General features: G+C 36.8%; 1 long non-coding RNA gene across 1 annotated transcript; it reads left to right on the forward strand.

The window, feature by feature from the left end:
• The first annotated feature begins 25801 nt into the window (after positions 1-25801).
• On the forward strand, positions 25802-54497 carry LOC127529400 (uncharacterized). The gene is made up of 3 exons (XR_007936079.1): positions 25802-26255; positions 52263-52394; positions 53798-54497. It is a non-coding gene; the product is annotated as an uncharacterized LOC127529400 (long non-coding RNA).
• Positions 54498-72089: the final 17592 nt, after the last annotated feature.

Raw genomic sequence — 72089 nt, forward strand, 5'->3', positions numbered from 1 at the left:
AAAGTTTACAAATTGAGAAAATATATTATTTGTTCTGCCAGCAGATTTCTCATACTTACTATATTTAAAACCATGTTGGTGCTGTTATGCACAAGCCAAAATTTCCCCTCTGGCTTACGCTTAAATTCCTTTTTAATGTCCATTTTGCTCATTTTTGATTATTTGGCTATCATCGTTTACATTAATATTGTTGCTTTTGTTTTTTATTATTATTTGCCTGTTTATGTAAGTATTGTTTAATATGTAGTTTCTTTGTGCTTAAATGTGTTCTGCCCTTGTGTTTTGTGGGTGGTTCCCCAAGAGGAGGGGCCACCTGTCAGTCTCTGTTGAGTGATTGTTCTCAGTCCTATAAAGGCTCCTTGGAATTGCTGTCCCTCCGTGGAAAATTGTATGTGCTTAGTGGTTGGTGAGTTTTGGCCTGTTTTATTTCTTATATTTACTGACTTTTTGACTCTTTCCTTCTTTTTTACGATTTTAATTTCTGGATAGTGTTTTGGGACTTGTTTACTTAGGATTGAATTGTTTTTTTTTTTTGTTCTTTATTTCGTCTTATACGATTTCTCGTATTAGAAATTTGTTAGTTTTCGCGTACCCCTTGGGGTCAGAGCGCAGGGTCAGCCATTGTACAGCGCCCCTGGAGCAATTACAGGTTAAGGGTCTTGCTCAAGGGCCCAGCAGAGTAGGATCTCTTTTGGCAGTGACGGGGATTTGAACCGGCAACCTTCAGGATACCAGCGCAGATCCTTAGCCTCAGAGCCACCACTCCACCCCTATTTGGCTACTCCTTTTGCCTATTTTTCGCTGTTTGTAGCAATTTTTATATTGCTCAGCACTAGCCAGGTGTTCGTGATTTTTCTTTCCTGAGGGGGGCATTTTGTATGTATTTTGAGACGTTTTAGAGTATATTTTTGAAATTTAGGAGTTAAGCACATTTTAGTTAGATGTAGGCTTCATCTAGCCATTCATGTGAAAGTTAGGCTGCTCCTTAGTGCACCTCCTCTGGGTAGGGTGCTGGGATTCAGGCCTGTTTCCCTATATTTTTGAAGGCCTAGTGTCCTTTTTGATTATTTTGGATGAGTGGATCACAACAGGTTCTGTTTATAAAATTGTTTATACAGAATGTTAGCCATACACATGAAAAAGTGAGGGCACAGTTTTGTAAATCTAGGGATGAAATGTCATAGAGAATGTAAATCCAAGCTGTGGGCTCATTCTCCCTCCCAACTTAGAAACAGAAAACAAGAAGTCTGATTAAACAACAAGTTCAGTATGACACAAATACGTTTTTATTGCTTTTTTTTTGTTTGTTTCAACTGTGGCGATTCTATGGAGTGTGTTAACCAAAACCCACTTTACTCTATGATATTCATTAATTGTTTAATTAAGTTATTGTTTATTTTTTGTGATCACATTTTTACTTATAAAAAGACAATGGCACAAAAAACATATCTGAAGAGATTCAAATTAACAATCTTATTTAAAAAAGAAATCACCCCCAACCCACACAGCTCTGTAAGTAAAGTAATATACAAGAGAGAGAGATAACAATAGGAGAGTCACTGGACCATTAATTCGGGATGCTTATAGTTCCAAAAGCAAAAAATAATAAACAGAACATTTCCAAAGAAGGGAAATATAACATAGAAAAGGAATATTAAAAGACAATATCTTTGGAAACATAACAATGCTTAATTTGTGCCAGAGCTGACCATAGCTCAGTTCCTGTTCCTCTTATTTTGAGGCCTCTGCTCTCTGGATTCTCTAAATATACTAAAATAGTTGTTTTTTTTATTAAAGTTTAAATAAACAAAATATACTAAACAGAATTTGTCAAAACTTTAGAATATAACCTAGTTAATGTCGCTCCTACCTGTTTTTTGCTTAGCTGATTTAAAAGAGAACAAAGTGTTGTTAAAAAAACTGAAAGCTGGATAAATCGAAAAAAATCACCAACTTAGTGTAGTTAAAAAAGCTGATTCTGGTGCAGCGGGTGTGAATGCTGACATGGAGGTTGAGTGAATTAAGCAATGGCAGTGAAGCAATGGGGACAAACACACATTAGACAAGATGGAGAAGAGTTAAAAGTATGAAAATGTTTCACAGAGTGTGGGCAACAAAACAATTTTAAAAGACACTCAAGTAAAATGCTAATTTATGCAGGCGAATGTACAGTATGTGTAAACAATACTATTTTCATGTATTTAATTCATTGTCAATACCACTGCACTCCAGTGTTCAAATTACCATTGTCTGCACACTACCGTGCTGGCCGAGGTGGCAACTATGAGCTCCAGCACCTCATGATTGACAAATTAAGCACTGGACAGTAGACCAAAAGAAAGCAACAAAAGGCAGTCCCAGAACATGTGGCTAAAGTAGCCAGAGTGATAAGAAACGAGATGTTTCAGAAAGGGTTGGAAGCAAGTCCCATGGCAATATGCTTACGTGGGGTAAGACAATGCATACATTTAAAGGAAACGTGTTAGTGGTTAGGATTTCTGGAGACCAGAGAGATATTCTGAAAAATCTTATTCCAGAGCAATGGAGGAGCAGAGGGAAAATTAAGGAGTTATATAGAGAAATAGAGAGGGGGTGGCAGGAGGCTCTGATAGCAAACTGACTTCTTACAGGCCCAGATCTGGACTGCTCAGGTTAGGTGGGGCAATAAGAAATTTTAAGTGGGCACCTTTTCACACAATTGACTACACAACAACTCAGCAGCGGCTTGTGACCAGTGAGTGGGGCACATGGGCATATTTATTTTTAATGTTTTATTTGAATATTTTAAACTCTGCATTATGCTCCCCTAGTCATTTCTCCAATGCCTAGATAGATAGATAGATAGATAGATAGATAGATAGATAGATAGATAGATAGATAGATAGATAGATAGATAGATAGATAGATAGATAGATAGATAGATAGATAGATAGATAGATAGATACTGCTAATCAAACTTAAACTTTTGCTTATCTACTGGTGTATTAAAGGCAAATTTGGACTTCAAACTCATGAGCTCATAAGCACATAAGAATGTAACATGAACAATGACATGGTGGAGGGATCCTCCCCAAAGAGAAAAAAATATAAAAATTTACCAAACCACAAACAAACTGGCTTTGCAAACAAAGGTAGAAACTTTGTTTATTTGATAGGCAAAGTGGATAAAATAGAAAGCTATTAATGATCCTGCTGCAGCCTCTAAAATCAGTCTTCTGTTTTTTGGGCAAAAGTTCTAATAAACTCCTCCATGCTAAGGCCTTTTGTTATTCATTATTCATAAGCCAAAATCACCAAATTTTTTTTCCCATCATGCAGCATGGTGTGACGGAAAGGGGTCAGGACACGTGACAGCGTAGAGAATGAAGTCTCACGTGAAATTGAGGATACACCCATCACTAATGTAGTTACATACAGTACATTGCATGAAGTTTAGGAAATGCTTCCTTATAGACCTGCACCAGTAAACCCCCGATTCTCTAAAGAATCGCAAATGCAAGAATGGCAGTTACTTTCTGTTCCCTCCAATCTTTGAAGGGATGTAAGATCATGGAGGGTGGGAGCGTCTTGGTGAAGGTTTTCATTTAATGAAATAAATATATTTGTAGTAAAGCTGTTTCTTTTTGGAGCCATGACTCGTTTGGTTCTGGTGTTTCAGAAGCGCGTTGTAGGCGCCTTCGTTCATTGTTTTTATCCATGCAGTCTCGTTTTTGTTTTTCTATGGGTGTGTTGTTAGCTAGAATTCGTTTGCTGTTAGGAATCATAATTGAACCCCTGACCGCAGGGACTGTGGAGTAGCTGACTGCTGGCACTGTCAGTAGTCACCACTACCTCAAGTTTAAATACATAGACATATATAGATAGACGCCGCATTCACTTTGTTTCCCAGTAGACACGATACGTCAGCCTTATTGCAAGTGGCAAAAGTGCTATTTAAACTAATACAGGTAGACGTGGACACCGGGTTTTCTGATGAAAAAACAATAACATTTAAAACAGTATCATTTACATACAACAGATTTTGGCGAATCGTTTAAATGCAATTATTTATATCCATTTATACACTAATAATAGCAATTATTAAATAATAATAATTATAATAATTATTATTATTAACCATTCCTCCCATATAAGTAACATTTCGGGGACTGCCTTCTTCTATCTTCAAAACATTTCCAGATTTTGTCCTTTTCTTACGCAACACAGTACTGAAGTATTGTTTAATGCCCGAGTCACGTCACGTATAGATTACTGTAATGGTATTCTATCTGGCATCCAACAAAAACTTATCAATCGCTTAGAACTTCTTCAAAATTCTGCTGCCAGGATAATATCCTGCTGTTGTAAATCCACTGAACATATTACACCTATTCTCTCTCAACTTCACTGGCTCCCAGTTAACTACAGAATACAATACTAAATACCGCTCTTAACATTTAAAGCTCTCCACAACCTCACTGATCTCCTCCAGACTTACACTCCTCTCGCTCACTCAGATCTTGTACTTTGAGAGTATTCAGTCTGACAATATGGTGCAGCCTTAGTTTGTGGAAGACAGACACAACTAAAGACATGAGCATAAAATGATGGTTGTCAATTTCAAACTGTGTTTTGTCAATGTGCTCCTTGAGAAAAAACATCATCAAGTTTGAGACATGTTAACAGCTAACAACAATCTACACAGTGACTAAATACGCTTAGCCAAAACGTTGTTTGGAGGCTCACTTGAGCACATAAATGCATAGGTTTGCTAGCTTAGCCTGGCTTAGCTAAAGTAAAGATTATAAAATGGGATTTTGTAACGGCCAAATATAACCAAAACAATTGTTCAGCCAGACCTTGTGAATTTCCCCTTGGGATTAATAAAGTATCTATCTATCTATCTATCTATCTATCTATCTATCTATCTATCTATCTATCTATCTATCTATCTATCTATCTATCTATCTATCTATCTATCTATCTATCTATCTATCTATCTATCTATCTATCTATCTATCTATCTACCTACCTACCTACCTACCTACCTACCTACCTACCTACCTACCTACCTACCTACCTACGAAATGTAATCCCCCGGGAGCTGGTTTGGAGCGTACAGAGGTTTGTACAATCCCAAGCAGCACATTATTCATTACTTCACTCCACAGCAGTGCCACTCACAATATGGTGGCAACGTTAACGTATGATTCTGCTAGTCATGAGGCGTCTAGTTATTCTATGTCAGTGTTTAAATATGTCACCATGGCAACTTGTTGGCATACACGCTTTATGTCAAGTTTAGTTTACAGGTTGTGTTGTGTTGTTTGGGTGCCACTTACTGACTTTGGGAAGCCGCTGGGTTTGACTGTTGGGCGCTGTGCGAGTGTGCGTGCGCTTTTGGCACGGATTGCGTTTGGCATCCGTGCATATATACAACCTTCATAAACATTACTAAACGAAGGTTTTATATGCGGTGGTGTGCTCGTTCGGGCAGCGGTTGTATTGTGACCTGAAGTTTAGTTTACAGGTTGTGTTGTGTTGTTTGGGCGCTACCTACTGAGTCTGGGAAGCCGCTGGGTTTGACTCTGGGGCGCTGAGTTGCAGTGCGCGTGAGCTTCGATGCGTCCTGCGTCTGTCGTCCTGCGTCTGTGCATATATACAACTGCCGTTTAGTAATATAGATATGTTGGCACACAGATAAAAGGCTTACATAATTGTCTGGAGAGACTTTCTTGAGCAGCCTGGCTTTTGCTAATGGAATTTCATGTTGCAGAGTATTGGGTGAAGCATCCATATCAGTGAGAAGGTGGCCAAGAGTGTCAAATCTAGAAAAGAATTTGAAGAAGAAGACAAGCTACAGCTTTCATCAGGTTAGATTTTTCTTTGAGGAAATCCCTTCTGAACATTCTGGACAGATATATCGAAGAAATGGAAAACAGATTTTCAAAGACTGGCTGGAAGTGCTTAAAGAATCCGAGTCAGTCTGACCAAGTGTGGAGAGGACAATGCTGTGTGTGAGCAGTTTGGTCATGGCTCTCTTTTTCTTTGCAACAGGGGATATCTGTTGATATTTCAAAATCATCCCATGAACCATCTCTTTGGATATCTTTCTGTGATGACCTCCCCAGCATGACACACATCTATAGACTGAGCTTGCAAAATGGAATTTATTGGCTTTAAGACACTAAGAATTTTTTCAAGGAATTTTCCAACCTCAAAAAAAAACTATGCTTTTTCAACTGTACTAGAAGCCCTGCTGCCTCTGTGCAAATAGCCATTGTAGCCCCACCGTCTTCAGAAACCTCAGACAAAATGTTCAGGATAGCCTCCTGATTTTCAACAAGGCATTGTGTCACATTATAGAGACTCATCCACCGCCAGATTTCCAGTAACCTTTTAAATGAGAGGGTATTATAATTTCGGGCTACATAATAATGATGAAATAAAGAATGGAGTGACCCAGAGAGGTCAAAGAAGTGTTTATGCACATGACTCCCCCTGAACCACTGCTAAGTGCAGTTGATGGTTATAGCAGTGCACATATGAACTGTGTCTACCAAGCTTCTGTTGCAACAATGCCTGCACCCCAGCCTTGTTCCCACCCATGATGAATGCTCTATCATAACATTGTCTGATTATATTATCAGGACTGTAACCCTCAGTGGACAGGTGTCTGATTATTTCTGCAGTTACATATTCAGCATCTAGCTGAGTCAAGTTCATCAACCCAATTAAATGTTCCTCTGGAAGAGAGTTGCACACAAGCCGTCTCACTATTGATTGATTCTCTGTGTTACACTTGAGTTCCATCGCTTTTGATACAGAATCCAGGAATGTCTGCCTTTCCATATTTCTTTTTAACTTAAGGAAAAATGAAACTGGCAAGAGTGTCAATAATCTCATTTTGTATGTTTTTGATGTATAATTTGCATTTGAGGAATGCTTTTAGCTATTTCAGCAAGTTTGGAGTTTTTGGACAATGTATAATCAAATAAACTAATGAAGAGACCAACAGTGATACCTTCATCATTACTCATGTGAGACTGGGAGGATTCAGTGCTGCCACGAAAAGAAAGCTCACTCACACAGAGAAACTGCACGACTTACCCTGTGCTTTTAATGTAGTATCAGTTTTTTCAACCTGTGTTTCTCCCAATAAACACAATACAGTTTCACCAGTTTTTTCTCTGTATTTCATTTCTGCCCATTTCTTTGGTATTGACTAGATGTGAGCTTTTGGAATCCCCTTTCCTTTTCCAGTGTGGCCTTCCAGTTAGCATTTCCTGTCTTGGTAAACACCACATCTCAGTCAGTCGTGTCAGCAAATAAGTCCAACAGGGGAAACAAAAGCATGAATCTAGTTTGACTGAGTATTCCACCCACTGCTATGATGGGTACCAACTTGGATTAAAAGCATGAAATGTCTGACTAAACATTTATTTAGGAAAAACTTTTAGTATTGGTTGGGATGGTTCACTGTTATTCAGATAACTTAGACAATTTTTAGCCACAAGAACTACACCATTATCTGCACTGTGTTGGTGGGAAATTGGCAGGGAAAGTCAGGTAGATCAGATATAACATCACTGTCTGAAGTGCCCACTTGATCTGATGGCGTCGTTCCCAAAGCCTGCATGTTAGTGCTAACAGCAGCAGTGCCTGAATTGCTGGTAAGAAGCTTTGATTTGGGAACCAAAAATCACTGCCTGGTGTTTATAGCTTCTTTAAGGGACACCCAGCATGGGCTTTAAACAGGCAATTTTGTTTAAACGGAGCACTAATATCAACTTTTGAAAATGTGTAATTTTAAATACTTAAATGTTAAATAGTGCCCTAGTCCTAGGAAATTCCTAGTGTGAATTTCCTCTTGGGATTAATAAAGTATCTATCTATCTATCTATCTATCTATCTATCTATCTATCTATCTATCTATCTATCTATCTATCTATCTATCTATCTATCTATCTATCTATCTATCTATCTATCTATCTATCTATCTATCTATCTATCTATCTATCTATCTATCTATCTATCTATCTATCTATCTATCTATCTATCTATCTATCTATCTATCTATCTATCTATCTATCTAGTCAGTCAGCAAGCTAACAATAACGTTAAAACGTCTTTATAGCTTAATCAGCTCAACACTTAAATGAACTACAGCAACAATAACAGAAAAGCTTTACTAAGAATTAACAAATATTCTCCTTCAAATAACAGGCGCCCACAAATGCTTTGCAAAATGATGTTGGAGGGTCAAGGCAGCACTGTTATTTATTCTGTTCAGTCAGCAAATCAGAAATTATGAAATTGTGACAAGAGCTGAGGAAATAAATATGATTGGCCTTTTCTAAATAGTGCAGAATATAGCTGATCAATTGGGTGGGAAGGCATAAATTTCGGTGGGCATTGCCCAACCCTACCCCTTTCTAGATCTGGCCATGACTTTTTAACAGGAGCAATGGAATCAAACATTTCAAACAAATGATGATGAGGGAGAGAGGAAGGTATCAGAATGCAACATGTCCTTAGGACAGACCTGAGCTGGAGGCAGAAATAGAAAGGAGTGAAAGGGATAAAAAAAAAAAAAAAAAAACTTTCAATGCAGCGAGCAGAATGGAAGGAACACAGAGGCATAAAAAATATCATCCAGTGCTCATAATTCATTTATTTAAAGTGATTAATTAAAGAGGAACTAATTTTCAAAGATGTTATTCATACAAAATCACCAACATTACAAAACACTAAATCAAACAAACTCCCAAAAGAAAAGAAAAAAAAATTAAGCATAAAAATTCTAAAGGTAGGCAGTGCAGTACTTAAAGAAATGATTTCACAAAACTAATAACACTAGAAAGACAAAGCACTAATGCAAAAATTAAATTAACCACAGCCAAATGTCATAATTAAAGAAATCCTAAATAAAAAAGTTTTTGAAAAATACAAACAGAATTAACTATTGAAAAAGGTCTCCTAGAGACAAGCACCAATAAATATAATAAAAACAAAAACTCAAAGAGAAGAGCAGATGAGCCAAACACGACTGGCTGCTTAGATAGGACTTGAAACCATGGCAGGTGAAATATAACGCCACAGCAAAGATCCAGGAAGATGGAGTGTAGGCAGCAAACTAGTAATCAAGAACAGGCAAGGGGTCAGAGAATAGCCAACAAAAAATGGAAACAAAGTCAAGATAATGAAGCAAATGTCCTAACAAGAAATCTTCTTGGAAGCACCTTTTACTTTCCTTTAATTATTATTAGGCACCTTTTGAATTCAAGAAATTTGAGACTTGGTATTTATGTAGCCTCCAAATCATGTGCGGTAGTTTTAAATTGTGCTTTCATTTTGTAATTTTGTTTTGTTTAAGGACTGTTTGCTTTATTTGCATGCTATGTTTTGTTCCACCCTATTGCCTTCAAGGGCAACAACAATTTGTCCAGAGGTTGTCAAGACTACCACCAACTAACCGTGGTGCGATGCAGTGCGTGACCTCAGTAGTCCTTCTGGCATTAAATGGTGGCACAAATAAGGAAGAGTGTGATATCAGTACAGCAAACTCTGTCTATTCTTCTTCTTCTTCACCGCAGCGGATCATCTTCTTCCATATTTTTCTGTCCTCAGCATCTTGCTCTGTTACACCCATCACCTGCATGTCCACTCTCACCACATCCATAAACCTTCTCTTAGGCCTTCCTCTTTTCCTCTTCCCTGGCAGCTCTATCTTTAACATCCTATACCCAATATACTCACCATCTCTCCGCTGCACATGTCCAAACCAATGCATGTCTATTATTAAACCTACTTAATCAAAATTATGGTTGTGGGAACTGAAGCCCTTTCTGCTAGAATTGCTTACAAGATGACAATCTAGCCCAGGGCACGCTCACATCATGCAATTTACAGTTCCCAAATAACCTAACACGAGTGTCTTTATGTGGTAATTCCTATGTGCTTGGAGAAAATAAACCCAAGACTCAAAAAGTGAATGTGTAAACACCAAGAAGGTAATGTCTGCACTGGCATTGAAACCTACAGTTCAGGACCTATGAGGCAGCAGTGCCACTTTTCCATAGTCGCCTTTCAATGGAAAAGTAGTTAACTGAGCGCTAACACAGAATGCCATATAATCAAATCAAAATATACACCTTTTTTCTGTAGTATGGTAGAAAAAAATCTACTGAAAAACAAAAATATAGAAAAAACGTGAGTAAGTACTCCATGCAATGGTGAAATAACTTTTAGGGAAATCCATTCTGTATGAAATTTATTTAGGTTTCTTGGCATGCCTTTAATGTCAATGAATGTAAGTGTCATGTTGTGTGAGAAGTAAAGCTGTAAGCCAGATAATGTCTCCACGACTCTATTTTTGTAACACTGGGAATGCATCTTTATTTGTCTTTGGGCTAAATGTGATACAGTGTTTGAAAATATCTCTTGCTCTCATCACTATTCAAAACAGTTATGAGATAAAGTGTAAACTAAAAAAAGGCAAAAACTACACAACAAAGCCTAAACAGTGCACACACACACTGGTAAGCTCTGAGGCAACTCTGTAAATATGAGCTTTTCTGGATACTGCTGCTCCTTTTTTGAGAAATACTAGACCCGTTTCTCTGACAGTAAAATCCATGCAACATTTTTTGGATGTATGACTGAAAAACCCAAATGGGGTTTAAGAAATGTGATATTGTGTCCTTGGGCACAGAAAGTAATCTCTTCCCCAATTCTAATGAGTAAATACTTCAAATTTAGCAACAGAGATTACATCTATTCCTTTATGTGACAGTTTTACTGAGAAGGTAAGGAAATATGTCTGGCACCTCCATATAAATCAGATACCTCATTGGTCAGTTATGGCTTCTAGATTGCGGTATTGAGCCAAGCTTAACTGTTGCCTGTGAGGCTAAAATAAGTAGATAAGTAGGCAAGAGTTTTACTGGGTCTGTAAGTACAGTATGTACTGTATGTCTGGTTCCTTCATATTAATCAGAAACCACACACGTTCTATGTGCATGCTTACTACTGTTTGGTATGCATTATTCACATTGCATCCTGCATATGTGTGTTTTCATGTTCAGCGAGATCTGTAACAGAGTAATGCATTATAAATGTGCATTCACCAAAGTGAACATCAGTGTAGAAAAATTAATTTGCATTAAATCAGCTCGGCTGCTGTCGGCAGTGAGCACAGCTCACAGTAGTCAGAAATTAGTCAGCAATACTCATAACACAATAAATTCTGGAAGAAGCAATAGTTTCTTCCCAATTACACATCCACTACTTCAGATCCACATCCCCTGCCTTGAGTAATTCTTTGGAATTAGCTGAAAGCTCAGCAATATTTGACTCTAGCATTAGAATGTTTTCTGCCTGGTAGAGGACTGACTAGTGTTATGAATAAAGTTACTGGGGGAAAATGAAATGAAGAATTGCTGATGATAAAAATGTATATTGTTTTCAATTGTTTATAAAAGAGAGAATTGTGTGGCGTTTCAAAAAGGACATCCAATTGATGTGTGTACGCGATCCTTCGCACATAATTCTTCACTTGCTTCATTTATTTTTTCATCAAAAGTTTTTTTACACTGAAAGCAATGGTGTTTTTGGCAAGAAAATTCTGCAGTATCGGAAATTTCCTATATGTGTGTAGGCATCTCTAACATAAACATTAACTTACTTAACTCTTTTAATGATAATACGAGGGACATTCAAAAAGTTTCTGCACTTTTTAAAACTCTATTTATTAAGAATTTCAAAAACAAATGACTTCACATTTCTACATAGTGACCTTCCCTTGCAATGTAATTTTCCCAGCATTGTACCAATATTTAATGCCCAATTACTACTCCTCCTGCCTTCAGTGTTTCCAACGCAAATATAAAAGTGCGGAAACTTTATAAAATGTCCCTCGTATTTAAAACGTGCAAAAAAAAAAAGTTAATGTGTTGCTGGTGCCTGGTCTGTCTCGACTGACGTCATCGTGATACCCTGTGGCATCATCATTTTATGACAAAATACAGCTGCACAGATTTAAATTCTATAAAAAATGAGAGCCTTGCGAACAACCACTGCTCAGGAAAATCTGTTGGCTATGAACTGCCTATACTGACACAGTAACACGGAAAATTTAGTACTGAACCACTCTGAAGTGAAAAATAGCAAACCACAAAAACACGAGAAGAGTAAGTAGATTACACTCACTGCATGGCTTGAATTGCACACTACATGTCCAGTTTTACCACTGCCATGAAGGCAGATGTTTGTTGGTTTTTCTACACACAAATATTATTTCTACACCGGTGTTCTGTGCTTCTTTGAAACAGGAGCATCATTAGAACAATTGTGACGAGAAAATGCAATTCAGCCAGACAAGCTCATCCATCCTATTTACTTATATTGTCCAAAATAACATCAAGTTGAGATACTACTGTCTTCTTTTCCATTAAGTAGAAGAAACACATGGTGGCTTTTTCAAATTTAACATGGTCCTTCTCAGTTGTGGGTGAAAACTAAGATTATCTGCATTCTTATTTTTTTCAAGTAACTGTGGCTAATTTCGAACAAGTGATACTAGGCTCTTCCTACCTATTCTCTGGTGTGTGCTGTATGATCTTGACTAGTAAAAGCTAGAAGTTGAAGTGTAAACACACAAAAGACAAAAACAGGCAGTATGCGCTTTAATATGGGTGACAATTTTCAGGCCACATCACTAAACTGGAAAATTTAGGTTGCACATGCACACACACACCCGAGGGTAAAGAGAACAAGGCAAGGTCACGTGGGCCAGGCTCTTAGCCGCACACAGACTTGCAGCACTCGGCACAAAGACAATTTCACACATTACAAGAAGCAATATTTTTCTGGATAAGTAATTACTTTGAGCATATGAAAGAAAATTGGGAAAAATGCTTAAGTTAAACTACTCAGGGGAGTTTATTAGTTATTTTCCACAACATCTGGTGGGACTGTTCCTTACTAGTCCTTAATGCAGAAACACCACTGTACTGAAGCATTTTGTTTCATTCATTGTGTGGGATTAATTAGCTATGGCTCACTCATCTCTCTGTATTCACTGTGAAATTTTTAAATTGCTGAGGAAGACAATGCAGTTCTCACAGGGAAGTATTTCTGTGAATGAGGCTTACAGTACATGGATAAGTTGAAGAGGTTCATGCTGCAACAAATGCAAGTGTTGAATAATAATATGCAGACTTAGGAATGAGAATTTAAAGAATAGCAAACAGACAAACACAGTCAAGGAATTTAAAGTCTCAATAATTCTACTTTTTCCTCTTTGACAGAACCATGGAGTTTCTGAAAAAAGAGTTTACTGACCTGTAGCTGAGGCTGGCATATGTGGAAGAAATACCTCAAAGAAATATTGTAAGCTTACTTGAGGGATGTGAGTCTAATGATCCAGATGGCCTTCTTCTGTAGAATTATGTGAGCTTAAAGTGATGTAAGCAGAACATGCTTAAAACTCGACATCTTCTGAGTTGATTCCGCAAACACGTATACTTTGGTATCCCCACTACACATAGATAAAAGAAGGGTGGTAGATGCTTTCTGATAGGGAACCAAAGAATATGACAAAGGAGCCAAGATTCTTCTGTTTCCTGATTTCAATGTTTTCACTGTTCAAAGAAAAAAACCATTTGATGCACAAGGCTAATCATGTGTGACTTTAAATCTTTTCTGATTTTCCCTGCTTGTTTGGAGTTGTTGTGTTGTGTTGTATTTCTCACTTGCCTGAAAAAGCGATGAAAGTAGAAGATGAATTTGCCACATTTGGAATCTTCAACTTTAAGTATTGATTTTTCTATATTGACTAAAATTTGAACTCTTTGGTTGACTGATTAAGGCACTTTGTTGTTGCTTATACTTTCTGTGGCATTACTGTAATTGGGCAGAATTATATATCTTACAGGGGCTCTCAGACATCTTTGCTTGGTTTTGGCAGCTGAACATATTATTTTGGTGTTATTGAATTAAGTTACTAATAAGTCCTCCCTATGCTTTTTTATGTTATAGGAATATCTGAATATGTCTTTATTTATTTGTTGCTTGTTGTTAGATTGATGAGGAGGGATTGGGAGATTAGCTTCATGGATGGAGTGACTTATGATGAAGAAATGCAAAATGTAGCCAAAGGCCCTTTGTTTCTGTATTTTTAAACTAAATCTTTCGAATGTTTTTGGGTTGTAAATCAACAGATATGAAACCATTTTTCTTTTCCCCCCTTTTTTCTCTTATGAATGCATTGTAAGTTGGCAGTCTTGGATTGGCTCTATTTTTACTTCATTTGATATGGTACCAAATTTTAATAGGGTTCCCCTTGTCTGATCATAAATGTGGTATCAGGATTCTGAAATTACTGATATGGTGGAAGCTCACTGGCCAAGCCTGTTTCTGCTACATTGAAAAAAGTTCATGTCATTTAAGTATAGCAGAGTGGATGATCTTCTTATGGTTATTTTACATTTCTTCTGCAGAATCAGTAATAATTTCCACCATTATTAATGGTTAGAATTAGTGCTAGGCAGGGTGAGCCAACATTATCACATCTTTTTTTTGCTTTGTCAGTTAAGACACTGCCCATAGCTCCACATAGTTTGTTATTTTTCCCCTCATAATTATTAATAATTGTAGTCTTCATACATTATACATTGTTTTTTGGCATTTTAAGTGTATAATTAAATATACCCATTAACTAATTTAAGTAGAGTTTTAAAACATTTGATTGGGGGGGGCACTTAGGTACAGCAATCAGCAGTGTGTTTGTCTGCGGAGAGAGTGTCAACCTTGTTGAGAGGTTTACTTACCCCGGCAGTTACATTCATGTCTCTGGTGACTCTTCCTATGAAGTCAGTAGATGGATTGGGAGAGCAGGTCATGAGGTCCCTGGAAAGGGGTGTGTAGCGCTCCCAATATCTTTGCAAAAGGACAAAGGTCTAAGTCTTCAGAGTCCTGGTGCTTCTTGTCTTGTTAAATGATTGCTAGACATGGATGCTATCCAGTGACCTGAAACGAAGACTGGACTCCTTCAGTACTGTGTCTTTTCTGAGAATCTTTGGGTACCGCTGGTTTGACTTTGTGTCTAATGAGAGGTTGCTCACGGAGTCCCAAATGAGGCACATTACCTGCATTGTGAGGTAGCGTCAGTTACGCCACTACGGCCATGTGGCACGATTCCCCAAGGGTGATCCGGCTCATAGGATCCTCATTGTTGAGGACCTGAGTGGCTGGACCAGGCCAAGGGGATGCCCATGTAACACAGACAGAGGGTCATTTCCGGAGGGTGGGACTGGACCGCGTGTCTGTCTGGGGGGTTGCCAACCAGAATCCCAAGCTGTTTTGTTGTGTGGTGGGTGTGGCAATGCGCTGTACCAGTGCATGCTTCCCATCCTGACCTGACCTGACCTGGGGCACCCAGCGCCCTGCATTACAAACCGTCACTGGGCTTAGTTGTAAGCATAGTCAGAATGGAAATGCAAATGGTTGTTCACCAATAAAATTTAATTCAGTAACTATAGCCAAAAGACTAAGATGTAAACCAAGTCAAAACAAAGAGTGAGAGTCATACCAGAATATGGAAAACTAAACTTTCCATGAGCACTAGTTCACTAGTTCAATCTGCAACTTGGACAAAGTAGCTCATGCTGTTACATTACAATTTTTCAACTCATATCAGAAGGGCAGACCCTAGAATCCAGACAAGATCCTGTAACAACTGTGTTAAAACTTGTGAAAATGTGGTGTAGTTAAAATATAAAGAAACAAAATATAAAAAAATTCTGAAGCAAAGAAAAAAATTCAAAGTCGTTGATGAAAGTGAATCTCCAAAATTAACCTTTAAAAATATACAATTCTTATCAAGTCAAACAAAAAAAAATAATAAAAAAAATTAATCTGACAAAATGGGTTTCCCAGTTCTCAAGAGGTCTAAGTTAACATGTCTGAAGTCTTTTCAGTCTCTTTTATTTGTGGTTAAAATGTATATAGCTACTTATTTTAATTCCATCTGTTCAGTGGTCCTCCTTGCTGTAGTTTTATGATACGTGTCTGAGGTAAAATCATTGGTGTCCAAATATTTCCTGAGCTAGAATAAAACCAAACCTCAAGCACATGGTTTCTTTCATCCCAGGGATTAAGCTTGCTCCCACTACCACTGGGCACTTGTGATTCTCTGTTAGACGGCAGTTTGGTTCCTCTGCCCATATACAGTATCACACTTTTAATTAGAGTGATCTCTAATAGTCCCAAAGAATCTGGCAGAACTTCTGTTTAGTAAAATTACATTGAAATTAGTTCAGCTTTAGTTTGTTCTAATGGCATCATTCTGAGGTATTGTGGAAAAATAATTTGGTGTAATGCAGAAACAATGGTGTGGCACTGATGATTGGGATGTCTGTGTTCATTTCCCCATTGGTCGCAGTTTGGAATTGCCACCTTAGGTGATATCTACAATAAGCATGCCCTCAAAAAAGTTTTAAACAGCATGTATGTTACTCTTACTTCCTCTTTTTTGTTTTCTTTATAATATTGTTCTTTACCAAAATCATATGGCCTATCACTTACAGCACTACTACACAGTACTCTTGTGATGGTGTGGGTTCGCTCCATGCTCCCATCGTCCTTCCAGGAGCCGTGAACCCGACACCGTCGGTAATGTCACTGATGAGCTTGGCAGTGAGGCATAACAATGAAACAAGGGGATGGTGCAAAAGTGCCAAGTGCTTTAATTTTAAAACCAACAAAACAACAATCAAAAACAAAGCGTCCAAATAAAGTGCAGTGTCTTACCAAAAATCTTCTGTTTTAATGGATTATTTATTTATTGAAGCGAAACAGTGGAGGTTAAAATCCTTTAGAAAAAAAACAATCCCTTTAAAAACAATGAGGTTAAAACAATGGCTGGAAGCTGTCCTTTGTACCACAAAGCCCGGTGTGTTTATTTTTTACCTGGCGGCTCCCCTGCTTTTCCCATCGGGCTTCGCAACAGGGGAGTCACCCTACCTGCAGCTGACCTTCTCTCTATTCGACTGGTCTGGAGGCTTCCCGATCCCTGGCTTCGGTTCCACTCTCTCCAGACAGAGACTTGGCTTCTCCCAACGGCCAGGACGCTCACGTTGGGGAATCCACCTTCCAAGCCTTCCGACTCCCGCTGTCTTCCACGGCGAGCCATCCTTCTTCTGGTCACTCCTGCTCCTCACAATGCTCAGTGGGAGCGACCACTGCCAATTGCCCTAGGTGTCGGCCAAACACCCCGCTAGGGCTCACTGTCCAGCTGCTTGCGAGCGCTCGCTCTCTCTCTTACTCATTCACTCACTGGCTTTCTCCTCGTTACTTCCTGCCGCCTTCTTCTCCTTTAACCTCCGTCTCTCTCTTTTCTTTTTTTACTCCTGCTAGCCGCCTCGCGCTTCTATTTATTACGGGGACGTGGATCAGCTGTGGCAATCAGCAGCCCCCCGGGAACAATTGCGGATGCGGACGACTCCTCACCTGTGCACTTAAGTGAGAATCGCCTGCATCACGAATTCCCCAGGAACCGCTCCCGCCACACTACCACGCCCCCTTTCTAAGCCGCGAGTATGGCGATCATTTATTTAAAAAGTGGCCTTTGACATGAGCTGTGAACCCGCTATACCACAAATCTTCATTATTAATTATTATTAATTCTTTACAACTTTATCTCCTATTTGCCAGACAGTTTTGACCCTGTAGTTGCTTCAGTGTACTTCTGTTTGTCACCCCCTCTGTACGTGAAAAGTCCTGGCTAGAGATCTGCATCACTCTGCCTTTCGTGACTACTGCACAACAGAAACCCAGCCTATAAGTTGACTTACTTTCCATTCACTCGTGAATTATACTTTGGCTTCTCGCCATACATATGCCATGGGAACTTAATCTGAACCCTTCTCCTTTGCTTGTAAATGTAATATTCCAGGAATCTCTTTACGCATACGTCCTGTTTATTCCTTTTGGACATCTCTCCTTGTTGTCTCACCACATATCTTTATTTCATTAGAGACAGCTTCTTTTTGTTTATCCTCAGATGAAAAGAAAGGTTTGATATGAGGAGCAGCTAAATTCATGTAAGTTTCCAGATTGAAGTCCCCTGGATAGTTTGATCCACAGTTCTGGCTGACATTTTTGAATCTCTTCTTTTTGGAACTGTTGCCAGCATGCGTTAAGAAAGCATCTGAAAAGTTCAGTTATCTGGGAGAAAGTAGCTGGGGTGATTAGGGCATTGCTAGATAATGGCCTATGACATATTCTTGGTGGGTCTGAAGAGTGCTGAGAGGGTCTTAACTTGGGGTGCAACTTTTTGTGTTTGTGTTCTTGCTCTAAATATATAGTGTTTGGGGTGTGGTTTCTATATTTACATGTCAAATTAATCTTTAGTTTAATGCTTTAATGTCTTTACAATTTCAAAATTACCACAGAAACAATCGTTTACAAATAAAAAATATCCCACCTAAAAGCATGAATATGATTTTTGCATTGTAATTCAAAATTACTTTGTCAACATAGCTTGCTAAGTTTTTAATAATTTATTAATCAATTACTTAGCACCTGCAACAAGTGGCCTAGCTTGGCACCTAATAACAGAGGTGCCCACGCAGCATACTGGACCTTAACTAATATCAATGGTTCATCTTCTGCTGGTTGGTCTCTACCTCAGTTTCAGTACAGCTGGAATAGCATCTAGCCCAGTGCACCAGTATAAGTGGATTTTTACAACATGCCTTCTGGTAAGTACAGTGGTGTAGTGGTAGTGAGACAGATTCAAGAGACTGGGCTCATGTCTTGACCCAGTCACTGTTCTTGTGTGGTTTGCACATTCTGCTTGTGTTTGCACACCTTTTTTGTTTCTAGTACCTCCCTAAAGATGTGCTGGCTATGCTAACCAGTTGTATAACTGTATGTGTGCAAGTGTCCTCTGTGATGGATCATGGTCCTGTTAAGTGTTCCTAACTTGCGCCATGTGTTCTCCTGTGTTTCAATCATAATGATTCTGATCATGGTTTTAAAAGGCTTAGGATATATGAATGTATGTCTGTCACTAAAAATATATGGATGTATGCCCATCCCCTTCTTTGTAAAGCAGCTACATTTATCACAATTTCCTACTATAATATAAATCATTCATTGCATGTACTGTATACTGTTTGAAAATAATTCTTAAGACATCATATATTAAACTTTTTTTATAATAAAATATACATCTACTCTACCCTAACACAAACATATAGCTATTTTTGTTTTGGAGACTCCTGTTTAGGCTGGCCAGTTGCTTTGACCAGATTTGCTGACTTTTTAGTACTTTGCTTCAAAGTCATTTTCTGCAATGAAGAAAATGAGCTCAGGGACTGAAAAGCAAAGAAGCTACACAATACATATACTGTAATATAGACAGAATCAGGTGTTCATCCATAACAATCATGGTTGTAGGAGCCATAACTGAAGCAGACATCAAGGGCCAAAGGCAAGATCAAATAAAGTATTGTACTCAATTATCCTTTAGGCAGGGGTAGGGTCAGGAAGAGGCAGGAGTCAGTCAGATAACACACGCAGGCAGGCCTGAAGCCTGAAAATGTATCCAGAATGCTAAGTGCAGTAGAGGCAGTCCAAGCATGGAAATGATAGTGAAAAAAATAAAAACAAATGCCTAATGTTAGGACAATAATGTCTATCTATCTATCTATCTATCTATCTATCTATCTATCTATCTATCTATCTATCTATCTATCTATCTATCTATCTATCTATCTATCTATCTATCTATCTATCTATCTATCTATCTATTGTGGTGAGCGGCTGGGGGCGGTACCTAGCCGGGATGCCCAGAAGGACCGAAGGAGGGATTACGCCTCCTCCGGACCATGAAAGGGCGACTGCCCTGGTGGCTTTGGGGACCACGGGAAAGGAGCATGGAAGCTCAACCCTATAGGGGCCCATGGTCACCGCCAGGGGACGCCCAGATACCTGAAGAGCCCTGGCCCTCAGCACTTATGCCACACCCGGAAGTACTGGGGGGACGAAGACCAGGGACACCCGCAGTGATTCCGGGTGCATAGCCGGCACTTCCACCACACCAGGGAGTGCTGGCAGAAACTCGTTGGGAGGCACCTGGAGCACGTCCAGGTGAGGATAAAGGGGGCCGCCTCCCTCCATTCTATGGCTGGAGTTGGGTGGAAGAGGATGGAGCTCGGAGGAAAGGAGTGGAGGCAGTCAAGAAGACTAGAGGCATTAAGAAAAGGCCTGGACTGAAGGGTGATTGGTGCTGGGGCACTGAGTTGTGTGTGTGGTATTCTTGTAAATAATTATGAATAAACGTGTGCTGGTGAGTAAACCTACTGTGTCCGCCTGTCTGTGTCCGGGCCAGCTTCCACACTATCTATCTATCTATCTATCTATCTATCTATCTATCTATCTATCTATCTATCTATCTATCTATCTATCTATCTATCTATCTATCTATCTATCTATCTATCTATCTATCTATCTATCTATCTATCTATCTATCTATCTATCCTTAAAATCACATTGGATTTCTGATGCTTTTGATACAACTCTGTCTTTACCAAGTAGTAACAATTTAGATGTTGTCAGTTCATATATTTTAAATAATATGAATAAATGAAATGCTTTTAAGAAGAGACATAACATCTTAACAAAATAAATGGATCAATCTGATGAAGATTTGCAGTAACAAAAATCACAGGTCCACTAATCAAGAGGTGTTCCATTTAAAGTCTTCTCTGTGCCACTGGGTTGTTTTCAAGGGAGCCCAGGCTTGTTTTAAAAGGGTATCTTCTTCTGTGAAGAATTTCCTATTAATTTAGACATGCAGTTTGGATAGTGGTAGCAGAATTTGACTTTTGCCTCATTCACTAGCACATTAAAGGGAAAATATTGTTTAATATCATTAGCATAAACAAATCAGGGCATTATGCTCTCATTAACTAAAATGCAGCTCATTATTACACCAGCTAAATAAACCGCTTGATTACGTTCCAATATTTTCCTTTGAAGCCATAAAGGAAAGTCTATTTTTAATTGAACTCATTTGCATTTACAAATTAAGTCTAATTAATACAACTCATTTACAATGTTTCCTTTATGACAAGAAGAGTACAACCAAATGCTATAACTTTAGGAACCAGTGACATTAAGGAGACTTCTGGGGTTTGTGTTTGGTTTTCCATTTATTTATATACTGTACTAGTATTTTATTTCTTGCGTCCTTTTTTTGTGTTCAGAGTGCTACAAATATAAACGTTGGGCCATTTCTAGTTTGAGGATTTTTCAGATGCTGTTACTACATGGTATAAGCACAATGTTAAGGTTGGTTTGATTCTAAGATGATGATCATGTCCATTTATTTTAATTTTGGCATTTTGTATATTTTTTAATAATTTGTTGTTGTTTTTTTTCAGAAAAGACTGGCCATATGGAGACACCCTATTCAAAAAGGTTTGTGTCAATCAGTCTTTACTCTAAATAGTGTTTTTACTATTCTAAAGTTCTTTATATTGTAGCAAATGAAGATACATTGGAACATAGGTGTGTTCACAGAGTGGCTAAGGTCCAGTGATGCTATTAAAAGATGCATAAATAGGCACCCCACTTTTCATCTTTAAATAAGTCAAAAATATTGGTTTACATTTTTCACACATTTTCATGGTAAATATTTTCTTGTCTCTTTACACTTGGGTATCCGGTTTCCCTGAACTGTACCCCAGACTTCAAATGTGATGCACAGGGGCTTTATTAGTGAAACAGTTAGATATGCACAGAATGTATTTTATGCAAATGAATGCCTGTGTTAATTACAACCTTGCAAAATGAATTACAAGAATATCCATCTTCAAATGCACTTGTTCAGCTCAGCCTGTGCCCACTGAAACAGCCTTGCGTGCAAGGTGTGAACTAAACCCTGGATAAGGTGCCATTCTGTCACAGTGCACATTCATACTAACTCATGCTGGATCTTTGTAAAGCAACTGATTAACCAAACTTGCAGGTCTTCAGGGTTTGGGAGGAAACCCAGAGTATCGAGAGGCAACTCCACATTGGTATGCAGCCAAATATTAAATGTGGATAATGTAAATGTAGCATTTCTGAAAACATCTCTTCACAGGCTTTATTCTGCACAAAATACTGAGTTAACACAGTGCAAGTCCCCTGCTTTGTTGGAGATACCGTTAAGAAGTAAGGTTGAATACAAGCTAACTGGGCGCAGACCACATGTGGTCTACAGATTGACTTGGTCTGCTGCACACTGTGGATAATATCATCACAATTCTTCTTATATTTTTATTTCTTGCCGAGCTTCACCACATGTAGTGTACCTGTAAATTACTAGTGAAGCTCACTATACCTGTCTGATGAAAAAAATAGTTTCAGAAAAGGGATAGATGGTTGGCAAATTATACTGCAGAAGCAGGTTCAGAACAGAACTAAAACACTTCACCATTTCTATAGCCAAGCCTACCTTTTCATGTTTTTCATTCAAGATACTTTCCATATCCATTTTCAGACCTACTCAATCACTTCAATTCAGAGCTGCCCAGGCCCAGATTCTATCAATTCAATTCAATTAATCTATCCACCCACTTGTTTTCTAGCACACATAATCTAAATATTATTTGATGGAGCAATTAAAGCCTATCCTGACAGCATCAAGTACAAGGTGCAAACCAACCTTGGAGAGGGTGACATTGTCAAACTCTCTCTTAATCCATGTCTTGGTTGAAGGGGTACAAGGCAGTAACCAACCCTGAACCAGGCACCAGTAGAGTTCAAGTGAATAATAAGTATTCATACAAAGCATGTTTCTGCTTACTGGCCCAGTACAAACAGAATAACAAGGGCAGGATGCACCTCTGGAAGAGATGCCAGTTAGTCTCATGAACATTTATTGGCATTTGTTTGTGTTTAGTCTTTAATAAATGTTTGTTTACAAATGTTTGTTTCTACTATTGTATATTATACATAAATGTACACTATACAGGGAGATTCACTCGAAAGAGGCCCTGAATATTCTGTTGTAAGTCCATTAGGATGAAGCAATCTGAACTAAAAAAATATGCTATATACCTTGACGTATGTGTAATCGATTGCATTACATGTGATGATGGAAGTGGTTTCTGTTTTCTGCCAGACACATTTCGACGTGGCACTCCATATTCCTGAAAATAAAAAAAGCGTGTCTGGGGGAATAGCAGCAATTTCATGTTGGATGTTTTCCTTCAAACCGTCCACAGTGCAAGGCTTGTTCAGATAGACTTTTCCTTTGTGCATACCCCAAAGAAAGAAGTCTGCTGGTGTCAGATCTAGTGACCATGGTGACCAAAGCCCCTTTGAAATTACCCTGTTGCCGAAGAAGGACTCAATTTCTGCATGCTCCTTGCCGATGTGTGACACGTTGCTCCACTTGCTGGAAGTAACCTTCCATAACTCACGATCATCCAGTTGATTCTGATATCGGTTAAACGAATTGGTGACCCAATAGGTTTGCACCATGAAGATGTGCTGCTCAATACTCTACACCACCATCCTGATGAGAAGTCGAGTGACTGAGTAAAGGTTTACAGGCGGTATGCACCCAGAAGTTGCAAATGGAGGTAAATGTCATGATGGCTGTCCGGGGCCTACCTCATCGCTCCGACGCAGGGGCATCGAAGCTCCATATACTGAAGAGCACACTGCACTTTGTTTTGTTCAGATTGCTTTGTCCTAGCAAGAGCTATTACAGAATATTCAGGCTCTCTTTTGAGTGAATCTCCTTGTATAAACCCTGTAACGTGGGGTTAGAATAAGGTTAGTTATCCACTTAAATGTAATGAAAGGCAACAAAAGGAGTTTGGTGTCACGAATGGTATCCAGCCATTGTCACACATGTGTGCATGGGAGGCAGCTAAAGAGCTCAAAAGAAGGAAATTCCCGGTTGGACCAGGGGGTGGCAGAGTGCACTGACCCTTTCTCTTTTGTCCCCACAGACCAAATGCAGGAAATTCCGCCTGGGCCCTTTAATGTCACTTCCGGCTCCACCCTTGAAGATGTCACTTCCTCCTTATGCCTTTAAAACCCACTAAACGTCAGTTGTTTTGGACTCTTGTCTGTAAAGACCACTATTTTGCAACAAATTTTTTCCATTTTGCAGCCATTTCCAAGGCCCCAAGCCTCTTTTTGTGTCAAGGTTTGGTTATTTATCACACCACATACATTTTTGCTCCGATAGCACTATTTGAGGGAGCAGCTGCCAAACCTGGAGAAGTCCAGAAAATGCAAGCAGACAGAGTACAGTATGTATACATATATGATAGATATACCTATAAGTATCCTTTTCAAGTCATTTCAGGCCTCATCGATCTACATAAGCGTTAAAATGTTTTTGATTTTGAAAATGTCAGTGGACTAAAAATTAAGCAATAGAGGCCTGAAAGATAAAAATGTTGCACTGTGTTTTGAATTGAAGGATTCATTTCTACTCGTTTTAATCCTGAAACATTCAGATATGTATTATCATCTATAATAAGAGATGCTTAGCTGTGACTTCAATTATCTCATTTCCTTAGAAAGAGGGAAGAACAAAATCACACATGAAAACCTCGAGAGACAAAACACATCATAGGCAGTGTACTGTGGTGAGACTGTCGACATGACAAAGCCAGACATTCACACAACAGATTGCTAACTGTACAGTCAGGGGCCATTCAGCTTCTCCTTGTAAGCCATAAACCTTGGAAAATTACACACCTTATATAAATCAATAAAGTTGTGATTAAAAAAGAGAATTCACATCATCTTATAGTTGTAGTCTTCTGACATTTTTGCTTGTTCTGCTTATTTTCCCAGGCAGATTTCTTTTTTTTTTTTCAATTACTTCATAATAAGGCAAACAACTCAGTTTTATTACAAAATACACTGCATTAATCAGAGACATGGCTGCTGGAAGTCTCTCCTGCACTTTTTTGCTTAGAATAAGAGAAGATGGTGGTGTTATGGGGGATGTGAGGAGGGGGTGTGTGACATGCATTAAGATAACACCATGCAGTAGGCTAATAGTACCTGTCTGCTGTGATCAAACAGGGAACTCCTAGTCTTTATTCATAGAAAGAAATGGTGAAATGCATTTCCAATTAATATCACAAGTGCTTCCACATTTGCTGCCATGCATCAGCACAGACCTACAAATTTAGTGACCCATATTGACGCCACACCTTCACTGAGTAATTATTCCTTTGGGTTACCATTGTGAAACACTTCCCAATTACATGCTTATGAATTGTGTTATATACGGGTAGTATAGTATATAATTATTTTAAAGGATTTCGACTAGCAGTTACAGACATGCTGCTGAAATACAATGTTTTTATTTAAGCTAAAGAAAATCACAAGATTACCTTTGAGCCATTAGCAGCTATTTGATTTGATCGTTTACATTTAATACAGTATTTCATTGTATTTTTTATATAATTAAAAAGTCTGGTCTGTATTTATACAGCATAACATTGTCTAATAATAAAGTACCCTACTTAATTCCCATTTTAATTACTTCACAGTTCAGGTCTTTGATTTATTAATTTCCAAACCATTGTACTGAGCGGCTAATTTGCCTTTCGTGGAATTAAAATTAATAAAGAGAAGGATACAAGAGAAAATTACATATTTCATATTTTACAGAAAGGCCACTAGTAAGACAACCTTTAGAATTTGCTTTGTCTTTACCTTTGGTCCTTTAAATTTTTCCACCCTTTATATCAAAAGTGTTGAACTGCATGAGTCACTTGGCTGCTCAGTAGAGGATTGTGGTCTGCATTTTTGCCTGTTTTTAGCTGCTATTGCTACTGATAACCAATTTTTCAATTGAGTCTCTGGAATTGCAGGGCTCATAGAAGGCAAAGCCCATGGGAATACTCACAGTCAACTGAAGGGAAAAAAGGGAAGAAATGACAAATGTAGGCTATGTCAGGACAATGGTATACGGCTGCAGTGGGGGAGGCTGAGACTTGAGGTGTGTGGGGGTTTCTTGGGCATTAGAATACAATCGTTCTTTGCTCTAATATGTACTCTTTCTGTTTGTTGTCTGATGCATAAAATCTTTGTAGCTACTTTGTTCAGACCTATGAAGTTCATTTTAAAATCAGTGGAAAAAAAATCTGTCTGGGAATGTAAGGTGTCGATGGAAAGGAAGAAAAAAAAAAGAAAGAAAAAGAACCCTTTGGAAGGTCTGCTGGGAGCACAATGACCGCAAGGTAATCAGCAGATGCGCTTCTTCTCATTATGCTGTTAATTAATTCCCAACTCATTACATTTCCAGTGGCTAATTTGTACTAGCCGCTTGATTTGATTAAACTTGTCTCTATGCTAATGAACGTGTTTCTCTTCATTTTACAGTTAGGTTGAAGCGTGCTTTATTTACAGTTTTTCTGGGTTTTGTTTTCCTGGTGATTGGGAATAAAAAAGCAGCATGACTGTTGATTTAAGTGAGTAAGAAAGATTAATGAAAGACCTTCTAAAGCCTATGCTACACTAGTATAGTAGAGGTGCCTTCTCAGATTCCAAAAAAAATATATATAAGATCCTATGCATATGAAAAAATTGTATACACAAATAATTATTTGAATTGAAGTGCCTGGAAGTGTTTTAATGTTAAAGGAAAGGAAAATTATTATTAAAATGCAATGACCAATCATTGATGCATGAAAGTGTTTGTTTAGAAACTAATGTACTGCACTGTATGTATATATATATATATATTTTTGTATGTATGTATGTATATATAGATATATATATATATACATATATACAGTACACAATATGAAGGTAACTGCTGACGCATACAATAACATAGTCTAGATTCAATAGTTTTACATTTAGATGTGTTGTTTTTTGTGATAAAGTTATGATTATGCAGCCAGTTGCTCTAATTTGTAGCTAGTACATTTATATAAAAAAATTGTCTATTGTAAAATATTTAACATTATCATGCAAGCACCATAGTTTAAAAATATAATTACTGTTGTGCTGTTTGGAAATATCTTTAAAATGCTCCAATATATCATTATTTTTTGACCTGATGAGTGTATATAGTGCATTTTAATGTATTACTGTTTTTGTTAAGACGGTTGTTAAAAATGCACATTAGAAATGAGTGTACACCAAAAATAAATAGGAAGAGTAATATTGTGACAAGTCCAGTTATTAAACAACTCAGTTGCGCTCATCTAAAGTAGACAATATTCTTTTTTTTTTCCTCTGCTAGTTAAAATTGTAAAATGTACTAACTACATGAAATGGACTTGTCAGGTCTACCGAGCCCACATCATAATATTTTAGTCAGTGTGTTCAGGCTGATTAATGATGTACTGTAATACTCACGGCTCAGGTCTCTGCCCCATGAAACAAGGTGAATGTTTTGGACAGTGGGAGGGGTTGTAGGAGTCGGCTCTCGATTTCATGTTGCTTATTTTGAAAACTGCAAAGCCAGAGGACAGTCTTCTCAAGAAGGCACTAATTACCTGAATTTATGATTTTTGCACAAAATATCATATTCATCAAAGCTAAAGACAATTAAGAAGATTCTCAATTCCAGCATTTATCACATTTCCCTCCTACTGTGTATACACATGTTGTGTATTGTTACAGTACAGTACAGAGTGTGTCTTGATATTAGTTTAACAATGAGCAGAAATTCCATCTACTTATACTGATGACAGGATGTTTTGCACCTCTAAATCTAACTTTTAACTCAATACCATTGTATGTAACGCACAAATGCTGTACTGTATGCAATTATTTTGCTTTAATGAAAATACATGTTAAATTATTTTAAAAGCACAAGTTTCTTTTTAGGCAGTCATTTGATTGCTTGTGGATGTTGAGGCAGACATAATCTTAAGTACTGTAAAACTGTATTCCACCACAGTAGAGAAATTTGATAGAGACTTTGTTAATAATTAGTCAAAGGTGAAGATGAAACATAGACAGGCCTTCATTCAATGGAAACAATGAATGCATTACATAATAAAGATATAAAAATGTATAATTATATCTGGCAAATAAAATTCTCTTTATGGAATGCTGAATGTAGAAATAAAGTGAAAAATAATAAGAACTGTTACTGCTGTTTCAATTAAATTTATGTCCATTAAATTTACATGTGTTTATCTTTTGTTTTGAAATTAATCATGAATAGTTTGACAGCCATCCTTTCCACATAAAACATTTAAATATTTTTTATGTTACTTTCCATTCAAGAGGCAGTGCCCTGTTAATGTACAGACATGCACTGAACAAAAGTCCCTTTTCTTGTGCCCTTCACTATGGGAAAATGTTATTTTTACATGCATATGTACAGTTTCTAACCTTGGTCTTTTGAAAGATTCATTTTTAATTATTTGATCAAAATGGCAATTGATATTTTAACCTTGTGTAGATTAAGAAGAAATGTATAAAGTAATATTAAAAAATATAGAGAAAAAATAAAACTAAAGGCAGACCTTTTCCCTCCTTGTCAGGCTTATTCGCATGTAAATGTCTGCCATAGAAAAATGGCCAGAGCTAACAAAAACAGTGAGATTTTGAAGTGCCATGCATAATACAATGTTTTGTGTTTTTGGTAAACTGAATGTGTCTATGTGTACATATATAATAAACATAACCTTAATGTAAATTTAGGACTTGGGAGAGGCTTCTTGGTATGCATTTATTTGATCATTGTTTTTATTAATTGATAAATGCAGGTTACTCATAAGCGTATAGTTCACCATATACTGTACATAAATTGACACTTGTAGTATAACAATGAAAATATATAAATGGCTACCTAAACGCACATAAACACTCACGTCATGCATACACATCCACACACATTATACACTCACAAACCCACTCACTCCATTTCAGGGTCCAGGGGTCATCTGGCCCAAGACAGGAAACAGTCCTGGGTCAATAAGTCTGATTCAGTATACATTGTGTATACACGTACACAACCATCCACATATACTGTATATCCATATATATACAGTATATATATATATATATATATATATATATATATATATATATATATATATAATATATATAATATATGATTCAACTAAAAATCAACATATTTTTGTCTGAACCCAGAAGTGACATTATGCTGTGTTTGTGCAATGTTTTATTTGTTATTAACTATTTAACTCTCTTTAACTATTTTTTACATTGTTTATTGCCTTATACAATGTGTCTTAGAGAAATTTGTATCAAGCCAACAATTGCCATAAGCCTCAACCTTTTTATCATAATTTTTGTTTTTGCATTTCTTTGTTTCATTAAAAATACACCTAACTGAATATATAAATACGTCTGAAGATGCAAGAGAGTGATAGAGAGGTGACATTAACAAGCACAAGACAATAAAAACTCCAAGTGAGATTTTTTTAGTAGCATTAGTGATAAGGAGCACACCAAAGTTTCCAAGTTACATAATTTATAATTTGATTATTAAGAATATTTTTTTCCGTCCACTGTAAAATGGAAAGAGTGTGAGTGGTTTTGAAAATGACTACACCTTTAATTGCTGAAATTGCCAAATGAAAAGCCTCATCCTTCCAGTGATTCTTTAATGACTTTCTCTTTAAGATGCTGTATGTAAAGGTCTCAAAGACTGCACCTACAGTATGGGATTCTGACGATAGGCGAAACTGAGCCTCAAATTTGGGTCTTTTTTCTGTGGTCAAAGGATACTTGTGGGGGTCCATCAAGAGAATGTTTAGGTTTGATGCTGCCTTAAGTTATTACATACAGGCTTACCCCATGAAGAAGAAGTCTTATCATTAATCACAGCTATTCTGCGTCCACGTGTCAATGTAGCATGTGAATGCCAGGTGTCTTGAAATACCCCAAACCATCTCTGAAACCAGAACTCGTCACTAGCCAAGGTTTTGGTTCATGTATTATTTTCTACTAGGCTTTAATGTAGAGAGGGGAAAATCAGCCTTCACTTTCTGAAACACTGAAAGAAATTGAAAAAATGATCTGTCAACAGAGCTCACTTCATGGACTTTGTGTCTTTGGTAAGAACGCAGCAAAGGCGTAAGATATGGGAGGAGAAGAGGCCAGTGAGGGTGTGGATACTGGCTACAAGATTTCACTTAGGAGCCGATCTTAACATTCCCAGGGGTCTTTTCTCTGGTAGAACCTAATAAAAGCTGACATCAACGTTTTCATTCAAGATGAAGAGTTTGCAGACATTGTTTTGGGGTTTAATACCTCTATATACCTAATATTCATATTTTGATTAGGTTTGGGGCTTAGGATATTAGGGTACAACTATGAAAATGGCCAGTGTGATTTTTCAGCAGAAAAAATGACCATAAAGCAAAAAAAAAAAAAAAAGATCACTGCCTTTGGAGAAGTAAGCACTGCCCTTTTGAGAGGCGAAAGTGAATGCTTTTGGTAATTTTTTATGTCACAAAGAAGAAATGTCTCAACTAGGCCATCATTTTAAAATGGAAGCGGGTTAGAAGAGGTGGAGCTCAGTGCAACTGTCACTGTCACGTTCCTCGGGTCTCAGTTTAATTCTGCTTGATGAGAAAAAGATCATAAATGTATTTTTTTAATATGATAAAACCTAGTCAAGTGCGGGATAACATATCCATATTCACATTTTTATTTTTATTTCTTATGCTGTGTCAAAGTAGTGTTTCCTGCCAAACACTGTTTAAAGTAACTGAAGTGTAAAGTGCAGGTAATTAGAAGCTCTGTATGAATATCGTGTAATTCAAACACAAGTGCTCAGAGCTACACCTTGTAAATATTGCTTTGCATGCACAAAAACAAACACCAGAAACAAGAAGCAATTAAATGAAACAAATAACTTTTCAACAATGACAGTTCTTGCCGTTTTTTTTAACATTTTATAATTACTATGTTGTCTACTTTCAGCAATATAATTATCTAATACATTTAGATGGTCTTATTTTTTTCTTTGAAAAATATTCTTTATGCACACAGATACAAATCACTTAACAAACTGCACGTATGTGATTTTAAAATATGTCCTTAACATCTACAGTTGATTATTGTCTTACAAAAATTAGTATAATTTTTCCCCAGGCATACTGGATATTATATGTGCTGAATTTTGTTATTAGTTACATTCATTAGTTACATTAAAAAAAAAACACACATCCTGACATTGTTCTTTAAATTCATGGCTTTACTTTATAGCTTTTATGCTTGCAAATGTATTTTTTTCACAAACATATTAGTAATTTAATTACATTGCACACTGCTTTACTATTTTATTAATGACTGACTAGTTCTTGTCATCTCTGCAGCCCACCTGCTCAAAAGGTACATACATATGACATTTTCATGCATTGTTTTAATTTAAAAAAGTACGACAAAGCTTGTGTATGTGAAAAGAGTGTGGTATACTATAGAGGGAGAGGCGTCTATTGTGGCGAGGGCACACTTTACTTGATTAAAACCATCAAATGATGCACTGTAGTTTTACTAAAGGCTCTGAACTTAGAGCTGGCCGCTATTTAATTACTTCCAGGATGCCGAGTACAAGCAGAAAGAAAAAAAAAATGACACTCAGGCATTCTTTATTAGACAAAACGTTCCAAATAAATGTGTAGAATTATTTATTACATGTGGTACAGACATCTCTTTAAGATTCCAAATGCTCTATTGGTCTTTAAGTAAAAATGAAGAGCACTATAGCCGAGCACCGTCTTTATTTATGCACTTCTTGATTTATTTTGAATGTTCACATTCACTGACGTAATGCATTCTCTCTTCTGATTCTGATTCTGTTTTAGGTTGTAAGTAGTTGCAGTGCACTGATTTTCTGTTTCCTTTACATTAGATATAGCCAGCTTTTCAAATCTGTCAGCCCAATCATTTTCCACACTATTAGCCTTTACCTTCTTTAACAGTGTTTTCAAAAATATAAAAAAAGTACACTTAAGCAACAGTTACAAACAAATGAATGGAATCTGTTTGATTTAAAAAAAATATTGAAAAGGACTATGTAATATTGAATCCAAATTTTATAAAGCAATAGCAGACTATTTTAAGAAGAAGTCAAATCTAGAGATTATTTCTTTCTCAGTTACCAAGTTACCTGCATGTAAGAAAATGTTTGTCAGTTATGGTATTTTCCTTGTTTTTGTGGTCAGGTTTGTATTTTAAATCTACCTCAGTACATTTCGTGTTGTACAGATGTTTATAAGTATTTATCTTTAACAAACATCTATAAAATCATTAAGGTTTGTTTGAAAAGCACCTTAATGTTAAGTGGATCAACATAAAAAAAAATAGTTAACAATTACTAATGCTAATTTATCTACAAAATTGGTAAAACTTCACTTTTGTCAAAGAAATGGCAGTTTTAATTATCTCTTTCATGATGAAATTACCTGAAAGATGAGAAAATATTTTTATAATTACATTTCTAAAAAACTGTGCAATCATGTCTTTCTTTCTTTCTTTCTTTCTTTCTTTCTTTCTTTCTTTCTTTCTTTAATGAATTAGTGGATTATCTTTTCGATTACAGTACAATAGCCATTATTTTAGAAAATTAAGACATGTATAAAATTTATAGACAAAATAAAAAAATTAAATATTTTAGATCTTATTTTTAATTGTATTTTTCTTTGTTTTAAAGCCAAATATAACAGTTTCATACACGTAGACTCTCAGCAATACAAGTTATTGCAATGTAAAACAAAAAAGAAATTCATTAGCAAAAATTAAATTTTAAAAAATATATATACTGTATGTGATTTTATTTTATAGCAATTTGTATGTCACAGTATACTGTTTTAAAAAGAATTGTTTTAGACTTTAATCATAATGATAAACACTAAGCCTTATTGTATTACTCATATTTATTTAAATGTGTATTTCAATGACAAATGCACATGACATATATAAAATATAACAATATATATTTCTGCACTTTATTTCAGAATTCTTTTTGCATTTTTCTAATGTGAGTTTTTCTAATACTGTACTTGTTAGTTTTATAAATATCTCTTTTGCCATTTGTAACCATTACTTCATGTATTTTACAAACTATAATAACTGAATTCAAAAGCAGCTGATGATTTCTGATTATGTTTACAAAATTAAAAATTATTTCTGATTATACAGTTCTGAAAATCATGGCTAATCTTTTGAATTTTAATACTAAATTGTTACATAGTTACTAACCAACATATTCTTATATTACCCTACTTAAAAAAAAAATAAATTGTATAAAAATGATATGCGTTCATACCATATGGGTGCTTCTGCTCTGAGTTCCCTGTAGGTTTTAATTGTAAATCTTAATATTAATCAGTGGGGTTTGCAGCAAAGATCAAAGAGGCTGTCTGTATATCTTTATAGAGAGCAATGCTTTGATGTCACATATTTTTCTCCCTCTGGAAAAAGAGCCTTAGTAAATTTGAATTGTGATGCTTAGGCTTCATAGAACATACTATGATTTAAAATGAAATTTTAAAAAACACTTTCATTTTAGGCTTTATCAGATGGCAGAAATTTGCATTAATGCCCATTTTAAAAGTGGCTTTTATCATTGTAGCAGTATTTAAAATCAATTCATTTATTTTAATGCTCATTAATAAAGGTTCTCAATTTTTATTATTTAATTTTACTATTATTGCTCTACTGTTTTAGTTCAGGTAAATAATACAGTAATGTAACAAAATCTGCAAGGCATAAAAAAATGAAACACCTTATTATGAAAATAAATGGATATTTACAAATGAAACCCCTTACAATCAAATGTTTAAAATATACATAAAATGATATCTCTCTGTTTATCTGTCTGTCTATTGGGATTGTTTCTCATATCCCAAGGCCTCAAAGGGGGCTGAAGGTGGATAATCAATAGATTGGTGGGGGCTGAGCAACGTTCTGCAATGTGTTTATCACATAAGCACAGCATCTTATTCTGGCTGTAGGTTTGGTTTTTTCTGTTTCTAACATTCTAAGATTGCCTAATTTTCAGTTCTGAATTTGGTTGCCTTTAGTTGGTATTTATTTTTACTGAACTTTCACCTGGATCATACTGTACTGTATGACAACACCAAGTTAATTATTGCATACAGATTTACTTAAAATTATTTATTTACAATAATATTGAATTATTATTCATTAGAAGTGAGTGATAAAATTTGATTAACCATATATACTGAAATTCTGTATTTATATGTATTAAAAAAAAATCCCAACAATTATCACCTCACCAGCTGAGTTGTGGTTCATTATTTTAGCATTAAGTAATGCAAATAAATAATTTATCTTCAGAGTTTTACTTCTGTGTAAACCACTTCTAACCCTAGTCATAGGGAATGATGCATTTAAAATCATCTCATACAGATTTGAAGAAACTTTGCATGCCTCTTCCAGTTATCACTTAGCACCACAAATGAAAAGAGTGCTAGCATTTCACTTGATTGTATCTTTGATTGTTACTTATGTGTGAATTAAGCAAATGCATGAAAACAACTATTTCTATCCATGCATTTTCTGAATCTGTCTATACCAACACTGGATTGCGGGGAGCCACAGCCCTGCTTCAAGACAGGAATAACCCAGATGCCAATCCATTGCAAGACAACTTTATACTTGCATATGCACAGACTCACTGACCAGTTGCCACTTGACTTAAGGTACAGCACATGTCCATAAGGTGTGAGAGAAATGATAGTATGTGGAGTAAAACCCGATAGAGGAGATGTAAACACCAAGAGGCACTCACCAGTCAGTACTAGAACCTGGAAGTCTGGAGCTGTGAGACAACAGTACTGCTCCACCATGTGGCCCAAAACTCTGTTCAGAACCCATGAATTATCAAAGGTACAGTAGGGAAGGGTGTGGGGCCATCTAGTAAAATTCATTCATTGCAAACCATTTTTACTATTAGAATTAATAATGATCAAATGGGGATTACGCCACTTTAAAAGAACTAAGAATGAATTCATTAACATAGCAAAGCACAAAAACCTTTGCTATTACAAAATAACATTAGTATACCTAGGCTATTTAACATTATGTAGGAACATATTCTTTAACAATGTATCGTAAAAAATGACATTGAGCTAGTGCAGGTATCTGCTTCCTAATACTATCTAAAAAAATTAACATGTATTATCCATCCATTATATTAAGCTCTCAGTCAGGTACTGTATATGTTGCTATATCAATACCAGGCTGGGATGTCAAACAAAAGCAGACATATTCATTTTTTCACTGTATTGCATTACTTTCAAGGTGCCATAAGATTATTTTTCCCATAAGGAAAATATGAAATAATCTGACATTAATATAACATATTTTTTTTGCAATGACAGCTGGCTCTTGCACATCTTGCTATTTTTTTCTTCTTTTTCCATTCTTTTAAATTGCAATACTTTTTAAATCCACAGCAGATAGTTTGCTGTGAATTAGCTCCTCATTAGATGTACTCTCATCTTGTGCCCTGTGCTCACCAGCCTAGACTGTTTACTTAATAGATTTGCTAAAATGTAATTTATTTATAGATCTACGTGAGTTTATTAGTTTTGTGCTGTAACAATCACACTCATGCACAACAGCATGTTTGTGAAGTTGACAGCATGAAGGTCTGAAAGCTCCTCAGATATCAGAGAGGTAAATGATTATTAACCCTCCAGTTTATGAAGAATAAGCACTCTGTTCAGTTCAGGACAATGTGAAAAATGAAAGCATACATATTAACACTTTTATTTGGGGTGTGTTTTTTTTTTTGGATTATGTAAAAGTAGTGCATGTGTGTGATTTGTCCCCATGTCACCAATGAGCATGTGTGATGAGACCGTGATCCCTCTTCTAGCTTCTTCCATAAAACCACATCACAAAGAATAACACAGCAAATGCGGAATAGTATTTGGTCCTGTGCCATTGTTTTAAGTGCAAATGTGACTGAATGCTCAATCCTTAACAGAAAGCATGTGATCAATGCATCATAGAGGAAACTCAGCACAACAATTACCTTCACAAATTACTTTTTGCTGCAATCACAAGAGTCTCATTTTAAACATTATCTTTAGATCTCTACACCTGTCAGTTGTCCCTGTGCTGACACAGGAAAAAGTGGAATCATTATCGATCAGTCACTGTCGCATCCATAACCGGAACTGCAGTCTGTTCAGTGCTGTTTGCAAAGAGTCGGATAGAGACAGCTGAACAGTTGTAAGGTCTTGTTTACAGACTCAAGTGTTAGATTCTTTAGCATACATTAGAGGTTTTCTCTAAGTTTTTTTTTTTAACATTGTTTCCTTAATATTCATTTTAAAAAATGTTAGAAGAATTTACTTTGTCTGCACTGTTTGCAGTTCCTGGCATTTATGAAACTGGTAGGATAGGAGAGTAGCATTCAATGAACCCTTTGCATAATGTACCTTTCAAAGAGTCCCATGTGACTTTCAGAATTGCAACTGAAAACAGAACGTCTGCATGATGAGTGTTTTTATGGCTCTGCATCCATTTGAAGAAAAAAGGCTACATTCTATATGTTGTTTTATTTAAAAGTATGATACTTTATTTAAGCCTTAAAAGCTTAAATAGGAGCTCCTTGTGACCATATTGTCTATAATGCCTTTGATGTTATCATTTAGTTTGATCTGGAAGTCTAGGCACAGGCAGGAAGGTTGTGTAATGAAGGAGGTGACCATAATTGGCCTTGTTGCCATATGTGTCACAAATTAAGGTCACAATGGCCTTGGATGCTCTTTAAAAGGTAAGATCTTATAAGGACTTTCAAAAATAAGAAAGAAGCCTTTGCCAACAGATGTTAATGTTGAGACTTTGACAGTAGCTACAAGTCTATTCTACTGCCTATAAGAGCACATTTTTTGTGTGCAATATCAGTCACCAGATATTTTACAGAAATGTCGAATATAAAGGGTGTTTGACTTGAAACATTACAAATTGCTCGGGGACACTGAAAAAGAACATTTTTCAACTGCAGCTAACAAATGATTAGCTAAAAAAGCTATAAGAGAATACTGTATGTTAATTGACATACAACTCACAACATGGAATATGAAGTCTAGAAAGGTAAGTCTAGAAAGGTTTAGGAAAACTGTGCAGAAAGCAGAAGGCCATATACAGATAATTTTAATTAGCATCCACAGGGACATTGTGGATATGCTCAATTTGGGGCATTCAGGACACTTTCCACATACAAGTTTGATAATAAAGATTCAATCTGAGCTTTTAATTCCTACCAATATGGTGTTCTGTAGTAAAATGCAATACTCTAACAGATGATACAGTGTTGTGTGTTTCAGGTAGTGCCATATCTAAAAAGATACCTACTTGGAATACAGTTATTTAACTAAACCATGGAATCTTTTCTTTTCTGCAAAGGGCACATTTGTTATAATGAATTCTTTTAATGTGCAAGTCCAGTGGTTCATTATGGGGTTATGGTAAACCATACACAGTATTTAAGTAACCTGAAGTAACCATCTGCTCTGAGTAGCGAGTGTATACTTAACTAAACCTTTGGGGTTTCGATGGTGCAGAGTCCTGCAGGTCTAATGGACCCAGCATTTGCAGCAAATAGCTATACAGAACTTAATCATCTGAGTTACCATCTTCCACATTTCTGTTGTTCTAATATGTCATAGGCTATAAACCTTGGAGAACTGCCACTAATATGGATACAACCAGTGCCGGTGCTAAGTGATTTTGAACCCTAGGCCAGGCTTATTAGTGCGCCAGCCGACTATTCGGTAGCTAACCCATGCAGCGGTGTTCCCCCAACTCATGTTCTGCACCCTAGGTGAATACCTAATTAACCATAATGGTGGCACCGGCACTGGATACAACAAATACCAAATAATGCTTGTTCTTGTTAAGTATTTAAATGTGAGGTCCATTTTTAAGTTTAACACTTTACAAATAAAAAAAAGTGGGAACCATATTTAGCTGTTTGATATTTTAGACTTTTGGCTATGCTCTGGCTTTTTTCCAAATATCAGCTATGTCTGTAAATGAAATAATAGTCATTTTTTTAAATCTTGCTTTTATGTATATTGCAAACAAAAAAAATCAACTTTACTGTCTTTAATGTGTTCAAGCAGCTAAGTTAAAACATTCACATGTAGATGAGTCTTTCTTTACGCTAAATAGAAAATGATTGGGGATGGGAAATTTCCTTTCTAAATTCTGATGAGTTTCCTTAGGCAAAGTCAATATTTTCTGTTCCTTTTTTAAAAAATAATGTCTCCTTATGCTAAATTATTATTTTAGTATAGTGTGGAAATCTTATCTAGTACTAAATGCAGTCAGATTTCCAAAACAAAGTAAAAAATAGAAGTGGCCCGATATTTTTTTCTTGCAGAAAGGTTATATATTTAAACTCTATTAGGTAGTGTTCTAGCATATTGATTTGGCAAAATTTTACATTCCTGACGTAACCCTCCCCATTTATCCGGACTTGGGACTGGCATGAAGAAACACACTGGTTTGTGCATCCCTTGTGGCTGGGTTCTAAATTTCCATACCGGATCAGTCGAGCCCCGGGTTAAAAATGACCACCACCAGTACTGTTAGTCATCAGGGTGCTGGCGGAAATTGGGCTACTGTTGGCCGAAGAAGAAGGAGAAGGAGAAGAAGAGGGGGGAGATATGTCAGGAGGCAGGAGGAGAGGAAGAAGGTAAAGAGAGTGGGACTGAGGGTAGGAACTTTGAATGTTGGTAGTATGACTGGTAAAGAGAGAGAGTTAGCCGATATGATGGAGAGAAGGAAGGTTGAAATATTGTGCGTGCAAGAGACTAAATGGAAGGGGAGTAACACTAGGTGGATCGGTGGTGGATTCAAATTGTTCTATCATGGTGTATATAGGAGGAGAAATGGAGTAGGGGTTATTCTGAAGGAACAGTATGTCAAGAGTGTTCTGGAGGTGAAAAGAGTGTAGAGAGTAATGATTATGAAGGTGGAAATTGGAGGTGTGATGATGAATGTTGTTAATGCATATGCCCTTCAAGTTGGGTGTGCAATGGATGAGAAAGAAGATTTTTGGAGTGAGTTGGATGAAGTGATGAACAGTGTACCCAAGGGAAAGAAAGTGGTGATTGGAGCGGATTTCAATGGACATGTTGGTGAAGGGAACAGAGGAGATGAGGAGGTGATGGTTAGGTATGGTGTCAAGGAGAGGAATGAAGAAGGTCAGAAGATAGTTGATTTTGCCAAAAGGATGGACATGGCTGTGGTGAATACATATTTTAAGAAGAGAGAGGAACATAGGGTGACATACAAGAGTGGAGGAAGATGCACACAGGTAGAGTTCATCCTATGCAGAAGAGGCAATCTGAAGGAGATTGAAGACTGCAAAGTAGTGGCAGGGGAAAGTGTAGTTAAGCAGCATAGGGTGGTGGTCTGTAGGTTGATCAAGAAGAGGAAGAGAGTGAGGGCAGAGCCAAGGATCAAATGGTGGAAGTTGAAAAAGAAGACTGCAAGGTTGAGTTTAGGGAGAAGGTGAGACAGGCATTGGATGGTAGTGAAGAATTACCAGACAGTTAGGAAACTACAGCAGATGTAGTAAGGGTGACAGCAAGGAGGGTGCTTGGTGTGACATCTGGACAGAGGAAGGATGAAAAGGAAACCTGGTAGTGGAATGGGGAAGTACAGGAAAGTATACAGAGGAAGAGGATGGCAAAGAAGAAGTGAGATAGTCAGAGAGAGATGCAGAAAGTAGACAAGAGTACAAGGAGCTAAGGCGCAAGGTGAAGAGGGAGGTGGCGAAGGCTAAAGAAAAAGCGTATGCTGAGTTGTATGAGTGGTTGGACACTAAGGAGGGAGAAAAGGACCTGTACCGATTGGCTAGACAGAGGGACCGAGCTGGGAAAGATGTACAGCAGGTTAGGGTAATAAAGGATAAAGATGGAAACGTACTCACAAGCGAGGAGAGTGTGTTGAGCAGATGGAAAGAGTACGTTGAGAGGCTTATGAATGAAGAGAACAAGAGAGAGAAGAAGTTGGATGATGTGGAGATAGTGAATCAGGAAGTGCAACGGATTAGCAAGGAGGAAGTAAAGACAGCTATGAAAAGGATGAAGAATGGAAAAGCCGTTGGTCCAGATGACATACCTGTGAGAGCATGGAGGTGTTTAGGAAAGGTGGCAGTGGAGTTTTTAACCAGATTGCTTAATGGAATCTTGGAAAATGAGAGGATGCCTGAGGAGTGGAGAAGTGTACTGGTGCCGTTATTTAAGAATAAGGGGGATTTGCAGGACTGTAGTAACTACAGGGGAATAAAATTGATGAGCCACAGCATGAAGTAATGGGAAAGAGTAGTGGAAGTTAGGTTAAGAAGTGAGGTGATGATTAGTGAGCAGCAGTATGGTTTCATGCCAAGATAGAGCACCACATATGCGATGTTTGCTCTGAGGGTTTTGATGGAGAAGTATAGAGAAGGCCAGAAGGAGTTGCATTGCGTTTTTGTGGACCCTGGTGAAAGCATATGACAGGGTGTCTCGAGAGGAGCTGTGATATTATATAAAGAAGTCGGGAGTGGCAGAGAAGTAAGAAAGAATTGTGCAGGATATGTACGAGTGAAGTGTGACAGTGGTGAGGTCTGCGGTAGGAGTGACGGATGCATTCAAGGTGGAGGTAGGATTACATCAGGGATTGGCTCTGAGCCCTTTCTTATTTGCAATGGTGATGGACAGGTTAACAGACGAGATTAGACCGGAGTCCCTGTAGACTATGATGTTTGCTGATGACATTGTGATCTGTAGTGATAGTAGGGAGCAGGTTGTGTGACCGTAAACTAGTAATGTAAACCAACAAATAATGAGGATTAAGTATGAAGTGACAGAAACATGTTAATAATTTTTCACTTTTGTTTTATCAATTGTTGATAATTTTGCCAGTATGATTGTGATGTCATTGTAAGCACCATCTTAAGAGAGCGCTCTTTCTTGGGCACTACCATTGTCTATGTCTTGTTGCTACTGGTACATGGTTGCTAGGCAATTCATACCATGTGATCTTTGGGTTATAAAGAGTGGCCATTCAGTTTTTATGAGTACTGTAGTAGTTTCTGAACTTTGAACAATTTAATGAAATACCTCATGAAAAACTTTGATAGTTTTTGAAATTTATTCTAGTAATTTCTGGTTTCGACTTTAGTTTTGTTCTTAGATTATTGAACTAGTGGATCAATCTTTTAAATTATAATGCACCAACCTTGGCTGCTCTCGACTTTCCATCTATAACATCCTCTAAAATCGCTGCCACTCAGTTTAACAATTTTAGTTTGTTACTTTATGAAAGGGGATGACATTAAACACTGAATACTGAACAGAAAATAAAAATAGCATAACAATGGTGTTAAGTTTTCCCAAAACCTGACAATGATAGACAAAAATAATTGTTTTTCACTACAGCCGACCAAAATTGCATTGTTCATTGAATTTTCCTCTGAATCAAGTAACAAGGAAATAATTTTTCCCGAAGGCCTTTTTAACACAAACATACAAAGCTATAGTGAAGAAGCTTCTGTCATTCATCATTAAACAGCAGTTGTTCATCAGAAAAATCATTGATGTTTCTTTACTTGTTATTCAAGAAGGAGCAAAATCTTGCTGAAACCAAGTAGTGAAATGCACTGGTTGCCTTTTGTTGCTGTGCCACCAACCTGTATGACCTAATTGTAACCTAAGGCAAGCCATCCATCCTTCATGCAAAATAAAAAATATACTGTGGAACATATAGCTGAGATATAGACTCATTACTCCTTTTGTAACATGAACATTTTTTGGACTCAGTTTGTATTCTAAATAGTGTATCGCGTCTATAATAGAAATATATTCCATGTAAACAGAGTGGTTTTACTTTAAAGATTGTTATGGTTAGCCGTCTTTGTGTAAATATTTGTATTAATCAATATATATACCTTTGCCTTTTTGTAGCTTCTGTCTTTGGTTGTTTACAGGAAGGGAGACAGAAAGGTTTACTATTTCCTTATCTCCTCCTTATGGAATAAACAGCAGATTTTCAGGAGTGCTGTACACAGCAGACATCACTGTTGCCTGACAATTTCTTTAGAGAGGGTGAGAAATAGAGAGTGAAAAGAAGAAAAAAGTCACAAAGTTACAAGTTAAATGTGGTCACATTTAGGTGCTTATGGGACTGTGTTGATCTTGGCCAAGCGTGTTGCTTGAGAGACCAACTCTTTAAGTGCAATGGAAGGCTCCGGGGTAAGAACAGCAAGAACGACTAGAGAAGATTTTAGGTTGTTGTCTCTGAAGTAAAAATGGAGCAATACTGAGCATAAAAGTTAATCTAGTAGTTGGATGGATATGATTTCAACAAGTAAATTATTGTGTCATTATGATAACAGGCAATGTGCTTTGGGGTGAAAGCTTTTCTTGTGACAGAATATCATGGTGAATGAGTAAAAGAGAGATGGGAAGTGAGGTAATTTTTCATTATTTGGTAGGTAGGCAAGTAAGGAACCGCACCATCAGGGTAGATCCTGTAGTGTTTTTGTTTGTCTTTCTGTTTCTGTTTCTCAGTACTTCCACTCTTCTTTTCTCTTTGTTTGACTGCTTTGACTCCCTCCTATCACAGCTTTTAGAAATTCTTATGATATTCCAGTTACAGATGTTTAGTGCTCTAGAAAGACATAACATATAAGGGAGCTTGTATAGTAATAAAAAATAATATATATGAAATTATATATCAAAAAAACATTGGGAGTGTCTCTTCACTTTATTACCTTTTTGACTTAAGCTAATGCCAGTTTAAAGGACAAGTTGTAGCTATCTGTAAACTTAATTACATTTACTCAAATAAAGTTTACGTTTATCCAAATATCGACAATGACTTTCATCAGTTCCTTAATAAACAATTATTATATTTCATGTATCGAACACTGAAAAATAAAAAAAGAATATGCTGCACATGTGGTAAGTGAATAATATTAATAACAGCTTAAAATGCTCTATAGATATAATGCTTTCCTAAGATTGGACAGTTAATCTTTTTCGGGAGAAAAAAAGTGGTCTTATGAAATTAATCACTAGTTTTTATTAAATCTTATGTACTAACAAATACTTTCTATTTAGAAGGGTGTGTGTCCAGATTTGTATTTCATTTTCGGCCTACAAACATGATGAAATCCTATATTTGGCACAGTTTAAGACATGCATCAAATGCACATTCTGTTGAAGGAAAAATAAGTGTCTGATAAGGATGGTTTTAGAAATTACCATGGAATTACACATACGAGGGACATTCAGAAAGTTGCCACACTTTTTTTAACTCTATATATTAAGAATTTCAAAAGCAATTTACACCACTTTCTACACAGTCACTTCGTCTGCGATGTAATTTTCCCAGTGTCGTACCAACTTTTTAATGCCCAATTACTACTCCTCCCACCTTCATCATTTCCAATGAAAATATAAAAGTGCGGAAACTTTTTGAACGTCCCTCGTATATAGGATATACAAGGTTACGGTGATAAATAAGACAAGGAATTTAAGACAATGCGGCTAAACAGAAATTAATGAGTCTTTCATAAAGTGGGAAATTCTGACATTTGCTAGAGAAACCCTGACCTTCAACATTTCTGCTCAGAAGAGGTTAATATTAGACTTGTGCTTGGTAGTTCTCTCTTGAACAGGTACTCTGTCAAACTAAACACAATGTCCTTAAAAGTGTTACAGAATATGAAACTGGTCCTGCATTTAAAAGGTAAAATGATTTTTTAAAACTGATTTTTAACAATATGGCAGTGTTCTATGAACACCTTTTTTTCCTTTCTGCCTAATTTGAAAGTTGTAATTTAAATTGTATCCTTCACCAAGTATTGACAGGGGGCCCCTGAAGATAATAGATGATTTTCATCACCATTCTCTGACAGCAACATTATTTTACCTGGGGATTTTTTGGCATTATTGCCTGTGTCTCAGTGGGATAACTTGCCAGACCAGAAGATGATGTTGCATGACCAGAGGAGGGAAATTAAAAGTCTTTTTTTCCCTCTCAGCTATCTTACAATCATGCAAGCCCTTAACCACCCCCATCAGCAGCAGCACCCATTTTATTAATCCCTGCCTTACCTCATTACCCCCTCTTTGTATTTGATAAACCTGATTCTTAGCGTTCTATTCAGTCGTGCTGCCATCTTGTTTCTTTTATATTGTTATACATTAACATTTATAACATCTCCTCTGTGATGTACATTTTATGATCCTAGAAATAAAGTTAGTAAAATGCAAGTTTTCATATAGATATGGTATACTGTATTGAAAAAATAATTTAAACATAATACAGAATAAAAATTAATAAACTAAATTGAGTTTTCTTTGCAAAGGAATACTCAGATTAAATTGTGGCTAAACACCTCAATATCTCAAAACATGTACATTTTTTAATTAGTAACTATAATCTTGAGAATCAAGGGGTTAGAAACATTTATTTTTAATGACTCACACATGATGCCACCTTCAGGTATCCAAGTGTAAATCAGAAAGACTCTAGAGCCATGCTTGACCAGCCAAATAAGATCAAAATTCCACTGTTATGAAGCCGTTCCTACGGTTTCCACCACTACATTAAAATATAACAGATCAAAGTTTGGACCACATCCCCCTTGTAGTTGTGACCTCACAGTGATATCCAAGGAATAAAGGAAACACCACCATAATATTTAAAACTGTTTCTCTTAATGAAATTCTCTAAAAATAAATAAACAAATAAATACATAAATAAATGGAAAACCGGGCGGCACGGTGGCACAGTGGGTAGCGCTGCTGCCTCGCAGTTAGGAGACCCGGGTTCACTTCCCGGGCCCTCCCTGCGTGGAGTTTGCATGTTCTCCCCGTGTCTGCGTGGGTTTCCTCCGGGCGCTCCGGTTTCCTCCCACAGTCCACAGACATGCAGGTTAGGTGGATTGGTGATTCTACATTGGCCCTAGTGTGTGCTTGGTGTGTGGATGTGTTTGTGTGTGTCCTGCAGTGGGTTGGCACCCTTCCCAGGATTGGTTCCTGCCTTGTGCCCTGTGTTGGCTGGGATTGGCTCCAGCAGACCCCCGTGACCCTGTGTTCGGATTCAGCAGGTTGGAAAATGGATGGATGAATGGATGGATAAATGGAAAACCTAAAATGTCCCAAAGATCTTTAGGAGGAGGAGGAGATTGGGAGCATGTGCTGATACCACATTGTCACACCCACCACAAGACAAACTACCTGAATCAGGACCCGAGTGCAGCGGGTGACACCTCAGCACCACACTGGACCAGTTTGAGTTTTTTTTTTTTTTATGGTGGCTGAAGTGCCAATCCTGCAACCAACCCCCAAGTTTTCCCTTTAACTTGGAGGATCGGCTTGCAGGACTGAATGCAGATAAACATCATACCCGGGACAAAGCAACTGCAGGTTAAGGGCCTTGCTCAAGGGCCCAATGAAGTAGAGTCACTTCTTGCATTTACAGGATTTGAACTGGCAACCTCCCAATAGCCCGTACAGGTCCCTAACCTCAGAGCCACTACTACACCCAAAGTTCTTTAAAAGAGTAAAAATTTAAAATGTGAAACCAACAAAGTTGTGAATTCAAAAAATGATCATTTATGCTAGTACTTTAAACTCCGCTCTGGGAGGGACATCAGCAATAATCCTAAATACTTTGACTGAGGGTCAGTCTGGGAGAAACCATCTAGAATAAGAAAGACAACCCAGCAGCTAAAGCTTGAGTGAATAAAGAGGTCAGTTAGCAACAACATATTCTTTCACCATCTCCAGGGAACACTTCACTCATCTCGATAGATAGATAGATAGATAGATAGATAGATAGATAGATAGATAGATAGATAGATAGATAGATAGATAGATAGATAGATAGATAGATAGATAGATAGATAGATAGATAGATCGCGATCGATCTATCTATCTATCTATCTATCTATCTATCTATCTATCTATCTATCTATCTATCTATCTATCTATCTATCTATCTATCTATCTATCTATCTATCTATCTATGTCCCAAAGGTGACTTTTGGCTCGGAGGTTTGGCTGCTCTTCCTGCAATCAGCCACTCTCTTGTGCTACTTTGTTCCTTACCTTAGTCCACTCAGTTCACAAACACTCATCCCTAGAAAAAAGAAAAACAAAACGTGTGTCAAACTGATGAAGATATGGGGCAAATATCCTGGGATTTTTTTTACTTAATAATTTCACTGGGGACACAGAGCATCACTTTTAGCCCCAAGGAGAGTGAACCTCTAAACCTGTGCTGCTTAATGCATTAATGCCATTATAATGGAAATATAGAGACTGCACCCAAGCAGACAAATAGTGAAGCGTGATTCAGACATGGGTCTTTTAAGCTGTGGTGTCAGTGATGGCTGATCACTGAACCATAATGACAGTCAGCAGGGAGCAAAGAGAAAATGAAAATGATGCATTAAATAAGCAATACTGCCAGTTTTATCTGAAGATGGGCTGCTTTTAATTCCTGGCTGGAGGCACCTTGTGTAGGTAGCTAGCCTGTTTTCTGGTCTACTGTCAATGTCCAAATGCAGGTGACCTCTAAATGTTTCTGTGTAATTGTCTGTGTGCACCGGGCCTTGACACGGCACCCTTTACACAGAAGACTAGTGATTTGACTCTATTTAATTAGCCGTAGCCCACTGCCTTACCATGTCCCTGACCAAGCTGAATTAGCTAATGAAAATGGATTTGATGGATGACTAGAGTATTTGATGTGAAGAAAATATGTTCATGAGTAACCAATGATGAAACACTTTTATACAGTACTGTATATACTATATTAACTATATACCAATTGATGCAAGTTATTTGTAATATTTATAAAATAATTTTAATTACATAAAAATTAATGTGTCACATATTGGTTTTAAACCATTAAGGCGCAAGGATTTTAAAGTATCTCCATATTATGATCATAATAGAGTACCCTCATGTAATAATACAGCATTATTGACACTGTTTTAGTTTAATCCAAGATTACCCATTGAAAATATTAATGCTAAGGCAAAAAAGGCAATGGGTATTTATGTGTTTATTTCTTAAAACTTATTTAATTAATACTTGGGCATTCAAGAAATATGGTTGATTATTTTAAAGTGCTGTTGTAGAGGTGAAAACAAGTGGCAATACCACGAATTGTCACGAGCTGCAAATTGCAAAAAAGAACACTGAAGCAGACAGGAATCATCCCAATAAAGGTAAAGAGAACAGTACTTGAGACTAAAGGCAAGAAATCGACTTGAGCATGTGTTACTGTATTTGAACCTGTTTGCGAATCTGTCAGCTTCAGGAAATCATGCTTTCACTGGAAGGGTCACTTCGAGTGCTGTAACCAGCAGGGATGTCAGCCATTATTAATCTGAACAAGACCTGTAGAGAGTACAGATACAGAAGGATTTCACTGAAAAATAAACAGACGCAGTGCAGGCTCTTGTCAAAAAACAGAAGCATTCATATTAAACGTATACAATTTGTCATTCAGTGATTCTGGGTACATACAAAAAATATGGAGATTGGTTAAGGGAAGTTGCAGATTTAAATGTGCCCATCATCATAAACTAATGTCAACAGCAAATGAATAGCAGAAAATATTCTGAATTATTACCAAGGATGAAAAAGTCGAGCAAGCATGTGTAATGTACTTGTCACATGTCAGTTCCGATACAACCAAGCCAAAACACAAGGTGAAAGGGAAAAGGGATTAGGACAGAGAGCAGAAAAATATTAATGTAAATCAGAAATTATGATTTCCAACTTATGAATCCTTCTAGAATATGACAAAAAGTATTACCTTTAGAAATGCATCTAAAAATAACATATATAGTAGTAAACCTGTAAGTTTACAAAAAATAAGACAGCAGACATCCAAAACAGAAAGCTATAGACATAGCAAAACAATTCATGATTGCATGCTGCCTACTGTTTAGTCCATTAAAGACAGCCATTTATTGTTAAATATGTGAAGAAGAATTAATAAGAAAGGAAAAAAATAGCAGTGCACACAGATCTCTGATACATTGGTGCTAAATAATATAGTCCATGCTATCTAGCTTATAGGTTTGTTTGACAACTGATACATAAAAAAGGCAGATTACTTTTATCAATACATTATACAAGTCCAGAAGCCCATGTTATTTATAACTGAATTAGTTCTTGAACCCCAGATACAAAAAAAAAAACAGGGGTGCCCTCTGTTACTAATTTGCATAATCCCCTCGTGTTTGTGAACCACATACTGCCTTTCCATGGTCCATAAATGCATCATTAGTCTATAAATTGACTCAGTTCTTTGTTCTAGATTTATCATTTTCAGCTGCTGGGACAGAGTCTGGGGTTAATGGGGCCTTACAAATTTAAGCTGGATAAATAAGTTCACAAAATGCATGCATAGTCTTTTCTTACACATAAAAATTGTTTGTGTGTTCACTTTATCTGCCTGTGCATTGCACACATTAATCAAAAAAGGTGGTAGGACTGATTTTTCAAGATAGCTTTTTTGACTTAGTACTAAGATTCCTTCCTTGCAGGACCATCAGCTAAGGATGAACAAGTTAATGGTGAAAATGACTAACTCCCTAAAGCTACTAGTTAGTTAATATTACTGCTGTGGTTCATTTACTGCATGTGAGCTGTGGTCTTCAGTACTGTACGTACAAATTGTCGGTGGCTGGTGCAGTGGTTGGTGTTACTGCCACATACGTCTACAATTTACAGTTGAAACCCAAGCCTGGTTAATGCCTATGGACTTGGCATATTCTCTTCATTCAAAGTTGAGTTCCACAACTTCTTCCCCAAAGAGAACCTCACTTTGTTTCCCTCAAACTACTCAGTACTGGCATCGCTTCAAGAGTTAGTTCCAGCCCCATGTTTGACGTTGCTGAAAAAGGCCTCCAACCTTACTGATCCTGTATTAGAAAGAATGGGATTGTATAAGTCAATTGATGGATGGCCATAGGAGTAACATTTAATGAGAGTTGAAAACATGATTAAGAATTCATGCAATTTAGTAATCAAATTCATAATAATAATAATAATAATAATAATAATAATAATTAATAATTCATATTGTGATATACTCATTTAAAGTTAGTTTAGAGAAAACAAATCACTTTATATTTTTTACTTGAAATATTTTACTTGGATACTTTAAGGTAATGCATAAAACAAATTACTGTCCCTTGGCCTGATACACTGTATATTATTGTAATGTATTTTCCATGATAAATCCTGCTTTATGGCATTCATGTTAATTTCACTTGTTCCTCAGACTCATACACTATGACCTGAGATGCACAAGATCAGCCTTCAGACTGAACATGTATATGAACACATGCTGTTACTGTATGTGACGAATGACCAGAACTGATGTTAAAAGAGTAGCAGGGCATTATGTGATAGGTGAAAGAAGAATCTGTCAAGTGTTAAAAGTGACCTTTGAATTTTTCAAGTAAGAAAGACAGACGTTTCAAGGTAAGGTTGTTAAACCTTCACTAATTATGGTGCCGGAGAATGACAACGTATAGTATGTTGCAAGAATTTCACTGTACACGTGAAAATAATGACACTGTAAAAAATATTGGAGCTAATCACACTCAACTAGTTTGGCCAACCAGGAAAGCTACTGTAGTATTTGTTTAATTACTTATGTATTTTTTGCACTGTGGTCTTTGATTCATATGTCTGCATGTATTGTACACCAAGTAAGCTTTGCGATAATATTAAAGCTAGCGTGATTGTGAACACTAGGTGCGAAGACATTTAAAGTAACTATTAGATGGTTCGAATGGCAGAAAGTCACTCAGAAAGCTGAATAAAACATGTGTTACCTAAATAAATAATTAAATTAAAGTGGTAAGAGGACTGAGAGACAGCTACATGCAATACTGGGCTAAATAGAGTTGGATTTTATGCAGTGTTGCATAATTTATGATATTTCACAAAAAGTCCCAGGAATATCAAATATCAACAAGGAACAAAATAGACAGCCTGTAACTGCAAGTTTTCTCTCATGAAAAAGTTGTAAAAGTTTGTAATGACTTGAAAAATGTAACAAAAAATACAGAGACTGGAAATAATTTTTTAAAAATGTAATATGTCTTTATCTATTCAATTCAATGCCAAATGTGTTAACTCAAAAATTAATTATTAAAATTGAAAGAAAATGAGTGATGTGTATAAAGCTAGTCTTCACACTACAGCACATTTTCTTAGATTCTGTCCTGAAATTACTTTGATACTTTTCTTTATAAATGAGAATCAGCAGACAACTGATACCAATGCAAATAACAATGAGTGCTCAAGAGGAGCAATTAATTCATGTCCATTCACCTCTGTGTGCTCATCAAAGGGCTGCTTTAACAACAGAAAGTAAGAAGAGGGTAAAAATCTTAAAACATAAACTGAGGAGAACTAATGAGATCCTATAAATAAAAGCACACGTCTTGTCTAAATTCCAATGAAAAGTTAAACAAACTCAGATAGGGAATGTCTATATTGGCAAAAAATAAATGGGAAAAACAAAATAATGGCATGAGAGATACAAGTAGTCGGCCCCTGATTAATGTTGATTTTTGCAAACCATCAGAAGGCATAACAGGACTGAGATTGGTAACCTTAGAAAACTGATAGCAAGAACCTTTACATTAGTTAATGCTTGCTTGGTGTGAAATTCTCAATAAGCATATAGTCAAAAAGGTCGTTCTCTGTATCTACCACTTAGAAGTCGCAGTACTCGACTTGATCATGGGTGCATATATAGATCTGATTCTTCAAAATGAGGGCTACTTAGTGTAAACATTAAGGGTCTCATTAAAACAACAGCCAGATTTTCTTTTGCTGCAGGTCAGCGTACAGGAATGGGTGGATACAGATGGAGGATTGGAGTGATTTTTAATTTTGCTTTAATACACTATGCCTTAATGATAAAAAATATATTTTTCATGTGAATACCAACACAGGGCCCTGCAGATTTTTATTGCCTCTGTGTGGTTTATATTTTAAATCAAAGTTACCCTTTATCCAAAAGACCAGTCATTCCTTCATTGTTCAAGAAAAAACGTATGAGCATGCTTTACACTAAGAATGTTCATTTTTTGTAAATTTTATATAACAGAAGTATAACTTGAATGAAATGAATGTGTAACGTATTGAGCTTGTTTGCAAATATATGAAGGCTAATATCACATCATAAGCTGTCCTAAAAAACTCCAAGTAATCGTCTGTCTTCTGATTATCTGCTGCCCTCTATTGGACATTCTTAGCATTGCCTACACAGTTGGTGAACACCATTCAATTGACACCTTTTTTTTTTTTATAAGCTCAGGCTTTTGGTTTCTATGGCAACAATGAACTGCAGATCAGCATGTCTAAAAATGGTTCAAGCACGGGTGCTAGATTATACCATATATTGGATTATATATATGTTTTATCAGACATGCTATGTTTTAGTCAAGATGTTGAGGACAGCTACAGAGCTCTGCCAGCAGCTAAAGGTTTGACAGAATCTGCAAAGCTGCACAGAGCTGGTCAGAGGCCTCATGGATGCATGTCCTTATCTTAATGTCTTCTGTGCTTGTAGTAATCAATATACGCTGGATGAAACCTTTTTGTGAGCATTGAATTGAACCTATATACAGGTATAACATGGCGCAGTATTCTGAAAGCCATCTTATCCAATTTGGAATTGTAAAGAGCTGAAGTCTTAAATCTCTATATAGCAAGACACACTGTATTTGTTTCAGAATGATCAAGTCTGCCGTGCTAAATCCATGAGATTTTTGATTGGTGTGATGATGATAGCAATAGTGAAACATATTACATTTTTCTTTTAAAAAAAAAAAGAAGAGTTAAATATCTACAATATCTTTACAAAACCGCTTCCTGAGTTAAACAGTGATGACATCTTTAAGGAAGCCTCCTCAATATAAAGTATGCAATATAGTGTATCAAACGAGATGTGGCATCAGTCCAATGAGTACAATAAAGCAATGTTTAGTATTTGATGTTGTGTGCCAAAAGCCACCATAGGATGTATAAAATGCCTCAAAGAAAAATAGATGATAATGTACTTGTGTGTAAATGATGGCAAAATGGAATATTATAAAATGTAATTGCTCAAAGGCTGAGAACAAATTGATTTTGACATACATTCATCCTGTGCCAGACTTACATTTTTAAACTTTGTGAATTTTTTGATTTCATATACTGTATCCATATTTTTCTCAGGTCAACCATATATAAGAGATGTGAACATTAAGAAAGGGAACAAAAATCAGAAATGGGCGAGGCTGGCAGCGTGTGGAAGTCATCTACAACCCCAGAATTTTGAACATGTCTGCCCTGGGTTCAGTAAGCCCTGTAGGTGTACACTGTACAGATATGCCTAAGTGTTTGTTTCATTTATTTTTTTTAAGTTTGTATTGTTTTGTTTTATCGGTGTCAATTTAGTCTTTTTGTTTATTGATTAATATTTGTAATGTATTTCTCTATACATGTGACTTGATTTTGTCTGCTAATATGTAGTTAATGACTTGTTTGTAATTTGGAAGGTCAAGGTAATCATTTTCTTTGGGGATTTGTTGCTTTAGTCCTTGTGAATGGCAATCATGGCAGCCGCTAAATGTAACATACATCTTTTCATCTAATTTATTCAGCCTTCAACCCTCACCACTTGTGAAGTTGTGTGTTCTATGACTGATGATCCAGTTCCCATTGTTGTTTTCTTCTCTTTCAAGAACTACCCTTGGTAATCCCATTGAAGTGATTGCCATTTCTCCTGACTAGAAATCCTTCCCCAAGAGAGTAGCCTAGCCATGTTAATTTACCTGTTAGGTTTTGACAAACACTTCTTCCAGGCCTTGCACAAATTATGAAACCTCTGCTAAGTAAGGTTCAATATGTTGTAGTGAAAACCATCGCAGGAAGGAAATTTTGTATTATTCTTTCTCTGGCGTCTCTACTAATGGTAGCCCTATAGTAGAGCATATGGGTTCTGATAATAAAGCTCTAAGGATCAACGACATTCTATCAACCCACTGTCATCGTATTCAGAGGGGCATTAATATTGTGGGAGATGTGTGTAATATTCCCTCCAATAATAATCTTATATTTTTGTTTTTCTCTATTGTTATTGTTTTTTTTCAATTTTCTTCAATTCTTTGACAATAAAACTCATCCAGGCCAAAGCGGTACGGATAATCATTAGCAGTATTTCGGGCAAACTTTTTTTTTTTTTACTTCCATTAAGTGTCTAGTCAGTCAGTCAATGAAGTAGCATTAAAACAGCCTTTCACATATACTCCAGGTTTCAGCTCTGACCTTAAATTAAGAAGAAAAACTCAATATTGCCCTCAACTGCACCCTTGGGAGCAAATATAGTGAATGGTTTGAACTGTGTTAGTGGAGAGATGGTGAGGTGCATTGGCGTGGAGTTACAGAGCTAATTAGATATTTAGAGGATACGTGTATTTGATTGGGATCACAAACAGGTCTGGTTGTTAAAGTAGGACTACAGGGAATATGCCTTATATTTTTTAAGCAGTGCCTTTGAATTTTTAGTTACCTTGATGAATGACTTGACTATTAGTGTTGCATTTCAGGTCCTTCTTAGTTCCCTAACAACACTACTTTTAGCAGCAGCCTGATTTTCTTTTCACAGTAAACTTTATACAAAGTACAGTTAAGGTCAGGCTCTACTTTAATTATAAAAAATAAAATAAGACACCTACCTGGGACTTTTATTATTTTCTTTTTCTTCACAGTTTGAAAGCAAAGAAGAAATCAAGATCATTTCATAAGTCTTTCCAGATGATATCCAATTATTTTAAAACTCCCAACTTGGGACAAGATCACCTGGGATTTCTAATGTGATGAAGCATTTTTCATTAGTGAACAAGCCACTGCAAAACCTTACGTGTTTCTTACTGTTTGGTAATGTAATTTAAGTTTATACAAGGGGAACTCGAAAGGTATTTTGTATGTATTTGACTTGTCACAACAGCAATGCAGAAACTAACAATATTATTATATTCAGAAATTTCTTTCTATTTTTCAACAGTATCTCAACTACATTTTTATAATTGCAGAAAAAAATGTTTTTTGTTAAATGGTAAGCCATGTGTTATCAAATTGGCAACCTGTCAGTAGCAAAATAACATCTCCTATAGCATATTTGAGATTGTCCAAAATAATCTGATGAATGGTCAGTACTTTTATTATAGTGCTTCAAAATGCTAAAAGCTGGACAGCCTCGGCTATTTTCAACAATTGCAAACAGAGTAAAATACCTGCACTGAGAAGTAATTTTCCTTTTCTCATCTTTTAGCTGCAAAATAAACACAGCCTACATTATAACTCTTAGGGTATTCAATATTACTGTAGATTGTAAAGCTTTTAGTTACCAGGTTCCTAAAGTTTGAAATGGACTGTTATGAGTTGTTCCTGTCACACCACAATAAAGTATTTCAAACTTATGCTGGTGTTTCCTGTCTGACATTTGGTGCTGAATTACTGGCTGCTTCATTTCTGAGAGGGGTTGGATCAAATTCAAAGACGTCTTCTCACCACAAGTGCACAATCTTAGTCCCTCCAAGATATTCTCTGAAGAACGTTTTCTGCTTCTCATATGTCATCATACAACAACACATAAACAAGTGCAACCAAATGATCTGAAAGAGTGATAGGTTCAGAAGATTTTTCTGCAGGTTGATGCCTGTTGTGAATTGGCTATGTTCATAGATTGAAAAAAATCCATATTTATGGGTATTTGAGTGGCAGAAACTGAAATTATTAAATGCTTGGCAAGCTTATGGTCATATTTTGGAAGTTTCAAAATAAGAGTCAATCCAGAATATTTTAATTTAATAGTTTGTTTGAGAACTGTATCTGTTGCAGTTCTTTCAGACATTTTAAACATGTCAAGCTTAAATCTGATGTGGCATCATACACTGATGCATGCGTTCTCAAACTTGGCATGATTGCTGGAGTAAAGATTGTGCCTACAATAGAATGTTGACTCATGGGGAATTAAAAAAACAACCGAGTACATAGTGGTCCAAGAAGTGGAGTAAGAAGATGAACTCAGTTTGAGGTGTGGGTTTAGTTCCCTTTGATTGACTTAATTTGAAAGTTATATCGATAGTGGACATCACAGGCCTTCTCTTCATAATTTTTGCTCTCAAGTGGGACTGTTAGTTGATGACACATCTTTGTAGCACATATGAAAGGAGAATGCTCCATCTTTAAAATCAACATCTTACAACTGTAGCGGTGTTGCTTATTCATCTCCACAACTGCTTCATATATTTGTAAAGCTCACCATGGCAGACTTGAAGGTATTTCATCCCAATGCTGTATGGGATTTAATGTAATTATGAAATTCATAAACAAAAAGTCTCTTTTCAAAAAATATTTTATTACTGACAACCTGCAGCATCCCACTTACTATATCTATTAAAGCATGTTCTGGAAATGGCAAAGAATAATTTTACTTAATGGCTTTTTCAAAAAATATTTAGAAACTGTTACGTCAACATGATAATTAACTAGATTGCATAAGGATTCAGTAACTAACATTGAACAGCTCTGGACTTGTATCACGTAAAGTAAAAAGAAAAATCACACCTTTAAAGATGTGTACACTTCATAAAAATGACAAAATAAAAATGTATGATTAAGACAATGAATCCTTATTTATTTTTGTACTTTTTTGTGTCATTTGCAGTGACTCAGTGTTTAATGTGTGTAAAAAGTATAGTTTTATAATTACAATGATGCTTATAATAACAAGAAACCAGGTCCTAAAAAGTTCTCAAACTGAAGCTAGTGGAGAATCAAAAAAATAATGAAACGTATTTCACAAAATGTTACAAAAACAACAACCAGGTCATTTTATAAAGAACCTTTCATGATGAACTTGCAGCCTGTGTGATTTAAAATTTATCACCTCAAGAAATTATGTCATTTGAATTTAGTTAATTTTATTATTCAATCTGAAGCAGGAATGTGGCTATCAAACTGATTTAGTATGCAGCCTAACCTTTCTGCAAAGGCAGGGTGTAACCCTGGAAAAGGTGTCAGTCCTCAGGGCACACTCACACATGCACACACACCTTTAGCCATTTTAGATATGCCAATTAACGTAACACGTTTTGTGGAAAGAAAATTGTATCAGCTAGAGGAAAACAAGGTGGTCAGGAGTGAACATGCAAGTTCCACATCCCCAGTGCTCAAGCCAGAAATCTGGAGCTGTGAAGAAGCAGTGCTAACAACAACTTATGATTATTTCTTACTTATAACAATGTTTAATTCTACCAGTGGTATCATTTTATCTTTTTCTAATAAAGCACATAAATTGGGAAGCTCAATTTTGGTCTCTCTACAAAGCTCCTACCCTGTAAGGCATAATGGGCTTATTAAAGATGAAAGCCATTGAAACCATCACAGAAGCTGCAGAAAAGACCTCTGGATGACTCTGGATCAGGAGCAAACCATGGCCTAGCATGCTTCTTGGACAACAAGCTGGGGATTTATCAACCACTCACCAAGTTTCTAATTCAACTTACTACATTTCACATTCAAATTTTAAATTCACATTTCTTTGGAAATTAAATGTTTCTGTTTAGTAAAATTAGAATCAACTATAAGTTCAAAAATGAAAAGCATTGATAATAAACAAACTGGTGAAAGAAAATCTAAAAGTCACATCATTGTTGTTAGGTGTTTTGGCAAAGAGGCCATTTCTATCTCCTCCTTTTATCTGTTTTAAACTATTTTTTTCAATTCTGCATGCTAATCACAAGACTGTTCAAACCTTCCTTACACACAAGGTTATACTCCTCTGTTGCTCATCTACTCTTTTACTAGACTGAAGTGGAAAGGACAGTAGTGTTACTACAAATAAAAATAGATGTAAGTGCAGTGCCTATTCTATCCTTATCTTTCAGTAGATAGACATTTTATGGGGTTACAAAATAACTCAATACTGGAATAAATACAAGCACAGTGGCATCATAATGCATGCCCTTTACACATCTCTCTGATTTTGTATTCAGCATGGTTTCTCAGCTTAGTACCCTACTGCTTTGTCAACCTGAACTAAAATGAAGAGATCAAGACCCATCCCAAAGTCAGAAGATTAACTCAATTACTGTATCAGCCATAGCAAAAAGAATATATATAATTTTAAGCTAATTGAACAATTTGTGCTGTAGTTGCCATACAGTATTTTCCAGCTTAACAGCTGTTCATTTCCTAAATATTTTCTTTCCAAGCACATATTTGAAGTGTACAGCCATATCTGAAAACACAATAAACTACGCATGTATTATAGCATTATGTGCTATCAATATACAGTATTTCACAAACATCATGGTAAGGAATTATTTTATGAATCAGAAATTACATTCCAAAGTAAATAGCAAAATTCAAGTTACTTGAGCTACTTATTCATAGTGTACTTTCATTATACAGAAACCAGTATATTCTGTGTGGCTCAAGGTAAAATTTGCTCTGGGTAGGGAAATAATATTCCATAAAGTGCACATCATGGATCTTGTATTATTAGATAGATAGATAGATAGATAGATAGATAGATAGATAGATAGATAGATAGATAGATAGATAGATAGATAGATAGATTCCAAAATTGTTTATCACCGACAAAAATACCGACTTTAATAATTAACCCATTGGAAAGTTTCAAATTTGTGCTTTTTTGAATGGCCTTTGATTGTTGGGTCATAGCTATTAAATTTAATACTTCCACAGTATTCGACATTACTACATAAGTTGAAAATGTGAATATTGTTTTAATTCTTGATTGTTTTGCATACCACACTGCTGTAAAACTTATGACAGATCCCTTCACAAGGAAGACAGTACTGCTTGCAATGCACATAATGGCATCACACTCAAAAAGGCAGAAAAGACCAGGGGCCTCATGCATAATGCCATGCATAGAACTCATACTTAAACATGATGCACGGACAAAAGTGGAGATGTGCATTTGCACAAAACAGTGCGTAAGCCAACTTCCACGCACTTCAGCTCCATAAAACCCAGTCAGTGTGGAAAGAAAAGCACGTGCACACGCCTGCTGCCCCACTTCGACTCATCCCAGAATTCTGCATATTTTAATATGCCAAACAATATAAATATCACCTTCCCCTTTCACTGTTTGATTAAAAGACAATGGCTAAAGCACATGAAAAGAAGAATTTTAGCGAATGTGAACTGGAGGGAAGGAAAAACGTACTATTTGTTGGCTTAAGCAATGGTATAAACAACAAAAGGAAGTTGATCGAGAGATACAGAGTGGTGGAGACACTCGAAAGTTCAAGTTCAGAAAGTTGCACAGTGCCCAAAATAAAAAAGAAATGGTCAGATATCAAAGTTAATGTGAAAAGGTGAGTTGTAGCCCACCGTCTTTGTCTTACGGAAGCATATTAGCATACAGAGAAAAGAAAAAAAAATAGGGACAGTGAAAAAAAAGGTTAAAATGTCCAATTTAATCTCATAATTTATTCTGTCATTAAAGTAGAATGTCGAAAACGTGATCTTAAAATCAATGTTAAATTTACTAGAGTTTCTCAGTTCCCATCGTAACTAAAGTAGCACATTAAATGTTTCGTATTCTTTGTGTTCTTCTATGTGTTTTATGTGTGGGAATCACTACGTTCTTCTTAAATGGGCTTTCTCTTATGCCAACAGGACACAGTATTATTACAGCTCTCTGAACAATTTAATTACTAAGATGTATACTTGATAGCATTTTCACATTGAAATGAATTAAAGCATGTATTAAACATGGGGGCACAGTGGCACATTGATAGCGATGCGCTGAGGCCCCATCCAGAGATTCTTCCTGCCTCCCGCAAGATGCTTGCTGGTACATGTGCGACCCTTGATGAAATAATTTAATGCAGCAGTACTGTCTCTTTCAAATGTACCAACCTTCAATTACTGTCCTTCCTTTTCTTTCTCCATATAACCAATTGCCACACAATAAGCTCTTTAATAAATGTCAAGCCATCTGTAAGCTTAGAACACCAGTTCTTCAGACCTTTTAAGGAACATTGAAATATCTTCATAGTACATGTTTAATTATTCCATCCATCTACCCATCCAATCCCAGCAAGCATACAGCACGAGACAGGACCAATCCCTGGATGGGGCGCCAGCTCATCACTACCGCTGCACCACCGTGCCCACAAATTTAACTATTAACAATATACATTATTTAAATAAAGTTAAAAATTTATCTGTATAATGTAATATGGTATCTATCTATCTATCTATCTATCTATCTATCTATCTATCTATCTATCTATCTATCTATCTATCTATCTATCTATCTATATGCATACTTTAATGCATTTCAACTTAAAAATGATATCAAGAGCTCCAAGAAGATAGCTCTTGGAAATCGACTTAGAAGACAGTCATCATCATCTGTAAATACTGTATGCACTCTTTTCTATTGAATTCCTTTATTGTTATTGTATGGTACAATGAGATTCAATATGTAAATTCTCCATAAACTTATTTTCCTATACAATATTAAAATAACAGTAATAATGATAATAATATGATAAAAAAACAATGTAAATTTACAATATAAAAGCATAAGCACAGATAGTGTAAATGGTTCATAAAGTGGCTCAGGTTGTGCAATATAACAACTGTAATGCAAGTTTACAGTGAGGTGATTGCACTTATAAGTACAAACAGTTCTACCAGGAGCACTTGATGGACTGATTGAGTGCATTTACAGTTCTTGGGATGAAACTATTTCTAAACCTCAAGGTTTGTGCAGGAAAGGCTTTGAAGCGTTTGCTGAATGGGAAAGGTTCAAGTAGACTGTGCTCATGGCCGAGGCATCATGTGGTATAATTGTTCTCCAGGGATAGATGTTGTATCCCAATAATTCTCTGTGCTCTCGACACAGCCCGCTGTAAAGTTTTCCGATCAGCTGCTGTACAGCTGTGACTCCACACTCAGATACAGTGGGTTAAAATACTCTGAGTGGCACACTGAGACTAACAATGCTAAAGTAGCAATGGTATTTGGAATAGTTTGGCCATTCCATGGACCATTATATTGTTACATGTTGATTACAATCAGATGCCTTAAACTAATAAACAATATGTGGTTAATTTCAGTGTGTTTGATAAAGCCTGCATCAGGGATGTGTATCTAAAAAAGAAATGGAAACCACACAGGAACTGTAGCACTTCTTTGATGCTGGATGCCTCCAGTTTTCAAAACCGAGCGGAAACTTGCGTACGCAAAGGGTAAGGCTGGCGTGAGAATGTACATGGCTTTACACCAAGTTTAATTTTTATAAATCTCAAAGTGACCGTGGAAATGGACGTACGCAACATTTTTGTGCATATGCACTATTTTATACATGAGGTCCCAGATGTTCTGAAGTCCAAAGCTGCCCCTTACAACTACAGACTGTATCATATCAGAACCACCTAGCAAAGAGGCAGCAGTACAGACCTCTGTCCTGTTTCTGAATCTATTTACTCCTATTATAAGGTCACAGGGCACTGGTGCATATCCCAAAAGGACTGGGTATAAGAGAGAAATAAAAACTCAACATAATGCCATCGTGGGTCAGCATCATAGACATTCTATGCAGCAATTAAATGGCAGTATAATCACTACTTGCTATTAATTTCGGAGAATTGCCTGATAGGCTGTGAAGTCTGATTGGCTCAATGCCCAACCTAGACCATCATGTTCTACTTGTTGTGTAAAAAATGTGATGCATGGAGAGGAAACCTTCTGTAGTGTAATGTGAAGATGGCATAGCTTGAGCATTGGGTTGAGTGCCTGATTAGTTTAAGCAGCACTTCAGATAAGCTTAACTTTTCTCCCTACTACACCTAATAAGGAAGCTAAAGAGCACATATCTACTTCTGGTCAAGGGCACCTGTGCCACCTTTGCTTCCTAAATTAAAGTATATTTTCTTTTAGTTTCATTAGGAAAAGGGAAAAATATGGTAATTGTTTTCTAAGATCAAAAATTTAGATTTGCCTAGGTAGAGAACAAATTGCAAAGTAATATAATAAGTGCAAAGTGATGCGTATCCCTCTTATCTTAAGTGCTTAGCACACAAAATTAAGCAAATGAATGAAAACATTCCATTTCCTTGGTTACAGACATCACTTATCTCAGTGAAGAGTGCATAAAGATCAGACAAGCTCAGTGCTGAGTATCTCTGAACATTAAGATTAACTGCTTACAGTACACCCACATACAAACTCAGAGAGGCACACTTTGTGGCAGGGCATGCAATATTCAGGATTTATCTTGGTCAGCAACACAACAATTTCATTTCTCTTTTCTTAAAGAAAACTGCAGAAAGTTTCTTGTTATGATATTTTGCATTCTGTTCTTGTCTTATTTTATATTCAAATCTTATAATATGCTCTTTCAATAATTATTGGACCTTTGGTCCCACAATAAAAAATGAAACTGAGGACTTAAGTGAAGTAGCTATCACTGCCTTTAATGAAGCAGAATAGAGCTTTGACGTGATTGTCAGGCCAACAAAAAAATGACTTGACTGAGCAGAACAGAAATGTTAATAACAGTCAGCTTTATGAAAAATAATTTGGTCTTAGAAAATGTCATGCACTCAAAATAAATTTGTCTTATACTTTTGGATTTAGAGTGGTTGGTCATGCATGTCAGGTTTTTTTAAAGTATGCCATTTCAAAATACTTAATTACTAGGATTCTGATGTTGTTCCAGTTATGCTGCGAAGATACTGGCTTGGAGTCATCTGCATTTCCAAAGTTGATTAAAAAGAACAGTGACCATTCATTCCTCACTCCACATGTTACTTCACATTCACATCACTACACTTTATCTATCTTAGAAATATTTAAAAATTAAGATGAAGGCTCACTAAACAGGATATAACAATTCCATAGCTTCTATTTGTTTGATGCCTTATTCCAAAGCTGTTAATTTCTTTCTGTTACCAACCTACAAGTATCTTAAATGTTGAAGGAAGGATCATAATTAGACATAGAAAGCAGGACCATATATTTCCAATTCTAACGTCTCTAGAGTGACTTCTTAAAGCCAATCTTTAAATCATTCTTCTGATATATAAATGGCTTTTATGACTCATCAATACCAAAGTTACTCAGCATATACTGTACAACACTTAGACCATCTTACAGTACCAAGGACTACCGTATATACTTGCGTTTAAGGCTTGATTTTTACAGTATAATTTCTGGTATTTTGTAATGTCGGTCTTATAGGTCGAACGTGGAAAATGATAAGATGATAAGATTATGATAAGATTATGATATGCCAATGCCCACCTGAGAGAGTAACCATGGAGCACACTGCCTTTTTTTTCTATGTATTGTGTCTACGTGACTACACGGTAATACCCAAACTATTCCGAAGCAACGTTTACACTATTTTGTGATTTTTGTATCTTACACTCTCATACACCTTTATCGTAAGAGCATCTCTTATCTACGATGGAGCGTTCGATAAGAAGAAAATATGAAGCTGGTTTTAAATTAAAAGTCATTGAAGTGGCGAAAGACAGAGCCGGCCTTAGGGCGAAGCGAACGAAGCGACCGCTTCGGGCCCACAGCTGGAGGGGATCCACTGCGCCCAAGGTTTTTTTTTCCTGTGATGCGACGCTGCTGCGGAGGGCCCAATGGAGCAACAGACTCCTTCACGCCAAATTCTATTACTAATTTTTTTATATATATAATTCACGGCAACATATTCCATCACTTAATTACTCCACGTGGACATCTCCACTCGGCACTCCAATCTTCATTACGCTTCACTCAGGCCTGCGCGCCTGTTGCCATCTCCACGGCTCATCTGTGCCTCTGTCCTCAGTAGGCAGCCACTTACGCTTCAGTCAGGGCCGCTCCGCTGCACTGCATTCTCAACAGAGCATAAAAGGGGCCCTTCTCTTTGTAAAGCCATCACTTTCCTTCATATCAATATATTTCCATTTTGTTAGAAAGAACGTCTTGTAGATAGTAGTTAGGCCTTGCCAAATTTCCACAGTTTGAAATTATTGTATTCCAAATGTCTTCAGTTCCACCGCCAAAGGAATATAAATCAGGTGCTCAAACACGTAAAGATAAAGCAGCGAAAGATGAATTCTTCGCTACCTAAAAAGGCGCTTTGCAACGCTTCCTAACGAAAACGGTTAGCTCTAGCAGCAGCAGCAGCAGCAGCACTAGCACCAGGACTGAACTTCCATTAGTCGAAGATACCGCAACGCCGTCCAAGCCCTACAAACCTGTATCCGGGTCCGAGGAGTCAGAAGCCGATGACGTTAAGAATGACATGGACATGGGTTTTTCATCAGGTTCAGCAACGTTGCCAGCCGTTTCGGTTTCTAACCAGAAAGATGTAGATCACGACGAGGCTGATAATGATTTCGATTCCTTTAGTTGGGGAGATCCAAAATGTAAAGCTGGCTAAAATGTAGCTTTATCTGTTAATGTATCGTCACAAAAGACATTTATGTGGGCCCACTCCGACCTCCATCACTCATACCCTTCACTCAGGGCCTTGTACGACAGTCTGCGCTGACAGCCTGCAAATTTGGCTCCTGTCAGTGTGTTACGGTTACATTTGTCAGTATGAAATGGAAATCGGCAAAAAGTGATGGTTGTAGATGCCGGGAAAACGCATTTCTGCAGCTCAGAATGCAGGAAATCGTTTGGCGGCCGGAGCTCTGCCCCGGACCCCCTAGCTGCAGGGGTTGGTATCAGTTTGCTTTGGGCCCGAAATTGTCTAGGGCCGACTCTGCGAAAGAAATTGGTAACTGCACTGCTGCCGCAAAATTCAATGCGTCTGAGAAACTGGTGCAAGATTGAAGAAAGGAAGAAGATGTAAAAAAAAAAATTAAGTGTCATATTTTTGAACGGGCGTATAATTCAGGGTCTGATTTTATGATCGATTTTTCACGTTTCAAGACCCAACTTCTATGCGAGTATACACGGTAATCAAAATTATAGAAACTGACAGAAATGACAGAAACTGTACTATTATTACTAGGCCACCACAGTCTAGAATGATTCACCTCACAATGTAAAAACCTGTTAATCCATTTCAGCATATAAATCAGAGCTGAAGACTGACAGAGAAATTTAATGACATTTGAAAGATTTTTGTCTATGAAATCAGATTTTTCAAAGTAGTCTATTTTTCCATTTTATACAACATTGTTGTTGTTGAGCCTACGAACCACTGCTCCTCAACTGTATGATTTACAGCCATGAAACGTTTTGCTGGGAAAACCTATTTTTGCTTTCCTTGTTTGTAGTAGTAGGTTGTTGTACCATGTTAGCCTTTATGGATGCAATGAGAAGTCAAGCAAAATAACACCCTTTATTGGCTAAAAGAACCAATTACAATGTGCAAGCTTTCGAGGCAACTGAGGCGCTTTCTTCAACCTGCCTGAAGAACAGGTCTCAGTTGCCTCCAAAGCTTGCACATTGTAATCAATTCAGTTAGCCAATAAAAGGTGCCATTTTCCTAGACTTCTCATTACTTTCATTGTTGTAATTTGATCTTTATGAGAGAAGAAAATAATACAAATTTTATCCTTCTTCAACATTTTTCTGGGGAATATTTCAGATGTAGGCCTGAGCTCTATGACTAGATAGATAGATAGATAGATAGATAGATAGATAGATAGATAGATAGATAGATAGATAGATAGATAGATAGATAGATACTTTATTAATCCCAAAGGGAAATTCACATACTCCAGCAGCAGCATACTGATACAAAAAAAACCAATATTAAATTAAAGAGTAATAAAAATGCAGGTAAAAACAGACAATAACTTTGAATAATGTTAACGTTTACCCCCTGGGTGGAATTGAAGAGTCGCATAGTTTGGGGAAGGAACGATCTCCTCAGTCTGTCTGTGGAGCAGGACAGTGACAGCAGTCTGTCACTGAAGCTGCTCCTCTGTCTGGAGATGACACTGTTTAGTGGATGGTGTTGGATTCTCCATAATTGATAGGAGCCTGCTGAGCGCCCGTCACTCTGCCACGGATGTCAAACTGTCCAGCTCCATGACTACAATAGAGCCTGCCTTCCTCACCAGTTTATCCAGGCGTGAGGCATTCTTCTTCTTTATGCTGCCTCCCCAGCACACCACCACGTAGAAGAGGGCACTCACCACAACCGTTTGATACAACATCTGCAGCATCTTATTGCAGATGTTGAAGGACGCCAGTCTTCTAAGGAAGTATAGTCAGCTCTGTCCTCCCTTGCACAGAGAATCAGTATTGGCAGTCCAGTCCAATTTATCATCCAGCTGCACTCCCAGGAATTTATAGGTCTGCACCCTCTGCACACAGTCACCTCTGATGATCACGGGGTCCAGGAGGGGCCTGGGCCTCCTAAAATCCACCACCAGCTCCTTGGTTTTTTAACCATTTAACAAAGTCCTTGATGAGGTTCCTATACTCCTCCTCCTGCCCACTCCTGATGCAGCCCACGATAGCAGTGTTGTCAGCGAACTTTTTCATGTGACAGGACTCCGAGTTATATTGGCAGTCCGATGTATATAGGCTGAACAGCACCGGAGAAAGTACAGTCCCCTGCGGCGCTCCTGTGTTGCTGACCACAATGTCAGACCTGCAGTTCCCGAGACGCAAAAAACTGAAGTCTGTTTGTAAGATAGTCCATGATCCATGCCACTAGGTATGAATCTACTCCTATCTCTGTCAGCTTGTCCCTAAGGAGCAGAGGTTGGATGGTGTTGAAGGCGCTAGAGAAGTCTAGAAACATAATTCTTACAGCACCACTGCCTCTGTCCAAGTGGGAGAGGGATCGGTGTAGCATATAGATGATGGCATCCTCTGCTCCCACCTTTTCCTGGTATGCAAACTGCAGAGGGTTGAGGGCTGTGTGGTAATCAGGGGGTCCTATTTGGACTCTAATAAAATTACACTAAAATATTATTCTGATTCCACAGAATAAATTATCTCTAGATAATTGCACTACACTACAATCACCAAATAAAGGTCACATCACCTCACGCTTCTGACCAGCATTAAGCAGGTCAGGCACTATTTCAGAGATATACATGTTTAACTGTTTCATTATGCAGATTAAGGTAACTACATGCTGCGGACCAACTTACTAGAGCACCACCCTGTTATAGAGCAGGGCTCCAGCTCTACTTAGCTAAGAGCGTAATATGTTTTTATCTAGTGTGGGTTTTTAATATGGAAATTTCCTATTTTGATTTTCACTTAAGTTTTTTGTTTTAAAGGTGTTGATTTTTGTTATTTTCTTTATTATTATTATTTTTTTTAATTTCAGTGCCAGTTTGGCAGGACGTCATCACATTCCTGTTCTTGTAGGACTTGATTCAGTGGCATCACCAGTACTACTGGTATAAATATGGTGGCGAGTTCAGTATCCCTTGGTCAATACTTCAAAACATTTAAAATCTTTAGCAATCATTAGCCTCTTTTCCAAGTAGGCCAAAGTGCTGGTTTTGAGTTCAGCTGCGTCTTTTGACCCTCAGTTTTGTCTTTGTCCTTTGGTACTGTTGGCTTGAATCCTCCTAGGTTCGACTACTGGCTTATCCTGACCACATTTTTTTTGCCTCACATATCATCTCTAGTTCATTGTTTTTCTCACAAGATCCCTGGGCACCTTTTCATGCCCTTAACAAATAGTACTGAAGGTGAAAGTGCACTATTTCGAGGGTTAAGCTGGATAATATAAAAGACTCGTAACAACTACCTTTTTCTGAATTCGTACTTGAGTATACTGTAGCAAGAACCAAGCTAGAATTACTGTGGCACACACTGAATAATGCTTCTTCCAAATAGCAGGCTTGTTTATTAAACAATAATAATGCTATACTCAACAGCCTGACGTGACTGATTGCTCAACTTTCTTATTGTTACAGGACACTGGAATTGCCTCGCAAACAACAAATTCAAACTGGGAACAAGATGGGGCTAGCATTGTGCTGTTCTTTTGCAACGTGAGCACTGTTGTCATCGCTATCAGCAATCATTGTCACTTTTGCTAATGTCACGTCTCCTGAAAGTGAAAACGCATGATTTCATGAAATAGCTACTACTTCAGATGGTGACATGCTTTTTCAGTTATTCTATATATTTCTAAAATTAAATTCATAAGTTCCCAAAGTATCCATTTTTTTCTTTTTGGTTCTTACCTTTGTTTCTGGTAAGTGCTTTTGGCTTAGAGTTCTCATTATAATATCTCTGTTTTGGTTACTATTTGAGCCTGATTTTGGACTTTGATTCTCGCTTTCTCCTGGTTTAAAACAAATTTCAGAGATTCTGTTTTTTATTTTTTGGCAGAACAACTATCTGTAGAGTTTCAAATCTCTTAAGATCACCATGCTGAGCAGGCAAAACACTTTGAATATAAAAGCGAAGTTTTAGGAAAGAAGGTGCCAAATGTGGAGCTCAGTGCCAAACCTGACAGGAAACCACATGCCGAAGATAGAAAAATAGCACAAATCTAAAAAATAAATAAATAAACAGAACAGAAAACCAATAACAACTGCTCCAAGAAAATGGAGTAATTGAGTAAGACATTAGCCAATATCAAACTAAAGCTAAGTGCTTATAACACAACCTGTTTGGGTAAAAAAATAAATATTAAGTTCTTCTGCAGATTACATTAAAAAGATAAATGAGCTATGCTCCATATTTAAAGAGATGTTAACAGTTTGAAATCCTTTGATAATTCTGTGTATATAATATATTCATAAAACATATGCTTCTCAAACTTGGTCACAGTTACAAGCTAAGAACAAGTACAAATGCAGGGAGACATGCTTTTTACTTCTTTCATTGCAAATATTTTTCATTTTTAATATAAATAAAACACAGAATGAGTGTAAGCAATACATATTCACAAGAAATGTAACAATTTACATCAAAAAGTGCAAGTACGTAATAAACAAGAATTACATCAAACATTTGAAATATTAATATTTGTGCTTCAATGTAAATGTTTAAAGTCTAAATATTCTCGATTGTAATAGAACTTTCTTCACCCTCTAATGGAGGTCCAGGGAGGGCTAGACCCCTAGTAAAGAACCATAAACCAAAATAGTATCATATTTATAATCATTGACTGCAAATAATCTAAAATGATGCCACATATAATTATGTTTGAAATTTGTCATTTTTTAATTTTCTTGGAGTGGCTCTTTGTGGGTTAGGACCTCTGGTAAAGAATCACATTTCAAAAATATTACCACATTCATGATCAGCAAACTCAGAGTAGCATGAAACAAAACTCCACATGCCTTATATGGCCGAACTGTATTTTTCAAAGTTTTGTGAAAAGGAGTAACTTTGACCCCTTGTATCCCATTGGGGTGAACCCATGGGCTCTGTTGATGTGGCATGCACAACTTCAACTACTTTTGATAATTTTTTCTGAAGACACCTATTGGTTTACTGTTTATCATAATGGTGTAATTTTTTTCTCAAAATATGGTCCAAATATTGCCTAAAAATTAGGATTATTCAAGGTCTAGAGTGTCAAAACATAGAGGAGCACTACAAAAAACTCAACATCTGACATAACTAGATATCAGGATGCATCGTGCAGTATGTCATTTGTGGAAATTTTCTCATACCGGTGAATCAGGAGGTGTCAAACAAAAATAACTGAAGTGATTTCAAAGCTTTCATAATTCGTATGAACACAATATTCACAGTACAGACTGTTTATCTAACTTTGGAAGTCTTCTGTTTGTCCAGCCTCTCATTTGGTTATATTCTAAGCTATACCCCTTACTGCCTTTGCTTGTGACAGCAGTTAACCACACATCAACTTTAGATGTCTTTCTGTTTAAGGTTTCTACTCATGTTTATTTATTGCTGACTTCCGAAGTATAGCTTTTGGTAGCTTCTTGAGTGCACACCATAGATAAAAATAAAATAAAGATTTTCTTGTCTGTAAGTAGACGCACAAAGACTAGCAGAGGTAAGGAACTTTAAAACAATACACTAATGCAAATTTAAAAAGATTTGATAAAGTCTACAAATACAAACACACACACACACACACCAAACAACTGAGGAGTTTTAGGCTTTTATCAGAGGTTGGAAGACACAGCACTAAAGTACATTGAATGGTGCATCCTCATGTATTGTCCACCCCTCATATCAAGTGACCACTGATTATCAGGCATCACATGAAAGAAGGGCCTGGGATGGACAAGAGGGCAATACTGGTAAAAGTATATCTAAGCAGACTGCAGTATGAACATATTTAAACAAAATTGTCTTCTGAAGCATGCCTGCAGCAGTCTTATGTTACTATTTTCAGAAGATACGTTTGTTCCATAAAAGAAAGGGTCTGATCACACTGGGGACTATGAGGAAAACAGACATGCATTTTGATATTACCTGGTAAGCATTGTCCTTCTATCCTTGATTAATTTAATGTGTTGCATGTTTTTCATTATGACAGAGAACAAAAGAACTAAATAGTCTTGAGTGGATTACTTAATACTGATTTGTATCTACCATAATAGCCTGGAGAAATTTCAGCTGGTTTTGGGGTTTTCTGTTTTTTGTCTTGTTTTCACGTTTGTAATCTTGACAGAAAATTAAAAATAATTCTAATTGTTTATATCACTTTTATACAGTAGAACTATCTTAATCAGGTATACAAAATATTATATTAATCCAGTACAGATATACTAAACAACTTGTTCCTGAAAGTTGACTCAATAACTGTGATATTTAGTCTAGTATCTTAACAGCAAGGCTACAAAGTTCAAGATGATTCATATCATTATGAGTGACTCTCTTATTTATTTATTGCAGGAAACTATCAGTCAAGATAAAGGTAACTGAATAGGGTCCAAAATTTTGACACATTATTTGTTAATAATTAAATAATTCAGTATAAGAGACATAGCCTAAGGTGTTGATCATTTCTACAAAAACAATTATTTTAACTGCAGTCTGTTCACTGAATGATAATAAATGATGTCTCTTGGACTTAATTTTTTTTTTCTTGCTTCATCTCCATAATGATTATTTTCTGTCGTTAACCAACTTTCATTGTTACACTAAACAATGCTTAAAAATGATTTTGTAAATCAATGTTCTTTTTTATTCTTTGATTTAAAATAAAGCAATGTTCTTTTAATCCTTTATGCTACAGTGTACTTGAGCTGTATTTTAGTATCTACTGAAAATACTATACGCTCTTCAAATAAAACATACCTAATTATTAAAATCGGATTGGAAGAAATGTGCTGTTAGTTCGATTTTGTAAAGGCACTAGTAATCTACTAGTGTGTTATCTGTTAAGGCAGAATATTCCATAGGGTTAGAGCTGCGGATCTTATTTGCTCCAGATAGTGCCAGGATAGACTCACTACAATTGTTATTGCAAGGCTCACATGAAGCTGAAAACAACCTTCACCACAAAAACTAGGCCTGCAAACTTCAACATTAAGAAACATTAAGTAGGCCTAGTCCTGAAACACAAGAAGCAGGCTTATGACATGCATACCCAAATGGGGCCAAAACTTATAAAGAGAAAGAGGGGAATCACAAAAGCGCCTTTCCCAAACAAAACAATCTACAAAAGAGTCTGTGTTATAATAATTTTAATAAAAAAAAAATATTAAAAATATTAAGATAAATTTGAAAGGGTATAAGCAAATGTAAATTGTTTCCTTAAAAAGAAACTTAAAAAAGAACAAAAGCAAATCTGTACCATAAAATAAAAATCCACAAATAAGAGTAGAGTCCAAAACCAAGGAATCAAGGAAACCTACACAAAAATTAAAATTCAGAAGGCTGCCTCGCAGTTGGAGACCCAGGTTCGCTTCCTAGGTTCTCCCTGCGTGGAGTTTGCATGTACTCCCCGTGTCTGCGTGGGTTTCCTCCGGGTGCTCCGGTTTCCTCCCACAGTCCAAAGACATGCAGGTTAGGTGCATTGGCGATTCTAAATTGTCCCTAGTGTGTCCTTGGTGTGTGTGGGTGTGTGTGTGTGTGTGTGCAACCTGCAGTGGGCTGGCACCCTGTCCAGGGTTTGTTTCCTACCTTGTGCCTTGTGTTGGCTGGGATTGGCTCCAGCAGACCCCCGTGACTATGTAGTTAGGATATGGCGGGTTGGATAATGGATGGATGGAATTAAAGAAGGGAGAGCTGAGCATCAAGAACAGAATAGCTAATACCTCTGCATTCTGCACAGTTTAGGTCTGGTCAGATTACAGCCTGAAGTCCCCAAACACATAAGCAGGGGGAAATGTACAAGTTTTAAAAAAATATGAACAAAGAACAAACAAGGAAGTGGGGGGAAATTACAGAATTCCCAAAATATCTAAAATATTACAAAACAAACAGGCAGTTGTAGCACCTGCAAGAAAGTAGCAGAACAAGATGCTCCACAAAAAAGATAAAATACAGTATTTTGCCACATACATGGAGATCTGGCTACAAGCAATGTTTAATCAGTTAAACTGAATTTAAATTCATTACCAGATTCATTATATTTTAACATATCTCAGAGGAATGAGTGAACAGTGAGAAGAGCAGAAACAGAAACATCTCAGACATGCACATGCACAGAGTGTTTTACAGCGGCAAAGAAGAATATCTGATCTTTTACCAGGAATGGAAAAATAATTGAAGCCGACAGAAAAAATAAAAAATAAAATTCAGTTGGTATAAAAGCTAACAGCTGACTAGGAAAAGAACCATGGGAGCAAAGTCAATCATCCAGGTGGTGGTGAAAGCCTGAATGCTAGTTTCTCACAGCCAATCAGCTGAACCTCCCAGCAGGAGCTGCATTTCTGAAGTTACTGAGAACACAAAGGTAAAGATGAACTTGTCGCTAAACAATCTGTTGCCAACCTGTCGAGGATATTGTTTATATGTTGTGTGTCCTGTAGTGTGTATAGTTTAGGATTTCCTGTTGACTGTACAGATAACTTCACCTCCCAAAAATATAGGATTAATGTAGAGTTGGTGGGAAAAATATGTACTTTCATGGACCAT

This window comes from Erpetoichthys calabaricus, chromosome 10 (assembly GCF_900747795.2).
Source record: "Erpetoichthys calabaricus chromosome 10, fErpCal1.3, whole genome shotgun sequence".
NCBI lineage: Eukaryota > Metazoa > Chordata > Cladistia > Polypteriformes > Polypteridae > Erpetoichthys > Erpetoichthys calabaricus.